The 51,316-nt window shown below is 36.7% G+C and overlaps 1 protein-coding gene and 1 long non-coding RNA gene across 6 annotated transcripts; both read right to left on the bottom strand.

Annotated features, from left to right (window-relative positions):
• Window positions 1-1,529: 1,529 nt before the first annotated feature.
• DNAH11 (dynein axonemal heavy chain 11) lies at window positions 1,530-40,810 on the bottom strand. Of its 5 annotated transcripts, XM_068209127.1 has the most exons (11): window positions 40,292-40,810; window positions 36,273-36,454; window positions 23,403-23,491; window positions 19,791-19,959; window positions 18,227-18,345; window positions 16,153-16,244; window positions 7,059-7,197; window positions 4,727-4,819; window positions 4,435-4,559; window positions 3,259-3,395; window positions 1,530-2,276 (listed from the first exon to the last, which is right to left on the bottom strand). In XM_068209127.1, exons 3-7 carry the CDS (start codon window positions 23,418-23,420, stop codon window positions 7,089-7,091), a joined length of 507 nt encoding a protein of 168 aa, XP_068065228.1. In that variant the 5' UTR covers window positions 23,421-23,491; window positions 36,273-36,454; window positions 40,292-40,810; the 3' UTR covers window positions 1,530-2,276; window positions 3,259-3,395; window positions 4,435-4,559; window positions 4,727-4,819; window positions 7,059-7,088. The 5 variants fall into 5 exon arrangements, with proteins under 5 accessions (XP_068065228.1, XP_068065220.1, XP_068065244.1 ...); XM_068209119.1 differs by lacking the exons at window positions 4,435-4,559; window positions 23,403-23,491; window positions 36,273-36,454; window positions 40,292-40,810 and adding exons at window positions 28,217-28,372; window positions 28,932-29,107; XM_068209143.1 differs by lacking the exons at window positions 1,530-2,276; window positions 3,259-3,395; window positions 4,435-4,559; ... (2 more) ...; window positions 36,273-36,454; window positions 40,292-40,810 and adding exons at window positions 17,249-17,390; window positions 17,834-17,945; window positions 28,217-28,372; window positions 28,932-29,107 and having other exon boundaries at window positions 7,154-7,197.
• Window positions 40,811-45,358: 4,548 nt separating this feature from the next.
• On the bottom strand, window positions 45,359-46,341 carry LOC137483158 (uncharacterized). The gene is made up of 2 exons (XR_011004385.1): window positions 46,211-46,341; window positions 45,359-46,178 (listed from the first exon to the last, which is right to left on the bottom strand). It is a non-coding gene; the product is annotated as an uncharacterized lncRNA (long non-coding RNA).
• Window positions 46,342-51,316: the final 4,975 nt, after the last annotated feature.

Here is a 51,316-nt window from a genome sequence, read left to right on the forward strand (position 1 = left end):
GCAAAAGAAAGTTAGGATATGCTGTATAACAGGAACGTGATCAAGGCAATCGTTTATTACAGCCCCACAGAGGATTATCTGCAACACAATGCATACACTATTCCTTAAACAAGCTAAACAAACTCTGTTTAACAGAGCCTTAGAGGTTTTTTACCAGAATTACAGAGGGTGACAAATTCAAAAGGTTTTACTTGACCTAGTATGAGTTTGTTAGAGTTTAACTAAATTAAAAGGTGACTAGGCTGCTTTGCTGATGTGAGTTCTCCTGAAAGCAGACAAAAGCAGAGGAGGGGAAAATCTCTCTCAAGGTCAATGAAAGTAATCAGAAGATGATTCAGAGCAGGAGCCTAAATTTAGGTGCTCCAAAATGATTCTTGAAAAAGCCACTTCCTGTTTCTCAGATGAAGTTAGATTATATGGCTCACCCCACCAGGCACCTTGCTGAGTAACCAGAGGATTACTACAGTTGAAGTTTGTAAGACAGGAAAGCATAAAACTCCAATCACTTTCCAATTATTACATTCAGATGTTAGATTTGGATTTCATTACATTACAGCATTTCAGAGCCCACAAAATTGGTTTAGCTGTATAATTAATAAGAAGGAAAGAAGTCTGTATCCTACTGTGCTTACACTGACTGATTTAGATTTCCTACACTAACCTTCCATCGATGCCTTGTGAAGGCTGACCTAGAACAGAGGCTAGACAGAATTAAAGAATAAAGTAGGTATTTATTAAAAGGCCTCAATGGACACACCTTGGGCAGTACAAGAGCCCAGCCAGGGCTACACCCAAGATGGACCCAAAATGGACACAAAATGGATGACTATCAGAAAATCTCACGCTTCTATAAGTTCTGGTCCATTAGCATATTGGAGTTAATTGTCCAATTATAACTTTAGGTTATGAAGCCCCATCCTTCTTGCTTTTCTCTCTTCATTCCGCTGTTGTTTATGCTCTTGGGCCTGAAATTTGTATTGATTGTCTTTGGTCCCAAGCTAGGAAAGGAATTGTTTTGTGTAGCTACTCTGTGAAGAGAGTTTACCACTCCTTAATATGAAGCTCAGAACCACACACTAAAGCAGCACAGAATCTGAAAAATATAAAAGCTAAAACTTAAGGCATCACCATAGTACAGTGATGCAAGGACTTCAATAATACTGAGAGCCTTTCCAAATATCACCTTCAATAATCTCATCATCGATACCTCGAGTTACATCAGCTCACCTCTAGGAGGCACAATCAGCATTACAGTATTCATAGGCTAATTTAAGGCTCTTTTTTGTGCCAAATAGGCAAGACAAAGTGTTAATTAGGTTTTAAATATTACTTAGCAATAGTGAAAACCAAAGAAATTATAAGAATAAAAGAAAAAGGAATGCACACTGCAAAACTGTCCCCAGAAAAATAAAGGAAGAAGAATGGGAAAACAGGTAAAGGGAAAGCCACTGTAATTGTGTCTCAATGGCACACCTTGTTACATCCATAACAGTGTTAGGGACTCAGTCTACATAGGATCAATATCCCTATTTTAAACAAATCTTTTTGGCCCCTCATGGGTAACATTGGCTTGTCTTCTCAGAGAAGATGACAGGAGAACTGCAAATTATATTTCAATATAATCTTATCACTTAAGTGCTTAAACAACAACACTGTACTGCAATTAAAACTTCAGAAGATGACACATCACTGAAACAAGAAGCTTTTGTAACATCAAACCCATGTTTTCCTCCTTTGCGTATTTATTATGTGGTTATTTAAGATAACAAAAAATTCAGTGAACACTAATACAGCAAAATGACTGCATTTTATGTAATAATGACCTATTTTTGTTTTGATTACAGGAGAGTTGGCCATTAGTCTTCCTGATATGGGAGATATAAGGGAGGTACTGTGGGTCTGGGAAGAAAATAACGTGCTCTTCAAGACAGCTGGATCAGAACTGTGCAGGCTAATACTTTCTGTCTACCAGCATCCTGCCCTGCCCTCCAGCCTTTCCAGAACCTCCAGTGCTCTGCACTCATGTCTCATTGCATCAAAACCTCAGAAAAATGGAAGAATTCTATCTCTTACATGTTCTCTGAATTCTGGTATTATCTATTTTGGATGGAGAATGACATCCTATCAAGAACATAGGTGTTTCTTGCCATCTTTCCACTCTCAGATTTCCTGGTGTATAAAACCACACAGTTCATCAGCTGTCAGAACTCTGCATCAAGTCAATTAATGGGCATTTCTTTTGTGTTCACATACAGGTGATGAAGAACTTTCAGAACCTGAAGGGAAGGAGCAGGGTGAATATTAGTGACACCATATTCATATAGTAGGAATTTTTGACTTCTTCCTGAACTGGATCTCTGACTGAATCCCTGCGCTCAGCCAACAGTTTAAATTAATTTACTCTTGTCTCTGTGCTAGTTTAGTCCCAAATTTCCAATAAGCCTAAGGATAGGAAAGGAGATTCCCAGTCTGAAATAGCCATACTCTGCACTCAATTCTAATAGAAAGTGTTAAATGGAGAAGAAAATCTATGCAGCTGCCAACATTTAGTAGCATTAATAGGTAAGCATTATGTATTAGAATTATTTGTCTAGTGTTTTGGCAGGAAATTCCATGATGTCTGTCTAGAAGTCTAATTAAAACATCCTGCTTCTCCTTCCAGAACAAAGTATTACTTAGTCTATCTGTCAAATTGAATGTTCATTACTTCATGCCATGATTAACTGTCCTTTGGGACATGGAAAGAACACATAAAATGTAGAATTTGCTTGCAACATTTGAGCTTTCTATTGCTCATCTTGTGGCTGACCAAGTGGCCTCAGCAGCGTGTTATTACCCTGCAGCCTCAGGCAAAGGCAACACGAAGAATTTTTTATGCAACAGCTGTGGCAGTTTCTTTACAAGGTGAGATGGAAAACATGCTGCATTGCAAGGAAGGTACCTTACCCTCTCCATTCCCTGCAAGTCCACCAACAAACACAGAGTGACACACTGCCGGCTGCTCCTCCAGCTGGACATCCTACCACACAGACGCGACACACAGTGAGCACCTCTCCTCTCATGTTGTAGCTCTTATCACAGAGACACAATTATTTACAAGATTTTTTTTCCCCCTCCTCATTCTTATTCCTTTTAATAGGAAAAAATAAGCTTGCAATTTCTTGGCAGATTTGCTTCAGCAAAACTAATGTTGCATCAAGCAACACAGCCTCTCAGAAAATGATAAGAGAATTAGTGCAAAGGAATTAAAACAGTTACCTCAGCAAGTGAGAACAAATCCTGCTCTGCCAGACAGCCACATAGTCCAGCAGGACTGTGAAAACCCAAGGATACAGAACAGTTATCACAATTTTGCCACTGCTTTAGCAGAGTGGATTCTGCAACCAGTTGTACAGCTGTAATTCAGAAAAATACAGTCAATCTCCTAAAGTAATACATTGCTTCCAAAGAAATAGTTGTATGAGTCACAGAATAGAAATAACTTGGCTACTTGTAGATTTCTCTTTCAGTGAAGAGTATTCACTCTGATTTTCCTAAGTCTAACAGGAAAAACTTCATGATCTTCAGTGCTTGTCTTCTGATTTACCCAGTTAACAGGAAACAAAATACTTCATAGAAGGCTGATTGTAAAGTTCATAATACCCTGAGGCATACCTTAATTTTTTTCACCCTTCTGTCAGGATAATGGAACAAGAGAGAAGAGCAGCACAAAATCCTTTATAAATCTTCTGATCAGTCACATTCAACCAGCTTGGTTATTTCCAATATACCCCAATAAAGGTAAGGATGTGCTGCCACATACAGCAGATGTGGATGTTCCTTGAAGAAAGGTGGGAATAATGCACTTTTTATTTGGTCTGTGTACTAACCAGTTTTTCCTATATTTCACTTTTTCACCCTGTCTGTAATTCAAATAAATTAGTCCTTAGATTTAGCTTATGGGCAACTAATTCTTGTGAGTATAAATGCATGCATACATGTACATGCATGCATTTAATGTGTATAGCACAACATACACTATACCATACATAAAAGCCAGATCACACAAAAGTCACACATAGCCATGCACATTCCAAATCCACACTTCCTTATTTATAGGTTTTTGTTCCCTTACTCTTCTTACCTCATTATAAATATCTGACCAACAATGAATTTGTTACCAAATACAAATTCTTACTGTGCACAAACAAATATTTTTGTCACTGTACAGAGCTTTTCCTAACAGGACACATATTTCCCTATGGACATATTTATCATACTGAAGAACATTACTGCTGTGATAAAATGCCTTTGAAATACTGAGTCATTGAGAGACACTTTATCAATGCTTTAACGTACTCAAAAATAATCTTTGTGTCTAATACAACCAACCCATTGGCAATTATCTGGATCAAAATCTTAAGGGGAGTAATTAAAGACCATGAATTAGTTTACTTTGAGAATAAAGTTCTCTTCTGGCTGCAAGTATAGCTCCAGGGTAGATTGTTTAACCATCTGTTCAGACTGTAGGTTCCTCATCCTCAGAACATCCAGAGATGGAAACAGGTCACTGATCATGCCTGTGAAAATTGGGATATCATCTGTCACTATTTTATGCAAATTGAAGTCTCTTAAGACTCATATAAGCACATGGAAAAGGAGGGTAAACAATGTATCACAAGAACATTAAATAATTTTTTAGGCATCTGTTTTTATTCAAAGGCAAAACACCAGAAACATATTTTACCCAATCCTCAGGTCTGTTCTTGTCTCCTTGTTTCAGGGACCCAGAAATTACCAAAACTGACTTGATAGCATGAAGTCCCCAGTCATAACAGCCCTACAGAGACATTTTAATTAGCCATGTTAGCACATGAAAAAAACCTAAGTGGTAATGTTCATGAGGAAAACAATAATTTTACACAGAGTAAAACAAAATATTTTTTGTTCACTTGTAGTCTTTCAGTGGCTTGTGATCAGCATTAGAGATTGACTAAAAAATATAAAAGGCTGAAATATATATATATCTGTATATCTATTTAATTTTCAGTATTTCACAATTTGGTCCCCTATTCTTAACTGGATACCAGCTGGGTAAAGTTTGAAAACATATTCTGCAGCCACACGTAGGAATTCAATATAAATAAAGCCTATTAGTATTATCAATTCTCCCTCCAGAAAAAAAAAAAAAAAAAAAAAAGAAAAGAAAAAACAAACAACCCCCACAACCCCCAGAAAAACCAATCCCAAAACAACAACAAAACTGGAAGCAAATTCACAACTTAAAAATACACCATTTTAAGCTGACAGATGCCATGCCTCTATCCTCTTCTATGACAGTGGTAGCTCTCTAAGTGTGAATCAAATGCACTAAATACAGCACAAAGAATAATAATAATAATCAAAAAAAGTAATTTCCAAACTCGGGACAATTCATGATCAGTAAGAAAAAATATTTCTGATGTAATAAAGATGCCTATTATCTGCACTGAAAAGGAATCTCTATATTTTAGAAATGGTACATCTGGGCAAAGAAGTTAAACAGAATTGATAATGAAACCAGGAAATTTAGGAATATACTGTGCTTAATAAGATTTTGCTTAGATTTAGGCAAGGGTTTTTTTTGTGTGTGTTTTGGTTTGGTTTTTTTGGGGTTTTTGTTTCTTTCTTTTGTTTAGTTTGGGTTTTTTCAAAAATTTTTTTTGTTGTTAGCTGTCTAAAAGAGTGTTAAAGAGTGAAAGCTGTTGAAAGGGTGTTGAGATATGCATCTTAAAAGCAGCCTGGTGTATGGCTTGTCCAGTTTACAAGGACTTCCTTTGCCATGGTATGACAGGACCAGAAGTCCCTTCACAACATATGCCCTGACTGATAACCCTGTTCTGCAGCAGGCTGAGGATCCTTTCCAAAGGCTAGGATCCCAGTGCCTCAAAGGCATATTTAAAGTTCTAAAAGTCCCAACACTGGAGCAATACTCTCAGAACTCTCTGAACTGCTATGTATTTTATACAGAAGCCCAGCATTTTTTCTCAGAGGTATTTGATTTTTCCCATTTCCATTAAAAGTAAACCAAATGAGAGTTAAGAAGTAAACAAAGAAGAACATTCTAGATTTTGCTTCAAACATTAATGTTAATATTATTATTGCAACTATGATTAATACTGAAGTGGCAAACAATGGTATAAATTACTTCTCTCAATTCAGAACATGCCTCCAGGACAAAGTAATCATTAGACTCAAGGAATCCTTGTTCTAGTGAAGCAAACAATATTAATTATCTTTAGATATGCACAGTTTAATTGCATTTTCTCTAGAAAATTACAAGAATGAGTCAGGAAATCTTCAGGATATTTAGACATAATTTCAAAATTATGCAGGCATGAAAATAAAGTTTTTTATTTCATAAAGGCCCTGCCTGCTATTTGAGTTTATGGCTTAAAGCTGAAGGGTTCTTCAAGGTCTAATACCATTGATAAAAATGAATATTAGGAACATCTTGCAAAAAATTATACAACCGAAGATTATTAAAACAGCATACATACAGGGAAGAGATCACACTGTTTCTAGGGTTTACATTTTTAAGATAACATTTCTGAATACAGATTCTTTCTAGTATAATAATTAAATTATTTAGAAATGCTTTTCCTCCCCCTTTTTTTCAAACAGTTGTCATTGCTTTTACTGTGGAAAGTTTAAAGACATGTTCATTCAATTGCAATATGATACATATTTTTCAAAATAATTTATACTCTGTTATTCTCTTCTCCAGAAGATAGTTATTTACATGAGTGTCACACAGCAGCACAATGAAGTCAGTCATCCCAGGTATGACGTGGTGATACACAATTATTTAATGCAAAACTAACATATTACAAACACCCAAAGGTAAGAAGAAATTATACTTTTTTTCCATATTCTTGTCTGACAATTTATTAAGGATGGACATGTGAGTTAGAGTGTCTTTAAAATACAAGATAAGACAATACGCATAAATCCCTCCTATTATGGAATATTCAGCTGCACTGGTACGGAATGTGTGCTAATGGATACGTATTAAATCCAGAAGCCCAAAGAACCCTCACCTGTTCAGAGAGCAGCTCCCTGCAGAGAGCTTAGAAGATGATGAACTTCCTGGCTAACAGACAGGCATCAATAAACCCTTCAGCAGCCAACATTATTACAGAGACCAGTTCAATGTCAGGGACAGCCATGGAACAGGTTCTAGGGAAGAAAAAAACCCCATAATCCAAATGCACAGATTAGTATTTAAACATGGTAAGAATAAGTCAGCTAAATCAAATGTGTCAATCAAAGCTGACAAGAACCCTAGTTCAAAGCAAAATGAGTTAATTAAGCACTGGTGATTGTTAATATTCCATAACACTGCTGCACAAAAGAGGCATCTGAGAAACACAGACAGGTACTGCCCAAACTCAGAGCAGGCACAGGCTGCAGTGGTGTCACTTGCCACTGATCACTGGGGTCACAGCCAGCAGCTGTACAGGGTCTGGAAGCCAAGTGCAACACAACCATTGCTAAAAATGCCATCCTTTTTTAAAGCTCTTAGATTTTTTGGAGAGCTTTAGTGGTTTTATATGAAGGCTTGGTTACCTTTGGAGGTTTTACTGTTTCTTTTCTAAATATAACTGCTCAAATTTTTAGAACAAAAACACAGAAATTTTAATGACATAAATGAAAAAAACTAATTTAATCTCATTTTTAAAGGAACATGAAGTAATAATGTTATTGCTAAACAATTTCACAATTTCCTCATTAGAAATCATTACTTAAGTTACATATTAGCAGAAAGGAGATCTTGAATTTTGTGTTCAAGCTAGCTACAAACCAGCAAATTTGTCTCTCAGAGCTCCTTCTTACTACTGAAAAAACCCAAATATTTGTTCTTTTTCCCCCATCCAGAAATATACTGCTGAATTAAATGACCAGTTTTAATTTTGTCATATTTAAGTATGAATGGAGAACCTGAGGTTCTCATGTAGTTCTGTCTGACCTGCACACCCAGGGATCATAGTAATAAATACTCCAACTCTGGATTTCAGTGTAATGTTTTCTCCAAGAAATACAAATCTGTTAAAAGAAAGACGACACAAAGAAGTGTTAAAAGAAATATACTACCTCCAAAAAAATAAAACATACTAGACCTTAGCAAGAGGTATTTCAACTTTTAGTAATCTGTCTGGCATTGAATTCAGAAGGAAAACACTGGACTATTAGAGCCACAGAGAGTGCATGTGGCTGAAGCATGTCTATAGGAAGAATCACCTTTTGAAACACATAATAAAGAAGACTAGTGGTGATGCAGAGGGTTTGAAAAGGCCAGGAGACAATATTAAGTAAAAAAAACCCAAAACAGAAAAAGGTAAACATAGGATAGTGGAAAAACAAGGCATGTCTCAAAAGCACTGGAAAGTCCTGGAACCACGGAGACTTCTTGCAAAGTTGAATCCCTCCAAACTTCTCACTCATAGGATGCCTTGATCCACATGGTAGGACTTGAACTGGTTTCAATAGCAAAATTTAACTGTAATCTGGTAGGACAGGATTTATTCACATTTATTCCTGCAGTTTGAAGAGAAAGTTATTTTTGGGTAGTACATTACACAGATGATTTTGTGTTGCCATCTAGTTTTTCATTTACCAATAGTTTCAAAGGAACTTTGGAGGAAGATATTACTGGTTCAGTATTTATAGCCTGCAAAGGACAAAGAAGAACTCCTAGCACACTCACTTCTTTTTCTTCCTAATTTTATTGTGGATAGGCTTTAATTGTACTGCCACTACTGACTAGATGTCTACCAAGAGATGATTGAATTCCCCAAAGCATCCTCAAAGCTCCTGTCTGGACCAAACCTTTATAGATATTCCCTACAGACTAAAATTAAAAGACTTAACATCTTTTTCTTGAAAGCAGCAGTTTCCAGTGTAATTCACATGAAAAAGAAGCTAAACAACAATCTCCATACTGCTTAACAGAACATCTCACCTCATCATCCATGTGTTCTGCATAGTTGAAAATTTTCACCATCATACCAAGGCACAGCCTAAATCTTCCATGGTCTCTGTGCCAGCTGGTCCTGCAGGAGCACCACTCACTGCTAGGTGGAGAGCCTGGGCTGGAGTAATAGAACACCTTAACATATGAAAAGGGATTTTTTGGATTGCAATGAACTTCTACAATATCAGGAGCTTTTTAATAACTCTTATGTTTCATGGATTATTTATTCCAAGTCCACTTTCTCATTATAATTTAATGTCCTAAACCACAAATGTATCTCTTCCATATTAATGTAAAAGCATGGTGTGGTATTACTTGGAAGGTGCTTATTTTAGAAAAGAAAACTAACTACATCAGTATTTTTATCAAAAAGGAAGATCCTGTCAGTGATCACGTAGGACAGGAAACAGGAGGCTATAGTTGCTGCTTTGCTTATTTCAAAGACTTGAAGCCCATAATTTGGCCTCCTAGCTGAGGGTTGTAAGCATTAAGCTAGCCAGGATGCCTGAGTGTATCTTTTTTGATCACTTATTTTAACAAGAAATTCCATATTGGAGCCAAAACATGCCCAGAAGAAAATGTTTCACTGTATGTAGTGTGGGAAAAAAAAAATATACAGTGGTTTGGACTTTCACAAATGGGAAAAAAAACCACTTTGCTGAAAACTCCTGATTAACCTTGGCAAAGATCTGCTCATATTCCCCTTCAGACTAGACAATGATTATATATCTTAAATTATGCAAAAAATATTTCGGTTTTTAGAAATGTAGTGGCCATTAAAGTCATACCATTTCTTAAGAATGTGCACCTACATGCTCATAGACTTTGAAATATATTGTGTCTTGATAACTTCATAAATACACCTATGAGGTAGGAAAGAACTCTGAACTTCTAAGAAACATTTAACTTATCATTCCTGAAACAGATAAAGCAGGCACTGTTGTTTATAACAGCCATTACCTGTCAGTCAAAGCTGTAATAACTTGCCAAGGGGTATTTCCCAGATACTCATTAAAGTACTGAAACTGAGCATCACGAATTTTGGCAAAACCATTTCTGGACATCATCCCATCTAAGCATACCTGTGACAACAAGCAAAAGCTCTGGAACTGGAGACCTAAGAAGCACCAAAGAGCTATGATGCCAGGTAGGAGCTACTCAGGTGGTACAAATGCCACCCAACACAAAGCTGCAGCTCACACCCCATTCCTAGCCACTTATGACTAATAACTACTACAATCTATTATAAAGGATTAGATGCACCTCAAGGCATTTGTGCTTTTATACAGATGCAACTGTAATAGAAGATGATTTTAATAGAGCTATTACAGCAAAACACAAAGCCTCTCCAGACAAACAATGCAGTCTTTGCAAGGGAGCTGACATTACTTTGACCACAGTGAGTTTCATTTTTCTCCTCAAGCCTTGTTTCCTCTTATCTGAATGCCACCTAAAAAGCCTATTTTATTTCTGAGACTCAGAGGGAAAATAAAAAGTTTTTCCTATTTCAATTCCAATCCAGTGAAACATTCTGTTCATTCAAACCAACAGCATTAGCTTTACCTGAACTAAAGTCATACACAGAGTGAACACTTGGGTTTAAATAAACATTCAAGATTTCACTTGTCTGCACCTATATAAAGGCACCACAAGAAGAGGAGATGCACATGCCTCTGAAAGGAGAGCAAAACACACTGTGAATTACTGAAGGCAGAACAAACTGTGAATGCAAAATATAGCTGATTCAAACATACACCCTCTGGGCTTGAAGGCTTGCTGATACCTCTCTGCCACGAACATCTTTGGTACAAATCATCATAATTTTTTCATGATCACCCGAGGAAAGTTCTCCAAGCAGCACGGTAATAAAGAGCTCAGTGACCTGAAAAGATTTAGGTAACCTTTTAAAATCAGATAGCTTCCAGTACCATCTACCATTATTACTACTAGAAATTAGTTCTGCCTACATCATCAACTAATTCACCATAAAAACTGGCTTGTACGTACAAATTTCCTGATAGTCAACATGAGATGCTAGAAGAAATCTTGGTTTAAACAGAAAATTGATCCATCTCCAAAACAACAACATTCCAGGTGAGCACAAATGCTGCAGATGGTCAGCTAGGCAGGGTAGGAGGGATGGTTGGATAAGAAGTTGTACATGAAATGGAATTGAAAATTCTGTGGTTATAATCTCCATAGAGATATGTACCAAATTTTATGAAATTGCACTAATTGTACAAGAACATTTATTGGCAAACTAAAAATAGTCCTTAGGAAAGATCAGAGACATTTTAAAAATAGACAAAGCAATAAGGGCATGATTACAAAATATGATATAAATGACTATACAGAGTTATGTAATACAAAGTGACTATGGAATTATTCAGGTTTCATATTAATGGGGGGAAAACCCCAATGTCAGCTACTGCATGTAATTCTAAGGAGACAAATATAAAAATACATGGAAATATCAATAGAAAGATATTATGCATTTTCTACTACAAGGAAAATTTAGACAGTTCTGTCAGATATTCATGACCCCTTAATAGTCTCTTTCCTATTTTGTATTTCCCTTCAGAAGATATTCTATGTTGGAAAACAAAACCAAAACTACTGAAAGTTTTCACAAAGAGAAGGAGTACTCACAGCAGTCAAAAAACATTCAGGAGAAGTTTGAGGCAAGAAAGGGTAAAGCAAAAAATCAAATTGCACAAGGTATCCTTCTGAAATGGGACTAAAACTAAACATAGACGTAAACTGCTTGGTTTGACATAAACACAACCAATAGTTTTGGCTTCCTTACACAAATATATGGGTATATATGTATTGAATTGTATATATACACACTGAACGTGTACTTTGTTCTTAGCACACCATTGTAGCAGTATGCTCCCTTTTAGCTTTCGTCTCAGTTCAGAATAATCCTACAAAACCCTGGCAATTAAGATGTGATAAAAATGCCAATGAGGCAGCAGAAATTTGAGAAAAATCCATGTTTCTTTTTTCAGTAGGTGCTGTATTGTTTAATATGTTATAGCAATATGCTAATATGTTTAATATTTACTATGTAAACTATACTAATATGACTATTTTCACACTGTATTTACTTTCTGTGAATTAAACAAAAAGGCAATGTCCAAACCTGCTTCTTGTGGCAATCCTTCAGGGCTGTTGCCAAGCTCTCTTTCAGCTTACCAGATGCCATTTCCACATCCAAAACCCATCAGGTTTATGAAGCACAAAGTTCAGCCTGGGCTGGGTGGTCAAAAACTCAGTGTTCTCTCTGCCTCTCTTCATAGGCCAGTGTGGCCTCCATGAAGCAGAGATGTACTGCATTGTATACAGTTTCCTCAAGGTGTAGCAACCAAGACTTCACCTTTTGAAGAAAAAAAACCCAAGCATGCATACATTTATGCACATAACATAAATGGTATATTTTGTACTAAAAATAAAGGAAGTTCATCTCATTAATTTTCACAAAGAATTTTTGTTACATCACTAGTTTCTACAAACTTGAAATGAGGGTGGATTTTCCCTCCATTTTCTCTGTCACTGTACCTTCAGTAAGATTTAGATGAGACACCAGATATTGGGTTTTTTTTACATATCCACTTGATTTGAGCACAGACATACTGTCTTAAATCTCCAGATAAGAAAGTCTGGAGTTTCTGTGTTCACAGCCCCAGAGTAGGAACAGATAATACAGTATTTTCTGTTTCCATGTGCTCAAACATAGCTGTATCTTGGAGAAACTATCTCCAAGAAGCAAGCTGCATATACTTGTCCATTCAGTCTGGGGCCTCCCTGCTGCGACAATCAATCATTAGAACCACAAGCAACATTGATTTTATGCAACATGAATGCTTATGCATTCGGCACTGTTCTGAGAACAATAAGTTATTGTCTCAGAAGTTGCTGATCTGTTCTCCCTGGCCTACCACTACCCAGTTAGCACACATGCTGGCTGGCCACTTGGCAAATATGAGGCTCAGAACCAGCTGAAAGGCTCAGCTGATAGGAGATGTGTGAGAGCGCTGGAGGTTAGGAGAGGTGTGTGCTAAAGGATAAGACAGGACGGGGTCTGAAACTATAACAGAAGATGAAGTAAAAAGAGCAGCAGAAGAGAAAGTATGAGAAATGCAATATTTAACCATAGTCTTGATCAGTTATGTGATTTTTAGTACTCATTTTTTATTTTCATTACTTCCAAACAGTAAACTGTCTAAACTTCTTTTAAAAAACATTTTCTGTACAAGAGAAAGATAGAAAATTTATTAAATTATAGTAAATTACACAGTATTAGGTAACAAATGTTCTGAGTTTATTATTTATTAATTTTTCCAAATTTATATAACTAAAAGTTACATTTCATGTAATTGAAAGTGCCTATTTAATCTACATCCCAAGGAGGGCAAAATTCATGGAGATTTCACATAACATATCTGATCATTAGATCTACACTTGTCATGCTCCTTTTCTGTGCTGTTATTTCCTAAGGGCAACATTTATATATTCCTCTGTATTCTCTTGAAATTTAAGATCAGCAACATTGTCAAAAAGTTTGGTAAGATGATGGGCTACTTTCATCCAAAAATATCAGATATATAAGGAAACCATTTATGCTAGATTTTGTCAATCACACTAATGCATGCCTCTGTTAAAGTGCATGACTCTCTGTTACATGATTACTACATACAAGGTTTTTATGGGGAAAAGCTGGGCCAAAATGATAAATCAATGAATGGAGTTAATTACAATTCTGTCTTTTGTCAGAAGAGTCTGAAGGAAAAAGATTGAAATAAAACTGAGAAGTCTTGAAATTGTTATTTTTATGGCTAATGCGTATTCTACAAATTACTTTATTAAGGTCTAAATGCCTTTTGTAGCTACACATCTCTCCAAAGACCATGGAATTTGAAAATCACTGTCTCCACACCAACACACTCTATGCCTGACACCTAAAACAGAAGACTTGTTTGCTTGCCTTATATGTGGATGAAACAAATCACTGAGATTTAGTTATGCAAAGAATCTATGAGGGGCTACCATCATGTTTGAAAAGGCTCCATGTTCAAGCCTTCATCACCTCTGAAAGCATCAGTTATTCTGAGTTACAACTCACAGCCCTGCAAAAAAAAGGTTTTGCCTGAGGCACAGTAAAAACTGTAGCACTCAGAGAATTGATGGCTGTGGCTGGATAGTAAGCAAGGCCAGGAGTATCATCTGGCATGTAGATAACATAGTATGAAGCTTCTGAAATACATCTAAGTGCCTGTGCTTTTATGCAGATTGGCGTCACAAAACCTAGGAGATCATTGTTCAGGGGAGGAACACAGAAGAATAGCTACAAAACATTCCTCATGCAAGGGGCAGCAGCTCAGTCAGCAACAGCCTACCAGACACCATCCATCTTCCAGTCTTACTTATCATCACTATGCATTGCTTGCCTGAAATTAGATCAATCCATGCTAGAAGAAGAACACATTTGATGATCTCATTGACCTTTTTCCATCTCTAATTCCTGCAAACCTACAACCCAAAAATCCAAACAAACGCAACTATGCAACTTCCATGTGGCTAAATTTCCAGCAAAGACAGATCGGGATTTATAACTTGTCTCTCATCTCTTCCTGCTGAACACTTTGTACTCGTCTTAGCTGGGAGAAAAGAAGTTTACTACCTTCCTTAGGCAAAATGTTCCTATTTTCAAAGTAAATTAGAAATTTGCTTAGAAAAAAGGTCCAGTTCAATGACATTATCAGCTCACAAGGTTAGCTGGAAAACTTGCCTTTCTGTAGAGAAAATGAAGTACATTAATACACAAAGAGGCTCAGCTGTTTTGGCTGTGCTCCTCTTCAAAGGATGTCTAGCAAGTCTGCTGAAAAACCAAAATAGAAGAAAGGAAAAAGCATGTACTTGCTTTCTAAGTATACAGCCAAAGCTTTTTCACAAAAAGAGAGTCTGAAAAAGAGACAGAGCTTTAAACAATTATCTTAAAGCCAGGAATTCCGTCCCAGTTAAGGTAAAAATCAGACCAAACATTATAACAGAACAATGTAACCCACTGTTAATTTAAAATAATAATGATGAACACAGCTGTAAGGATAGAGAAGGTGGCAAGCCTTTCACATTTTCTTTCCAGAAAATGAAAGGGAACATAATTTCATTCAGACCAAGAAAACCAGGGGAATGGAATTGTGCCAGAAAAGTCTCCCCAAATGGTAAGTCTGAGCAGGGGAAACTCCTCTTCAACCTTCCAAAGAGTCCAGCCTTAGCAAGTAAAGGATGAAAAAAAAAATCTAACTCAACAGGGCAGTTATGTGCAGATAAATTTAAAAAGAAAACCACCAAAGCAACAAATGAAAAAGCAGATAAGAATCACTTAGGTGGGGGAGCAAAGAGACCAATTTTTAAAAAGATACACATATTATTTCTGATGTAAAAAGAGTTAAAAGCATGACAACACATTTGTATTGACACAAAAAGTACTAAGAATCAAAATATTCAATGATATGCCTCTCTGGAAAGAAAAAGAAGGCATATTTATTTCTCTCGGACTGATGCTCTCCAGCTATTAGCTTGGTATCTCTCAGAACAAAAAAGTAACGTCTCAAGAAACAGGTTTGTGTTGTTTTTGTTTGTTTTTTTTTTTTTTTTTTTTTTTTTTTTTTTTTTTTTTTTTTTTTAACTTCCTCTTGCAACATTTTCCTGCAAGAAGAAACAGACTGTGACTCTAAACATGGCTGCCTCTAAGTCAGGAAGAGTGAATGCAGGTGGGAAGTTCAAGGCATTCCTGCAAGTGTGTGGAAGGAGGACTTTGGCTGCACGAATCCACCACATCCTGTTGCAGGTGTGAAAGGAGGACTCCCAGAGTATGGATAGGGAGAAAGTGAATTTGATCGAAACAGAACATACTTTTAAGGCCTTTGACAATTTTGACATCATGCCATCCCTAAATAACAGGCCTATGCCTCAAGTTCAACGAGTCATGTAAAAAGCAGTAGAAATCCAGTATGTCAAATAGGAAAAAATGACAAAAAAAAATTCATCAGAACATCTCACACTTGCACAAAAAGGAAACAATCTGACAGCTCTCATTTCCTGCTTGTTGCAGAACTACACTCTAGAAGAGTTTGTAATCATACTGGAAATTTTACCTTTGCTGCAGAGCTTCAAAGCTTTCATACACCTTTGGCTTTCTCGTAGCTTCCATCACATTTTCTTTATCTGTTATGTCAGTCACCAACTGCTGCACAGAAAGAAAAGGAGTTATTTAAACTCTCAAATTTCTTTTTTCTACTTCATATGGTTTACTAAACTGAGAGAAGAAAAACATGGGAAAAAGAGCTGGAAGAATACACCTAATCAACTTGTTTTAATTTCTATTTCTTAGATGGAAAAGAAAAATAATTAAAGCCACAAACACCTATTTTGACAGTGTTTAGACTGAATGTGAAGGAAAAGTAAAATGAACAGAGAGAACTGCAAATATCACTGATGATACCATTAAAACTCTTCAACAAGATAAAAATGACAGATTTTAGCAGAATTATTAACTTAGAGTATTTCTGCTCATGCAAGCTCAATGCCTTTTTCCATATGCACCATGACGAAACTTCAGCATGTTAAACGCCACCAATCATTTCATTGCTCTTAACAGGGTTCTCAACATGTACAAAAAATATACTTTTTTAGCATATACTGAAACATGCTGCTGTCAATGTTTCTAAATTGCAGATTAAAACAATTAGAAATATATTTGAAATTTGAAGCACAGAAGTTCCCTACAGAACATTATCCTATACTAGATTTTCAGAATTGTACATGATGAGGATTTTCCCTGGCATCTGTGGATTGAATTACAGGTATATTGGTAACACAAAATTATCATTTTTACTATGCAAGTGTTTAGTAACTTTTTTTAGTCAGAATGAACAATTAAGGCATATTGCTTATTGCCAGTTCAAGTGTTTATGTTGATTGTTGTAGTTACCTTTAGCCATTAAAAAATAACAGACCTTAAACTTGTGTTTCAAGCATCACTTAGCTAAATGATATGGAGTTTGCAGAAAAGATTTCAGCACCTCAGTAGTACTGTATCTCTATGTGCCTCCAGGAGGTAAAAAAGCTAACAAAGAGTAAGTAAAAGAAGATATTAAAGACATGTGATGGAATGACCCACAGATCTTTGTCTCAAATTGTGACACCAGCAGCTGCCAGTCAGTGTGAAAAGAAAACAAGGCAGATAATTACTTTGATGAAGATACCACATGCATTGAAATTCCATCCAAATGGAAACAACAGAATTTGCCATGTTTAATTTACTTTGCCAGCCTTTGACTTCTTCAATGAAATATACCACATATTTACTTTTCAAAATCATGTACATATGAAACTAGAAAAACAAACAAAACAAAAAAGCCACTAAAGAAACAAAAAATGGCACTAATAAAATTATTTATCAAATGGAGGAACTAAAGCTAACGAGAGGTTAACAAATTCTCCTGTAATTGTTATTATTGTATATAATAAGAGAAGACATCTTTAAACATTGAAAATGGACAGCATATTAATAAAGGATCTTTTAAAAATTGAAGGAATTACAGGCTTAGAAACTTAGGGTTTTTTTAACTCCTACATGGAGACGGGAATGTTTTTAGAATATGTTTAGTCACACAGCATACATATAAATTCCCAGTACTAACATCTGTAGAAAATATAAATATGCAATAAAGATTCAGGAAGAAAAAGTTTTAACTTGCCAAGTATATCAAAGGAGTGAATAATATTGATACAATAATAATTTTTCTAATAATTAAATTCTTATTTGATTGTTACTTAAACTTTCAAGCAGCTGTTCATTGGACTTTAATAAAGGAATTTCTATTCTTTTCTGCTCTTGGTAAGAAAATTCCATGGCAGTCCATGTTTGGCTGATTTCTTCCAAAGTCTGGGAATAATAAGAGCAATAATAACAACATCTATCTGTATATATCACATTTCATATTTGTAATTGAGGAATTTAATAAATTATATGTAATTCACAGTGTTGGTAAACTGCACCACAGACAAAAGGTTCATTTTGCTAGGCTGTGAATTTTGATACCTAGGTAAGTCACATGAAAAGATTCAATTGTATGATAAATTTCTTGAAACAAGACTTAAACAAAAAATAGTTTGTTACATACTATTCTGCAAAAACAGAAGTTAAAAAAAAGGTACATCTCTCACCTTTTCAGTACTCAACTCTTGCACAGCATTGACAACTATGCTTTGGACTTCATCTTCTACCTTTATGAAACTGGAGTCCCAAAAGGTCTGAGAAGGTCTTCTGCTACTAAAAGCCTTGCCTGCAAAGAAAAGAGACAGCATGGAGAAAATTAAGTCAATGAAAAAGTCCAACATAAGCATATAACAAAGTGTTCAAGTGGAATGCAACTAAAAAACACAATTAACTAAGTTAAATGCACTGTAGATACCAGATACACCTTTAGATGTGCCACCAAATTGTGGACTTAATCAACCTAGCAGAAATATTTCTTGATGCTCTTACAGTTTTTTTTTCTTTTTGCTTTGTTTTGTCTTGTACTCTGGTGTTCTGTACTTCATAACACTAAAGGTAAGTTTATTTGTACAGCTGCCATTGAAGCTGATGTAAGATACACTCAGTATCTGCAGACTAGAAACCTTGGGGAGTGATGTAGATATTTGCAGTATTTTGTTGTTACTTGGTAGGATTAATGAAATTCAATAAAAAAACCCTTAAAATTTTTATCAATTATTTGAAAAGATGACAGTCAATTATTTTTTCATTTTCATTTTGTTATAAAATACCACAATTTTGTGCTTACTGCTAGGAGCTTTCTGCATTAAAAAGAAGTTTAAATGTGCTTTTATTAAAACTGTAAGTGGTTAATAATTGGTATATTGAAGAAAAAGAGAAAAATTCTGTTACACTCTCTGCTACACTTTCAGATTCAAAGCTTTTTAATTTTAAAAATAAAAAAAAAATTGGAAATTAGCCTTCAATTTTTTCTTCAAAATGGTTTAAAAGAATTTTATTAAAATTTTGAAAACCAACAACTTCTCCGTGTTATAGCCTATGAACCAAAACCACAGGGATTTTTTTTTTATGGAAAAAAAAGTATCAGAAGTGGATAGGTGGAGTTCACAATTTTGAAGCAATTTAGAAGACATCTATGATGAAATCTGATTTTTCTCTTAAAAGACTAATAAATAGGCATGCAATAAAGATAATTTATTTCTGAATGAAACAAATACGAAACAAGAAGAAGCTTTATGCCTGTTAGATTCAAGACTTTGTATTCAACCACTGTGCTGTCTGTGAGGCACAGCTGTGGTGTCCTGCAAATAGGCTGGGGAGTCTTTGTTGTTATTTTTACTTCATACTTCTCTTGTCCCATTGGAATTTTCTTCTGCAGGGCTACTGTCAACAAAATATTGAAATACTTCAAGCAAAAGAAGTGCCCTCCCTTTAAAAATGAGTACCTTTCCTGCAGCTCCCAGCCCTTTGGAGCTATGTCTATGAGCAGAGCAGAAGAACCTCTGCAAATTCCACCTGTAAAAGTGATTCTTGTCTGGAGGGGTGTGCCATAAACCCCCACCCTCTTTTTTTATTTCCCATACTGCCTTAACTCAGAGAAGTGACAACATGATTTTACATATAACTCCACAGGGGCTGAAAACCCATTCAGAAAAATAAAGTTTTAAAGGAAAGACCCCCAAACAAAGCTTGTTCCAGAACATTCAACTTGGACATGAGCAATAAACCCACCGAAACATCCAAGTGGGTGGGAAGAGTGAGGAAGCGGTGGCACTGAGACAGACAAATTGCAGAAATAGATGGCTGTGTAACCTGCCTTGGCAAACCTTCTGAGCTGCACATCCATCTGTTCCACATTAATCTCTCTCCACTGGGTTTTAGTCCAATCATCAATGCTGCTCTGAAACAGAAAGTACAGATAAAAGCATCAACAACATTTGGTGAAAGACAAGCTTCAGCTACACAACAGATAAATGGATGCAGGGGAAAGCCCATCCTACAGCAAGAGTTCACAGCCTAAATTTTTTCCTACACCACCATTAGTTAGCAAGCACACATGAAAACCATCTTCTCTAAATTCAACTCAAATACCAAGTATTTTAACAGTTTCATGTTTCAGTATCTGATAAAAACATACCTGCACAACTTTCTTGTGCTATTAGACACTCACCTATACCCACAGGTAACATACAAGTGCACCTGGGAGATTTTGGGAAGATGCCCCGCGACTCCTTCTGGGGTGCTACCAACAAAATTACAGAAAGATCTAGCACATGTATTTTTAACCTTGCCTGTGAAAGGCAGCATCTTGAGAGAAACAGAACTGTGCATGACTGACTCCCCATACAGATCTGTACACTTTTCTGGACTCCTGCTTCTAGATTTGTAGAGCTTTCTAATGTACAGTTCTGAGTTCTAATTTGGATTTTATGGATTTCTGAATTTTTACTGTTACTTAAACTAATCAAACAAGTTCTGGGCATTAAGAAAGCTCTAAAGGAAACTACAAAGTTTGTTTTGCTCTAGGATTATCTTGAAATTGGTTGACTTGGGAACAGAGATATTTTTAATCTGGGTATCCTAAAACATAGCAACTATTATTTCAAAAACAAAAAGGAAAAGTGAAATCTTCAGTATTTAATGTTTTTTTTTAATCAAAATGATAGCACTTCTAGGATCAAATTTTAAAAATAACAGTCAAATATAGTCTAAATTTGTAAGTAATATATAAGAAATTTTAAGAAAAATCTTACATTAATATAAACATGGATATGCCACAATTTCTTGAGCAACTGCACTTCTTTTCAACATTGTTTCATGTGCTTGTAGCCTGGAATAGATACTTCAAATAGTTTGTAGATAAATTCTTGCATTAGAAACATTTCTTTTTCCAGCATCTCAAGCTCTTGATTTGCTGGAAGAGGGAAGAAACACTCAAAGTACAGGTGTAGGGTATATTGAGCTAACTTAACCTGTCAGTGAAATCTATAGATTCTGCATATATGAATCAAGATAAGAAAAGCTGAAAGAATTATGGCAAAGAGGCTACAAAGCTGCATTTGCATTGCTGCTGAAAGCAACCAAAAGCATACAAATGACTCTGTATTGAAACCACAAAAGAAAAGCTGCATAGAAAGAAGTTAATTTATATTCTTGCATTCTTTAACTTATTAAACCACTTCTTAAAGTTATAGAAATGTTAACAAAGCCCCCTCATGATGTTTTAAAAAAGAGCCACTTAATAGTCTACTTTAGGCTATTCTACTCGAGAGCACATTATGCTGTGTAAATGAACATAAGAAAGTATTCTGAATTTTAAATTTTTTTTGGTAAGCATATGCAACACTGGAAGAGAACCAAGAAACCTGAATTTGGTGGCACTAGAATTATATCAGCATACTGAAAAAAAAATATCCCCCCCAAAAAAAAACCAAAAAAAAAAAAACTCCCTAAAACACCAGTAAAACAAAAAACCTTTCAAAACAATCCCTCAAAAAACCCCAAACAAACAAAAAAGCAGAAACCCAAAAGTTCCAACTCACAAATATTTTAATGTGTACATTGAAATATTAACTTTTGTACTGAAATATTACAAGCAAATATGTTTCTCTAAGAATCTCATCACGCTATTGAGATGAACATATTGATTTTCTACATCAAACAGAAAGGGAGCTTCCATTTTAAATCTTTCTCTGAATCCCATCTGCTTACCCATGAAGAACAGGTAGTGACATTTGTCACTGATTATGCTCTTTCTTATTAAGAAAAACAGAGACAAAAAGGGCTGATCCCAGAATTCAACATATGTCAAGTAAAGTGCATTTTCTTCTGATTAAGAAGTCATCTGACATTGACTGCAATGTCAGATGCCTGAAGAGGAATTACTTCATTCTATACTGACAGAGCTCTGTTCTTTGGGCAATTCCTATTTAACAGAGTAACATTTTCTTTAAACAAAAAAAAAATCACACATGGTAGAAATACACCACTAAGATCTGTACATTAACAGTGAGAATATTTCTGCATCTACTCATAAATAAGAAATTACAGTGGATTAATTATTTAACCTAAACTATACTCTATGTCATAGCTTTTACTAGAATGTTTTAGAATTAATTTTATGGATCACTGGTAACTATAAACTATTTGAACTTAATAAACTCAGTTATTTTATGTATAATCACATAAAACTTCATTACTTCATTTTAATTATGGTGGGACTCTTCACAGTGAAACAGAGAGTTCTACTCCTGCTGCTATACACACTTTCAAATATGTAAAGATGACCTGGAAGTAGCTTTCTTATTCCACGAATCTCCCCAAAAAAACCATTCAGTAAACCATGTGAAAAAAAATTCAATCAGGATGAAAAATATACCTTGGCATGTGGTTTTTGTCTGTATTAAAAGGACAAGAAAGGGAAGCTTGAATCTGAATCACTTCAGAGTAACTAGAAAACCAGCTAAAGGTACACATAAAAAATACTACCAAAAATACTAGACCGGATGGGCACAGAAATAGAAATTTCACCTTGAACTGGCAGTGCATATCCCAAAACAGACCAAATAAAGGTTTCTCATTTCTCATATGCAGATGCTGCTCTTAAAACAATGGTTTTAATAAGTTATTCTTTTCATGTCAGTAGGAAATACTACAGCTGTAGTGTTTTCACATCTATTCCTCTCACCAGATTTTTTAATTCAGAAAAATTACACTTGCCACTCACAAAAATTATAACTGAGAGGGGCGTGGAGCAGAATACATAGAGAAAAAGATGGCTGAGGTTGTCTGTAAGACAGCACCACCTGACAGCCATCAAATTCTACCTTTTGAAAACATATTTGAACAGTCCCAAACTACAGCTGCCTGTTATATGGAAGGCAAGGAAGGTTTAGACTGGATATTAGGGAAAAATTTCTTCACTGAAAGGGCTGTGAACCATCAGAACACGCTGTCCAGGGAAGTGGTAGAGTCAGCATCCCTGGAATATTTAAAAGGCACGCAGATGTGGCAGTTAGGGACATGGTTTAGTGGTGGACTTCAAAGGGCTGGGTTTAAGATTGTATTTGATGATGTTAGGAGTCTTTTCCAACCTGAATGATAGCATGATTCTATAGAAATAGGTGAGTCTAGAGATTCTAAGATTCATTCATACCCTAGAAGATTACTGTCATTTTTTGACCATGAAATCAAAGACAAACATCAATTACATATTTAGTTACAGTTCTAAGTACACACCTTAGGATCAAAATTCACCATCAGGAGTCAGTTTTGAGGATAATTCCTAATTAGTCTGATTTAAATTAAACTGACAAATTTAATCCACCTGAAAATTCCACTTACTGTAGGTCTGATCTTCATACTGGTCAAGAGATTTCAACTTCTCCACATATTTCTGAGAAATAAAGGTATTTTCTGGACTTTCTAAGAATCTGCAAGGCAAAACTCCACACCTAATCTTTTTTTTTTCTTTTACTGCTAGCACGTCATGAACAAATTTTGGTGGAAAGTTTTAGTTTTTCCCTCCTTGAAGGCTATTAGCTATGTCAGTTTTCAACACTGGACTTGGTAGTACACAATAATTTAATTGATGTGTGTCTAAAGCTCTCACAGGAGCTTCCATCCTCTGTGCTCCCACCTGAAAGCATGTTTGCTTAGGATCAGAACAAGGGGAAGGATCAGAACACAATTTCCAAATAACTTGGATGTCTAGGTCCCCCATAAGTATCTTTGAAGGTCTTGTCCCCATAGAACAATAAAACTATTTATGGACTCCCATGAAAAGTAGGAGCAAAATGTCTGTACTTGTTCCTTCAGTTCTTTAGAACATTTAAGCTTTCCCAAAGTAACCAGCATATTTTTGCTAATGATTTAATTATAACCTCCTCCTCATACCCCCGCTTATTAGAATATAAATTAAGGTATTATGAACCAGCAAGAAAATTCACTTTTATTTTTGCATTGTTCAATACCTTTTTAATGTGTTCATCATGTTCATTTGCAGTTATCTAGTTCTTCACTAAACAATTGCAATGAAATATTGCAATTTGGGCTAATTATCTCCACAGACAAGGTTTTTTTTTAGAAAGCTTCCAAGATGGTTGAAAGCTTGAAATTAAAATAAAAAGAGAAAAAAACCCAAACAGCAGAGAAAGCAGCAGAGTTCTCTTTCTGTAATACTCTCAACATGAAATCTCATCCAAAATATTTCTGAAGTGCAGAGATTGGCACTGTACCAAGCTATACTGTTGGTATGTGTCATGTGCTTACCAACAAACCAAGTATTTCTAAATATGCTCTTAAATTGTCCCCAACAGATGAATTCTAGAATGCTAAAGAATTACAGATTAGCTCCGATCCTGAAAAGTATGGAACTAGGCTAGACATATACCCCGCACTCTTGATACTTTCTAAATCACAGAATATTCTGAGTTGGAAGGGACACAAGGATCAAGTCCACCTCCTAAGTGAAATTCTATCCTGTACTTTTCTCACTTGTTTGTTTTCTCCCCCTTTTCCCCCTCAGATACATTCTCTCTCGTAAGTCACTAGGCTCTTCCTGCTGAATCTCATAAAAATTCCAAGTTCTACTTGTAAGCTAATGTTTTCTAGAGAAAAAAAAAAGTGCCTACTCCCATAAAAGCTTACCAAACAAGTGGCAAGCAGCAATGATTTCTTCAAGTTGCCTTCCATTCTCATTGGTATGTGTAAAGTCAAGACAAGTTATCAGCTATTTGAAAGAGTAGATGTAATAATGTATGTATTATCTGAAATCAGTGAGAAAACAAGTTTGGAAAGAAAGAGGATAAACTTTAAATGCAAGACACTCATTTAATTGCTAACAATGCCAAAAGTGTCTACCTAAGGAAAAATCGCTTTTTCAAAATTAGTGGCTAAATATTCATTATTATTGCCTTATACCCACAACTGATTTGTAATACTCTGCCATAGTTTGAGTGTAATACAGTGTCATAGAAATGTACATTTAAAAGTGACTTTGAGAGTAATTATTCCATGTTCCTGCTCCAAGAAGAGATTTGCTATACCTATGCAATTTGCAGAAGAGGTTTTTCTAGCTCTCCCTGGAAGATTTTTCAGTAATGAAGAGCCTGTCACCTCCTCTAGCAATCTGTTCTAGCAATTCATTATGCTTGGCATAAAGTGGTTTTCTCAGTGATTAGACTTGAACCTTATACACTTTAAATTAAGTTCATTATGTTCGGGGTGTAGAGAATAGACTATTTCCTTCCTTCCTATACAGAAATCTCTATTGTATTTGAAGATTTATGCCTCTATTCTTCAGCCTCAATGATTATCAACAGATCCTTTTTCCTGAAGTGTAACGTCTGAGCACAATACTCCACTAGAAGCCTTATCAAGGCTGACGTGAGGTTTCACATCCCTATGCCTTTCAGGACAGCCACTCATTTGAACATTTACATACTTACCTCTTTCTTAATAACATGACTTCACTTACTTATGTTTGACATATGACAATGCCTAAATCGTATTTTAAAAAACTGTTTCTAATCAGTTCTTTCCTATCTTAAGTTTTCATTATTCCTGTGTAAGAATAATACCTGCTCCAACAGAAACATGTTCCAACTACCCAGGTTAACTATGAGCTACACTAGATGGAGAGCCTGGACATGCCTGCCATCCATGGATTCTGTGGGCCTCATGCAGACAAATACAAAATGCAGTATGTTAGTGAGCTGAAAATCTCCCTGTTTCTTTGAATTGCATTTTAGATCTGGCTTTAGCTATGGGTTAACTTCTGGAAGGAACCTGCAGTCAGAACATCACTAAAGCAAGAACAGAATCATAGAACACTGTTTGATTCCCAGCTGCAACACATATGTCAGTATTTCAAGGCATTCAAATCACAAACAGCTTAACTAAAGTTGTAATTTAAGTAATGCACAAAACCATCTTCCTAATAATAAATAATTTCATGTATATGGGTACTGGCTTTGAACACAGATTCTAAACTAGAACAGTCATTAAATCCTACACAAAACTAAGGCAACACATCTATCAAGATCCAGTGTTCGGGCTTTAAAATCAGTATAATCATCTTCAAACTCCTATAATGTTAACAAAAAAGAAAAAAATATAAAATGCATAATTTTTCAATGGCAGAAAAATCTGATGGATGGCATATGGTAATGTTAAACACATAGCTCACCTCTGTCACTGAACAGACTTCTGAGATTTTTCAGTGCTGTTTTAACCAACAAGCAATGATTGATACTATTAACAGTGATAGTTGTTTTGGTGGTTTTTTAACAGAAACTGAGTTAGCAACCGAAGCATTTTCTGAGAAATAAGATTGATTTTGAATAACAGTTTAAGATATAATGCAAGTGTACCACTGCAAAACCAATACCTGGGTGTACCAGGGACACCTTTGTTTAAGAAGCATAATAAGAGGGATAGCCATCTATATTGCCCCTTACTTTATACCGTTTCATCCTGTTAACCGTCCTGTTAAATAAATATCTTCTCAATACAATTAGTTTTACAAATTATTTTACAAATTATTTTACATATTATGCCTATATATTATCATTAAGAAGGTTATTATGAACATCAGACTTCAGCTACTCAAATAGTTGAAGTCAACTCACTAAGTAAACAGTATCTTTTGACTCTGAATTATTGTTATATTTAATTAGGTTATCTTAATCCATGGCTACCACATGTATCAGGCAACAGAAGAATCATTTTCTACAGCACAGATGTACTCTATTAATACTCAAGATAATTAACCATGTTCACATATGAGGACTTTTGGAAAAATAATAGCAGGGCAGAAAATAGAGGTACATATTAATGCAAGCTCATATTGACTCTAAAGGGAGAGCTCCAGCACCTTCTCCTTTTTTCCATTAGCAACATAAACAGCAACATGCAACATGTACATGTAAAGCTACACTTAATACTTTACTAAATATGTTAAACATTAATCACTTCTGAGAATTTTTTTCTATGCAGCTTGTCTGCATCTCTTCTGTAGCAAGCCACTCGAAAAATAAATGGACAAACAAATAGAAGTATCAGTAGCCAAGGTGGACATTTAAATAAAAACCAGCATCTTTGAATAGGCATATCAAATCAACTTGTTTATTTAAGAATCTTCTTACTGTCTAACTCCAATCATCCCTCAACTAACATGGATTTTGTTTGAGGTTTTTTTAAATACACAGTACAAGCCCACTCATATATACAAAAAAAAAATAAAAAATAAAACATGACAGGATTAACTACTGCACTTCTCCAAGGCAAATAAAGGAATTTAGATAAAGTCCTGTGGCTAAATTAGAATACATTCTCTTTTAAGGGTACATATATTTAACTCACCAAGAATCCATTTAAGACAGTAAGTCTGAGAAGACCACATTTGTGCCCTGAAACCTAAGCATTTTTTGGTCCTCTTTGGGGTCAGGCCTCCCCCAGTCACATCACAACCAGATCATTGCTCTGTTCAGGTTTTCAGGCAATTCCATTCACATTTTAGTCAAATACATTCCTGCCTATCCAGAAGTATGTAAGGCTTGTTCCTGGAAATATGTGGACACTATTCATATATCACACACTTAACAGCATGAACCTTGAAGTTTCTGACAAATAAATTCACTGTAAGATGACAGCTATTATCTGATAAAGATCCTGATTAGGATTGTAAAACCCAAAGGCAAATAGTTTCTGATGAACCTGGAAAATAAATATTTTAGTGGTGACAGTAAAACCAGTGCAGTAATTGGTGCTTGGTATTTCACCTGTACCTCTTCTGTCAACACTAAGACTGCATGCATGAGGAAGAATGGCTCAAACTTGAAAACCAATACTCATTGACTGTGCTTCACCTGGCAATAAGCTGGAAAGTCAGCAAATTTACTAAGCAGAATGTGCATTCAGAACTGTGCTAAAAGGCTGCTTTTGTCCTGAGTAAGTCAAGTCACTAAGGAAGCACTCATCACCTCAAAAATTGATCAATTCAAACCCTCTTACAGTCTACATCTGACCAAATTGCTGCATTCTACCTAGCACCTTAAAACTGTTTTTCAAGCGTGTCACCAAATTTATGTTTATATAATGATCATGCAGGGAATCCTCCAGAGGTAAAGGCAAGACTGGGTAAGCTACACACAGACCTCAGAAGGGGTGTCTTGAATCCACATCTGCCACAGACAAGGCTGGTTCAGAGCTTCCTGGTGCTTCAGAAGGGAGAAAAAAGGCAGCAGTAGGTCACTGCTGCCATTCACTTCTCCTTTCTCAGGCAGCTTTGTGCAGGGATCAGCAGGAATTTACTGTGAATCATAAGAAATTTTATCAGGAGCAATGAAATTCAGAAGTACTGTAGAATGAGTCCTGACCCGGAGACATGGAAAGCTTCGCCATGGATTTGAAAAAAGTATCAAGATTTTAGTCCAAAGGCATTAACAACTTTACAAGGCTTCTGCATGAACTAAGCATGCACCATTCATTTAGTTTAGATCCGATTTATAACCATTCCTCTGGGTTTTTAATTACCTAGATTAAGATATATACTTGCAAGAAAAATCAGTCTGTATGCACACAGAGAATATACTTCCTACCCCATCTAATAGAAAAGTCAATCTCTATATTCTGCCAATCCTTTTCTTATAAGTATCATTATTATATATTTTATCAAATTATTTTTGTTATTTACCATTTTAACAACTTTAATATGTGTGTCTGTTTTCAAAAATTTGCCTGTTTAAATAATACCTTACCAAAAAAAAAAAAAAATCCTCACACATACAGCAATCTCTCTTCTTAGCACACTGCCAAAATTGCCATACAGCAGATCAAAGCTCCTGGAGACCAGCAAAGCTCACAGCCCACCTTCTAATGGTCTGCATCTGGGCAAACCCAGCAGCCTTGTGGGTACACAGGTGCCAGGAGCACAGGGAAATGGCAGGGACACAGCTAGGAGAATCCCTTTCTGGATTGGGATAGTGAAGAAGAGAATCATCCCAGGGCACCCATTGCATCTGCACCTGGAGCTGGACACACCTGGGCTTCACCAGCCCCCCTCTCTTCAAGTGGAGTTTAATCAGTATCTCCCTGCTCCACAAAGCTGCAGGGTAAAAATGAAGGAGATGGAATTTGGCTGCCCTCCTGCCAGCCAAGTGGTCTAGCCAGCAGGCAGTAAAGTCAACTACATAATATGATAGAGTACTTCTTCATTTGGATTCATGTTAGAAGGGGATTAAATCCTTCCAAAAACCTAATTTTACAAGTTCACGGATATTTGTAGCAATGAATTAACACTAAAATTTTGAAAATTACAAGAAAAGGTGTCTAAAAAAGTACAGTAATAAATATTCTCTTTTATTTTGAAGACATACCATGACTTCTGGTGAGCATAGTGTTAGGAATTATTTTTGCTTTAATTGCAAGATGCTTCTATAAACCAACATTTTAAAAACATTCTCTATCTTTCTGAGTAGAATCAACTGATTTTGTATCTGCACCAGAACTGTATGTAAATTGCATCCTAACATTCAGGAAAAAAAGCTTACAGAACTGACAGTTCCGTATACCGTATATGAAAAATCAACCTTTTTTTCTTTTTTTTTTTCATTTTGGGCAATGTTGCTGGGGTATTTTGTTTCACTTTATCCAAATTTATTTTATTCATTTAAATTTAGTTTATCTACTAAAAATCTTTGGCAAAACCCATCTGAATGTGTCTCTACATATGAGACTTCTAAGCAATTTACCTGATCAGGAAAATGCATCCAGAAATCTAACCTTAAGAAAATTAATTTCTATTTTAAAGAACAAATGGTAGACACTGCACCCAGGTGTGTTGGAAGCCTGTCTCATGCCTCTCTAGTTCAAGTCAGCACTCCAAGTTTATGGATACTTCTGAATAAACAAGGAAATAATAATACCCTGTGTACAGGGTACAATGTTAACTGTAATCTAAAGGATTGTATATTCTCTTTCTGAAGAGCTTTCCAGAAACTATTCATTCATTCTGCTCACTTTAACTATGCCCCTTGAGTCCACTAAAAAAGTTTTTTCAGCTTTTGAAATTGCAACATAATAATGGAAATTTCCTCGATTAAACTAATAAAAATTAATTAACCTCTACAGAAAAGTCAGTAACATACCTATGTTTGATATGGTTTTTCCATTTGACCTTTTTCCTGCTGGTAATGGCAGAATGAGTAGTTAAGCCTGTGCTATCTTAAATAATTACTATGAAAGAAAAGGTGGAGGAACAACAGATATTTCCAGCAAGGCTTCATCCTGATTCACTTCCAGGATAAAACATAAGTGGAAATGAATTGTCCCATAGAGCATACACATTTAACTCCATTTTAATTTCAGCAGACTGAGTTAAAAAAGACCAAGATGAAAAAGAGCAAGCATTCCTAAACACATGCTTTCATGTATAAACATATGATTTATTATAAAACAGAAAATGTTGCTATGAAAGTTGAAATTAAATCTTTCCCAGAAGAATAACATTGAATACCCTTTAACCTCTCCTGTAACATGTGCCAAATTAATTTCTATGGTCTCTGATTTCACTCCAATGAAGTAATTGTTTTATGCCCCAAAGGGATGAAAATAACTTTTCCCTTGTATGTTTAGAAATCAGTAACAGCTATTTTCCCTAGGACCAAGCCAGCCATGAGTTCCCCAAGCATCCCTGGTCACTGCAGACCCCTCATCTTACCACTGTTATCTACACACTTCCCTCACCCCTGGCACAGGGCAGGGCTCTCTGTGGCCCCACCTGACTGTGGAGAACCAAGACTGCCAGCAAGAGCTCCTTCACGTGCAATGGCTGTGCACGATGTCTCTGATGGGCACAAGCTGCCACGTTTGTAAAACTGCTGGCACAGGATGCTCTTCCCAAGTATCTACAACTCCCCCCCCCCCCCCCCCAAAAACACCTCAACCTGTCTTTCTGATGATAGACAGCTAAGATCCAACACCTTCACCCCAAATCCCTTTCAGAGATCGTGCTGGTGGGCACTGTCAGACACTGTGAGATTGGATTTCTTACTCTCAGATACTATTTTAAGGGGTCGGATGGAGCAGCACACTGTCTCAATAATTGCAGAGCTAAAGTACATAATTTTCCAGCTCAGATCCCTAAAGTGAGCCTCAGATTTCCTGGAATGGTATGGGTCCAGAGGAGGGCCACAAAGATGCTTAGAGGGATGGGGCACCTCTCCTCTGAGAAGAGGCTGTGAGAATTGGAATTGTTCAGGCTGGAGAAGACAAGGCTCTGAGGACACATTATCACAGCCTTTCAGTACTTAATGGGGACTTATAAGAAAGATGAAGACAAACTTTTTAGCAGGGCTTGTTGCCACAGGACAAGGGATAATAGTTTTACACTAAAAGAGGGTAGATTTAGACTGAGTACTAGGAGGAAGAATTTTTTTTTTTTAGTATAAGGGTGGTGAGACACCAGAACAGATTGCCCAAAGAAGTTGGGGATGCCCCATCCCTGGAAACATTCAAGGGCAGGTTGCATGGGGCTCTGAGCAACCTGATCTAGTTTAAGATGTCCCTGCTCATCACAGGAGAATTGGACTAGCTGATATTCAAAGTTGCCTTCAAACTCAAACTATTCTATGATTCTATAATTCTAATCAGTTGCCAGTCCTGCCTCCTACTACAACTGCTTCCAGTTTCAGTAAAAAACAATGAAAAGGCCCCAGGAGCAGGAACCAAAAGCTATAGCTGCTCCCATCCTACACAGCTGACTAACCACAATATTAGACAAATATTCTGCCTTTCTTTCCTGGCCTCAGATTTTTCATTTTCCCTTGCTTAAAAGCAGAGATTTAAAAAGGAAGATGAATGGTGATCTGTCTCATCCAAGGACTAGCCTAAAACATGACTTTTTTATAGCTATAAATAGATGAGTCCTTAGTTCTTAGAGGCAGGTGCCATGCTTAGTGGAAAGTTCAAGCCATGGGCTGCATGTGGAGACCAGCACTTTACTAAAACAGCTTCCAAAACCCTAAAAAACAGTGGATTTAGGAATCACCTTTGCAATTCCTCATAATGCTATTACTAGTCTGCTCCTTGCACAGCATGTGACATCCTCATCCTGTTCAACACTCTTAACTCTCCTCTATGCACTGTGATTTTGTGTTCTGGATATTAGAAACTTGAGCCTTGCTGTCTGCATGACTGAGAATAGCCCATATTTCTCAGATACTGTATTTATCCAACAGCAGAGACGATAAACAATACCTCAATCTTCAGTGAGCTTTTAGGGAACATATTAAATCTAGAAAACAACATCTCAGATGTGAAATCCCATGGTTTAAATTCCTTAGCACAGGCAAAGTAACTCTCCAATGTGTTTCTGTGATTAAAGAATAAATCCTTAAAGCTTTTTAAGGCAGTTTTAGCTGTTTTCACATGCTCTAAAGCTTCTTCAATTTCTTCTTTGAAAAGATTTTTGGTGAAAGATACAATCTAGACTAGAATGTAAATAAATGAACCACAGAAAAAAATTAAAAGTTACTTTTCAAAATGTAATAATGACATCAATCATAAAGTTATTTTTAATTTATATATAAATGCAAACCTCAAAATGTATTATATTTTAAAATTTTTATCTCTAATTATTCTAGTTTTACAATTATCTTATAATGCAATTCTCAGTTTTGAGGTGCTCCCAGAGCATCCTCAACCTGCCCAGCTAGACTGACTCTTAGGTATCACCTTCTGTACAGTGAACATTCAGAAAATAACACAGTAAAGGGAGTTTCTTCCTCTCAGTAAAAGTGATATTGGAAATTTATTCACCTGTTTGACATAACACTGCCATAGCTTTGGGGTACTAATTCTCCTGTGGCATATATTGTGCTAACAAATAGAGAAATATGAGTCCTCTTAGATTTTATAATTTAGTAAACTTGCAGTAGAGAGCTTCCCCAATCCCAGAATCAAACCTAGTACACACGCATATATAATATGTAATTCTCCTACTTCCTGACCAACAAAATATTCCAGAACAGTGAACCTTACAGAACGTCTTTGCTTGCCAACATTTCAAAGTGCTCATGACCTCAGAAGTCCACTTGGTTTCAGTGGGAGCATGGGGAAAGCTTATTGACCACAAAAAATGCCTCAAGGCAAGTCATTCAGAGCTTGTTTGCAAAGCCCATATTTTCTCATCTTGTGCAGCTCTTACCAGCATTTTGAAATTCACAAACTTATAGCAACAAAGGAGAGTAAGGAGCAGCAACCCACCCTGGAAAGGTTATATGGCTTCTAGAGAATTTGTTTCTAGACAAGAAGCATATTTTGTTCTTAAGTACACAGCGCTTATATGTCTGATGGCTGTTTGACAACTATTTATTCATCTCATCTTCAAATTTAATAATCTAAAACTGGTTGAAAGTATTTGTAATATAATTTTGGTGTTTATTAGGCAGCTAAAAGAGAGATTAACTCCATGTCTTTTTTATTAGTTTCCTGTGTATCAAGTAACATTTATTTATTAGGTACTTAGGTGGTTTAGAACCCTTACTTGAAGCTACCTTAGCAATACGTAGGTTGTGGCTACAACTCATGCAGGTGTGCTGTAGAACTCAAGAGTTGCTCCATATCAGGCAGATATAACAAATAAATAACAAATAACAAATCTCTGGGAATTTCATCTTCTGAAAAAGCTGAATGTATTTTTCCATTGGTGTCAAATAATTGATATAAATATCAATATCTTGGGCTTTTACAAGTGCTGTAAAAATATAAAAGGGATAAACCACTTCAGCTTAAGAGAGTATCATTTCCAAGCTAAGCAAGACTCAATGAGGAATGCAAGGTAATTGTTTACTTAAAATAGAAAGACATGCAGGTTTTAGTGGCATGTTACAGTTAAAGATTACTCATGAAATCACATGAAGGTTCATCAAGTGGCTATGATGGTTTCCATTCCACTTCTGGTAGCCAAGGATGCTCAACACCTTTCTAGAACATCTGTAGTTCCTCTCAATGATGCCAACCACATCAAGGAGAAACAGGAATCACCACAGATGCCTAATTCATGGAAATGTGGAATTCCTACCTTGAATGAAAGGAAAAATAAGTCTGAAGTCTGCAGCCATTTTAAACAGGGTGTATGTTGGACAGGCCAGGTCTGATCACTAGAGGTCTAATCACATTATCAGTTAATCCCCCTGACCAATCTGGCACCAAGTGCATCCTGACATTTTGAAAAAGAGCTGTGTTCCAACCTTTGGTGTTATGTTCAATGGCTTGGGCTTTTTCATCAAAGAGGGAAAGGACTCCACATTTTCTTCAAGCTGGAAGTTTCACAACTTTTTCTCACAGACTGTAAAAGTTTCTGTTGTTTAGCCCTTCAACAGAAGGTATGACACACCTGCTCTGGGCTCCTATTGGCATAGGAGGACCTGGGAAAAATTTAGACTCACACAAGCAGTTTGTTTTGATTTCTGTTCAAAATTATCCTGTTCTTCTCCTGCTCAAAAATTTATTAAAATGAGAGACGTAGAGCAATGCCAGCCTGTACAGGTGGCAAGGTCCTGGTGAGCAATGCTTTCTTTCCATCACCTGGTAGGTGTTCCACATATCTCTGGCTTCAAAACTTTAGAAGAGATGTGAAATTTTTGCATCCTGTCACTGTAGAGTATTGGCTAATTAAAGACACCTGATGAAATATAGCCGTTTCAGTTCTCTCTTCTAGTCATATGTCAACACAAAAACTATTTCACTATGTTTCAATTCACTAATGCAAAATTATGACCTCCATCAACAATCCAAAATTTTAACACAGGCATTAAAAAAGAAATAAATTTGTAAACACGTGACTATTTCAGGTTTTATTACAAACCTTTATCAGTGATCTTTAACCAGGAGTAAAATAGGTACAAAAAATATTTGTAAGTGCAAGCTTTTTGCAGAAGTAGTGTCTCATAAACTGAATAATATTATAGAAAAAGCTGGTATTTCATTATATTTCTTTAAAGTTTAATTTTCTATACAAAGTATTATATTAGCTAATTATTTCTTTATTGCTGACAGCCTTAATTTTTTTAGTAGTAAGATTTATCAATCTACAGATTTCCTGCTTCTAAAGTATCAAAAACATGCTGAAAAACGTGCACATACTAAATGATTTTGCCACTTCTATCTCTCTCACCAATTTTTATGAGAGGAAAAGTATCCACATAAAGTTTAAAACAAACAAACAAACAATGAGCCATCTTAGCACACAAAAAGCTCCTGCATCTCTTACGTAACTTAGCACCATGACTTACAGCCTCATGTTAACACAAATTATTGATTACTTTCTTACACTTACAGACATAAACACGAAGTATACATCTCACTCACTCTACCCTTACCATCTTCTACTTCATTGATAACATCCTGAAAAGCTGGGTAACAGCTGCTTTCTTTGGCTTTTAAGATCTTAACAAATATTTTTTTTTTTAATCTAGACAATACTGAAGCTATAATTTTACAAAAGAGAAAGAAAACAGTTGAACATCATGGTTGTCTTTCAAAAATATAGAACTTACAAGCACACTCAGAGAATTAATGAATAAATATGTCCCAAGCCTACTAGCAAATAAAGACTGATAAATGTTGGCTGAAATCCTTGGAAAGGTCAAAAAAGTGGGGAAGGAACTGAATTCTTCACAATTCCCACTCACCTGGCATCATGGCATCACAACTGTGAATAACAAGCATGGAAAAAGAAGAAGATTAAGCACAGCTCCCAACAATTTGGAAAGTAAGTAACCTTGCCTATATTTTTCAATTAAAAAGAGCTATTTTGCTTGTAACAAGCTGTGATTGTTATCATTAATCAACATTGTCTGATTCATGGCCAAATTTGACAATAATTTCCTGGATATAAACTTCGTTCTCAGACTCATATTCTCCAGAGTGTGAGAAATGTCATGGAAAGAAATTTAGAAGAGATGGACAAGAACAACAGAATCTCTTACAGATATTTAACCCCTTAACATTAACTTCCTCTTACATTTAACTCAAGTTTTCTTCTGTAATTTATGCAAACACTGATTACTTTGGGAAACCACTATAAAATATTTGCAAAAACAAAACAACATAACGTTGTTTTGGTGCCTCATTTTTCAAAGTGTATAGAGAAAGGTAAACCAAAAAAAGCTCTCCTTGATGTTTGTAAAAATATCTGAAATCTCTTACTTGTTTATTTTTAAATAAAATGTTGTCTTTTCTTGCTTTCCAGAAGTTCAGCTCAGTTTAGAGGCCCATATGAAGAACATGCAGAAGAAGAACAGCAGAATCTCTTCTCACAGTGTCAGGAATCTGCTGTGACCACCATTGATTCAACTGCATGCAGCAGTGTCCTGGAATTAGAACTTTGTCTGCAAAATACAAAAACAGCCCCTGAATTTCAAAGTAAATACTACCTCATGATAATACATAGCTATTCACCCCCCATTCCTATATGTACTTTAAGGATGAACAACACTGAAATTCAGAATTTAGTTCTAACTGGAATAAGATAAAAAAAAGCAAAAATCCTGAACATAGAGCTAAAAGACTATTTATAAAGACAAGGTCATATTTCAGCTGTATTTATTAATCAACACCATGCACAAAAATCCTCTCAAAAATTTTTGGCTGTAAATCCTTTGAATAGTTCCTTGCAGTTATTCCAGAAGTGAAAAAAAATCTGCATTTTACTATTTAATTTCCTAATGTTACATGGTAATTTGTTTTTCTGAAGGAACATGAGAGTTAACATAAATATAAATATTAAATAGGTCTTATTTCATATATTTTATTATACTTTGCCAGTGTTTACAAATACAGAAACTAATAATAACAGCAAAGCATTTTAATAAAATACTTATGGAGCATTAAAGCTCACATTTTGTTCCACACTTTATTTTTTTTTTCCTCTCACTTAAGCCAATTCATCAGTTCTGCCTCAGTTTTAGCTGAGTTTTTAGTACTGACACTACTCTGCCTGGCACACTTGCTTCACTGCCATGACACAGAGCAAGGAGCTGATCCTGGCCAAAGCCTTCAGATGATTTGTTATTGACAGGATTATGAATCTTCATTTATCCAACAACTGATTATCAATCATCTCTGTACAAAGTCAGTCCCAAACTGAAATCAAGACTTAGGTTTGCTTGAGCTGTGAGCTCTCTGGAACACAGCTCATATTATTGCTGTTTCTACAGGTAAGAGAGGCACAGCTGAATAATTAGTGATGCTCTCCTTTTTGATGCTATCCTTTCATATTACTGTTAGTTTCATCAAAAACAATAAGATGCCTTTTTTGATATGAGTTTAGTTAACATTAACTGCTCAAGGCAACAGAGAAATGCAATATATTGAAAACACATTTAAAAGGTAATTCAAGAGACTACACTACTCTGGAAGTGTAGCTTCAACTGATTTCAAATTCTGATGACTCTACAGACTGCTTATGTCTTACCTTTGAAATTAATAAAGCCAAAATATAAATTCTTGAAAATTCATATTTCAATATGACAAAACAATTACACTTTGTACAAAAAAAAAAAAAAATTAAAACATCTTCTAGTGCTAAACATCAAAATTGATAAGTAACCTTTGAGTTACAGAATTCAGGGCAATAAACCCTTGCTATGAACTCAGTTTTAGGGCCCTGTGCAGCTAAAGATGTGCTGCTACATCCATAATGTAGCACTAATTCCTTCTGATTCCTTTCTGATTCCTTTCCCACTGATTCCTTTCTGTGCCAGTGACTTACAAACAAGAAACTGGAAAATAACACAAAAGGAAGCAATAAGGGAAAATAGCGGTGCAAGTCTGCTTTTTTATAAGTAGTTACAAACTCATGGTGCAGTTTAGCTTGTTTTGGCAGTGAAGACATGAACAGCACAAGAGCAACCTCAGCATAAGTAAATAAAAATTCCAAAGCAACAGGTAAGCAAGTGGGCAAAAAAAAACTGGAGAAGTTAGGATGAAAACCACAGTACTTCTATTTGTCTGTTTTAACCATTATCATTCACCCAAAATCTAATTTATTAGGGCCTGATAGAGTAACAAACAGCTTCTCCAGCACCTTGACGCTCAGGCTCCATCCTAGCCTGCCCCTGAGCACCAGCAACTGCTCCAGGGCAGCAGAAGTCTGCTCTCCCAGAGCCCATCCTCCCCTCCTAAAATCCTCCTGACATCTGTCATGCTGGTCAGCTCCCATCTCATCCATGAGTAGGGCATGCCTTACCCTGCTTGTGGGTTCCCTGGAGACTCATAAGGCAGACATTAATTTAACGAGTTCATTTGTGGCTTTATGAAGTAATTTATGCTTCCTTAACACAATAACTCCTTAACCTTCATGGCCTTCATAAATCTGATAGGGTTTGGATTTGTTCCATTATGGAAAAAAGGAAAAAAATGTCTTTGGGAAGGGTTATTTTTCTGTTTTTGAACACTAAAGCCATGTTATGAGATGTAACTACTAGATTTAAATACCAAAGTTATAAATTAAACTCCTTTTGTATATACTGAGTGAGCAGTAAATTCATGTCAAAACCTTTTATTTCTCTTTCAGGATCTCCTTTGCAAAAGGTTGTGAAATATTTTAAAATAAATTTTTAAGCACTTTGCGATGACAAATATTTTGTGGTTTTGGTTTGGTTTTTTTTAATAACACAAACACATGGAAATTGAAAGTTACAAGATAGATAAGATACAGACTTTATCAGGTCATTTGGGAAATTCTGTGTTCCCTTTGCAGAATATGCTAGTTAAGTAAACAGCCACAATAGTGCTACAGATACCACTTGTGACAACCACATCTTATATATTCATGTCCCTAACATCAAACCAAGGAAAAAAATAATCCCATTCTCACTTGAAGCAGAAACACCTAAGCCAGATGAATGCCTGTATAAGTTTTCACAAAAATTAGCTTCCTTAATAAACACAGATTTAGCAATGAACTGTGAACTTATTCGCCAACTTCCTCTTCTCTTTATGCTTGTCATGATTTGCTCTGTGTCTTTTTCTTTTCCCTACTAATCTGAAAAAAACCTTGACCTTTCCAAGCTGCTCAACAGTGGATTTCAGATGCATTCAGGCTGCTGTGCTTGGAATCTTTCTGCTTTGATGTTGATGGGAGTTTTGTCATGGGCTTCAATCGGGAGGAGATTTCCATCTCGGTAGGGGAGTTGTGGTTCTATCCCTGCTCCTATTCATAACCTCTGCCTCTCAAGATCAAACTGAAAAGATAATGACCAGCCTGAAATCTGAACACTGCTAACAAAGTAATAGCAGACAAAAGGAATACTTTTCATCTTCCTGTCATTGCCATTCGTATTTATACACAATATCTGTAATACTGCAGCATAAATGGCACACATTATTCCCTCTTTGAAACTTCATTTTCTTCCATAAAAATGCAGGAGTATGAATTAAAAAACTGTTCTGTGAAAACTGCTTGGCTTTTCTCATCTTAAATTTGGGTTTCCCCAAGTCTGAGCTATGGACACGAACCGCTACATTCTTCTCCCTCCAGCCAAAATTTGGACCTGCATCTGTACATCAGAAAATTTTCCACAGGACTGGAGTATTTGAAGTTAAAAACATGTCATTTTGATGTGTCAAAACTCCTCAAAATTTTGGAAAAGACACCCAAAAAGTCATGATCAGGACCAGAGGCATGATTTGGGAGCTGGAAAGGACAGTACAAAACCTTTAATCCATGATGTTGCCTTTTTGTACCAAGTGTAAATCTGCTGCTGTTATAAGGCAAAGTTTCCAAAGCAATTTTAAGTGAAATTTTATTGCAAAGATAAGATAGGAGTCTGATCTGGATTGCAGTCTCTCTCTCTCCTTTTTCTTCAAAGTGTTCATATAGACTCAGTTGAAAAGTTGAAAACTAAATACTTCATGCTAGTCCCGGAACATTCACAGCACAAAAAATACACTGAAAATTTTGTACCTAGTCCTAATTCTAAATGTCTTCTACATATTGTTGATAAAACAAGAGATTTCTAAAGAGCTTTGTGACATATACACTAAAAGATGGTGCTTTTCTTTAAGAAAATCTTATACAAGTAATTGTTTTTATAGTTTAATCCTAATAACTCTTACGTGACACATTGTGAAACCTTGTATGCAAATCTCTTATGATTTACATTTCAGAAGCAGCACAATTTTAGGAAGACTCATGCAAAATTAAATATTTCTTCTCTTATTACCTTCTTATGAGCTTTCCTCCTTTATGAGCTATAAAAGTCTTTCATCTTGCAACTTAATAAACTGCTGTTACATCGTGTTGTCATCAGAGAGCTGATTGGAGGTGACGATTCCTTGTGTGCCCAGCTCTGGTGTGGCAGCTCCACATGCAGGAGAGGCAGTTAGTCATCACTGCCCACAAGGGAAGTGACTCATGCCTCATCTCTCACAATGACGTACACTGGACAAGAAGTACATTACCTTGCACTGTACTGGGGATGGCTCTGGAGACTTGAGCACATGGGGGAATATATCTTTCATGCAGTAAACAATTCAGATGACAGCAGTCACATCCATTATACAAAAGGCAACAGAAAGAAGAGTGACATGCTACACAGAACTAAGCCTCTAGCAACAAGTCATTTCTGATGATTATATTAGAAGTGGGATAGCTACTTTTTTAAAAGAGGCACTTTCATAAGAGTTATTTTGCATCAGTTGCCTCTGGTGCCAGTTAAAATATCATTTTCTTTTTATTTTCTTTTTTTTTTTCCTGCTTTATCACAAGTATTCAGATATAAAAACCTCTTCTATGAAGGCCACTGTGTGCTGGAGAAGTGTTTGAGCCAGCTCCCCAAACTGAAGGTCTTTTCTGCCTTTCTCCATCCCAAGGCACTCTGGGGTGTTCCTCATAGCACAGACAGCTTTCTGCACCACCTCATGCAGCGCCCAAATAAAGTGAAATGCAGGTTATTGGTTTGACAATACCACTGCTGCATTTCTCTTTAGACAGACAAAAGATGAGGAGGGATTCAGCTGCCCATCAGACCTCTCCAACAACTGATGCATAATAGAAGCCAGAGCCTCAGCATGTTTTTTTTTGGAAAGATTGAAGAAAACCTGATATGTAAATAGAAAAGTTTCAAATCCAGAAAATGTTTTCCAGAACACCTATACTACACAAACATACATATTACTTGTTCTTCCTTCTAAACTTGCTTTCCCAGCTTCCCTATGGATATGCACTGACCTTTTCCAAGCCTCTGGGCTTGGATATATGATCATACACATCACCTTTTGAAAACCATCCCTGGATATGCCATAACACCTTTCATCAATGCCATATTTTAATATACATAATTGCATTTAGTAATCTCTGCACTGCCAAAAATCCGTACAGTCTTATCTTCCAGAGAGCCTGATTGGTAGGTAACAGATATAGAATCAGGGTCCTCCTTCCAGATACCAGCAAGCTGCATTTAGGAGATGAGAAAAGACTCTACAGACCTAACTCTGTTCAACTGTATATGCTTGATTCCTTAAGTTAGTGGGAACTAGAAAAGTATTTCTGACAGCATAATTTCATCATAAATGGTGTCTTCATGTCCAAAAATAAACTAACTCTTCAGAATCTTCTTTGCCAGGGCTCTGTTTTTCATGGCTTGGCAGCTCTGCAAGTTACTGTGAATTTCTCTGCTTGTGCAGAAATACAGAACTGAAATTTTCATAGAAGCAAAATGCTTTTAGCCTACCTGAAAGAGTTAACAGCCATTACTGAGTAGAGGCTAAAGTGAATGCTGTCTGGGACAATACCAACAAGAAATTGGTCAATTCTGTGACACCAACAAGCATATACAGCATTAAGTGACTCCTAAAATGAGATGGTAGCCCACGAAATGGTATATGGCAGAGGGCTAAAAGGCACAGAGACAGCTCCCCAGCAGGGGAGTAATCCCCTCAGAGAAGGTCAGCCTGCTTGTGGCATAGGTCAGCAACGGGAGGTAAGAAATAGCAGGAATCCCTGCCATAGCATAAGCATGACTCTATTGGTAGAAGGACTGGAGGGAGAAGAGGATCTGCTTTGCACAACTGAAGTGTTCACAGGTTTTCCTGTTGGACACTACAGTCATGGAAACTACTCATTTGCTACAAAGATTTTAAATGGAAGAAGTTTTATACAGTTTTTGTACTTCTAGTTCTCAACACAGATAACACAGAGCCATTATAGCAGAAAAATCAATTACTTTTGTCAAAGTAAATGGCACAGAATATCTTCAAAACCATACATGGTCAAGGGAGGAAAGGTCAGGAAGAAGACTGACATTGTGAAGCATCAGTATTTCTACCTCTTGGGCTCTATCAGACTTAAACTATTCTTAAAATGCATCCAGCTTACCGGATGAGAGATACCAGTGGAGCCTCACGGTGATGCAAAGAAAAGATGCACCAAGAATTAATTTTGAACCTGCTCTGCTGGTCTAACCAAGGCTGTGGAATCAGTTTGAGGTTTTGTCCAACCCCTGTTCCCTCAAAAAAAAAACAGCCAAACAACTTTTTTTGTTTCAGACTGATACTAAATTCCATCGAGAGATGACACTCACTGCCTTGGTTGCTGGTCGCTCTTCAGGTTTTCAAAATAACAAACCCTTCGGAACTGAACATAAGAAGCACAAACCCGCTGCATTTCCCCACTACCCACCCCGGGAGAGGGGTGAAGAACACCCTCTGAAATTCCCTTCAAAAAGTCCCCGGTGGGCCGGCAGGAGGCACCCGCGGCGGCCGCCGCCGCTGCCCGGCCGCTGCCTCCCGCGGGACCGCGGCGCCAGGGAAAGGGGGTCGGCCGGGGACAGGGGGATCGGCCGGGGACAGGGGGCTCGGCCGGGGAAAGGGGGCTCGGCCGGGGAAAGGGGGCTCGGCCGGGGAAAGGGGGCTGGGGGCCGGCCCCGCTCACCTGCCGCTGCCGGGGCCGCCTCGGGAGCCGCGCTGGGGCACGGGATGCAGCTGCGCTGCCGCGGGCTCAGACATTTATTGCCCCACGCACACACCCCTCGCCGCCCCGTCCCGTCCCCCTCCTCACCGCGTTCCCGTCTCCCCGGGGATGGCTTCCCCGGCCCCTTCCCGCTGCCGCAGCCGGGGCACGGCGCTGCTCCCTCCGCCGGCGGAGCGGAGGCGGCCCGGTCTCTCCGCCTGGACGGCCCCGGGGGCGGTGGCGGAGCCCGTGCGGGAGGGGTCGGGGGCGGAGGGCAGCGCGGCGGGGTTGGAGGGAATTCGTGACCGTTCTCAGCATCGAGTCCCCATGGAGCAGCACTGGTGCATCCTCCTCCGCGCCGCCGGGAATGTGTGAAATACGAATCTCCGTCTCAGCATCTCTCTCCGCAAATGTGTACAAAAGTGCCATAAATTAACTGTTTGTTGCCTGCCCGTACCTGCTCCCCGGCTCGCCCTGGGGATGCCAGAACAGCGCGTCCGGTGGGAGCTGTTAGACTCAAACCAGACCACAAATGTCCGGCTCCCAGTCGGGGCTCCAGAATAACCACTGGGACAGGTCCCACCGGGTCCCGTTCCCGCTGCTGCGGGGACGCAAGGGCAAGGGGCTCAGGAGGAAGCAATGAGCCGACAGCGGTTTTATTTGGGCAGCTCTTAGTTAAACTTCAGGCCATGAGAGTAGCAACCGCCTCTTCCACGGCGGTGGGAGGACAGCTGCTTTCTGAAGTTACGCTCACTGTGCAACAAACATTTCCTACCGGGATTTAAAACTGTTCCTCGGCTTGCTTTTAGCAGAAAAAAAAAAAAAAACCCGGGTCACTAGTGTTTGCCTTCACAGCTGCTAAATCTGCCTAACTGTATCTGACTAAGCACAAACAAAACACTGATATTTTCATAATACATGTTTTCAACCCAGTGAAAGCAAAATATCTGCGGATGTCTGAGAAAAACACCCATTATGTCAGCTGCAAGGAAAGCCAGCTTCACTTGGTGTGTGACAGGTTTCCCTCTGAGGTTTCTTCAGTTTGGCACTTTCAGGCTGCTCATATCTTTACCAGCTTATGGTGGTCTGCCAAGCTGTAGAGCATCTCTGTAGACAGCCACTCATCCTGGTAAAAGTTGATTTCTGTCATGCAACTAATGCAAAAACACCTTATAAAATATGTGCCTGCTCTTGGCATGGGTATCTGGAGACCTCTGTGATCATGGTGTTGTTTTCAAGAAAACATCTAGGATGGAACTATGAGTTGAGCCTACTACCAATGTACCTTAGAGAGGGGTACCTCTGAGGGCACAGAGCCCTGTGCTGCTGCATGTACGGCTCTCTCAGGAGCTGAGCACAGATAGTGAGGCAATGCCCAGCAACCCACCTTGCGCCAGGCTGCTGCCCCACAGACCTTTGGAGCTGGCTTGCTTCCTTTGTGCAAAAACCTGTAGTGCTGCTTGATGAATTTCACTCTCCTTATTTTGCAGCACACAGGACATTACATTTCTTCCCCTGGCTTCTTTTCTGTGAGCACCTTTGTTCTTATGTTCTAAAAGAAGGCGATTACTTTCCCCTCTGCAGGGGTCAGCCAGAATTCAGCAGTGTTGCTAGGGCTTGGAGCTTGGCTCTCTCACCAGTGCCATCCGTTTGCTTTTCATGTTTCACTTAGTCAACATTGAACCAACTTTCAGAGCACTTTTTCACCTTTCTCAAGGAAACTGATTTTTTTTTTTTTTTTTTTTTACTTCTGTTGCTCTTTGGAGACATTGTTCTGTGCAATATAGCTCCTCACAGCCAAGCTTGTGCTACATCTCTTTTCTGGAATCACAGAGTGGCAGAGAAAACACCTGTCTTGGTGTAAGTGCAGGGGTTTTTCCAGGCTTCCCCAGGTGAACCTTCTTCTTGGGTCACAGCCAGAGGAGTCTACAAACTTAAATGGGCACAATTAAAAAATTTTATCTATCTATCTATTTGTTGAAGGCAAGTAATTTCCCCATTTCCTGTGGTGAAATAAAATAAAACATGCTTTAAAGAAAACTTAAAAGATCTATAATTAATCTATGATTAATCAAGGATGAAAAATCCTAAAAGTTGACCCAAAGTCTCTTCCTGTAACCTCTTCTGTAACCTCAGTGACTGTCCTCCTAATTTGTCCTCAAGATTTACTTGCCTTATTCTTTTCTGGTAATCCTTTGGTTTCTTTAAATCTTATCTCACATATTCAGCAGAAAATCTAGGAGTGCACTTCAGCAAGAGTATGGATAAAAGCTTCGATGTAAATTTTCTAGTTAGCTACTGCAGCTGTAGCACAATAAATACATGTTTTCAACACAATATATAGAGTGGATATTTGAATTTTTTAGTTGGCCAGTCAGATGGACAATAAACAGATTGTTAACAGACATTCAACAGTAATTTGAGATCATAATAATACATTTTGAGGGATATAAGGTGACAGTTGAGTAGACATACGTGAAAAAGATATTGATCTCTAAGATCTCAGCGAAGTAGTATAATAGCACTTTTGTTCTCTGAAATGAAAAAGGTTGGCACCTTCAAAACGTAATTTTCTGATCCCTATTAAAAACTGCCTGTAGAAGTTTTGTGGAAAGCTTTGTTTAGCTAGTTCAGCTGAGGGATCACATGGTACATTCTGTCAAGTCATTGAAATGAATACATGTACCACAATAATCATTCAGATTATTGTGGTACATGTATTTTTATTTCTTCAATATGACAAAAAGGTAATCTCCACATTCTTTTTCTGAACCTGTGACACATTTGAAATCTGTTATCATCTTCCACAATAACTTCTTTGATTTTCCTCCATGTGTCATTGCTGTCCAACTGGTAGGGTTTTTTTGCAATAAATATTTGTCTCAGTCAGTTTCTTTTCACTGTATGTGTTCCTGTGTGTTTGCTACATATCTCCTCAAGCCCACAGATGATGATATTTTTTTTTTTCCTGCAGGGCACAAGCAGAACTTGAAAAAATGGAAGAGATCAAATAGAGACAGGATTAAATTTAGCATTTTTGCAGGTAATGCCTCTTTACGTATTGGCTTGTTGCATACTCCATTGTTCTCTAGCTCTCTACTCTTCACATGCACATTACCACGTCAGCTACCACCAATTAATTAGATAACAATCTAGACTATCTCTAGACTATCTCTTATCTAACAATCTAGACAATCTCACTTAAAAGAGTGAGAAATTTTATTCTAACACTGTGGTAATAGACTACTGTGCTAAAACAAGCAGAACATAGAGGCTATTGAACAGTCACAACTAAAGGAGGAACAAGGGTGCAATCACTAATTATTACTGGCTAAATAGCAATAATAAGTAGCAATCATAGCAGCTTCTAGGTGATCCTCAATGCCAAACTAATTTTGAAATCTGCAAGTGTAAAAAGAGAAGACTACTCAAAGGTTTCAATCTTAGTTTCAGAAAAGGCTTCAGGCATTTATTTCAACGAAAGTGAAACTTAGAGACACCAGTGTAGAAGTGTGGATTGTGTTTAATGCAAAAGTAATATTTACTACAATACATCTGAATTACACCACTTGAATGTTTTTAGTAAATTGACATTGGATGCCAGTGAAATCAGTTCTACTCATATATAAGAGCAGGAGCTTAAATGTATGGTTATTTTACATCTTAAGCTCTTACCATTTAAACCAGAGTATTTTTATTCCATCAAGGCTATGAACTTTATTTCTATGTAGTTTCATGCTGCTCTAAAAGAGAAAGAGAAAAAAAAAGCTGTGGGAAATTGAATTTTTTCTCTGTAAGTAGAAAAAAAAAATCTCTGGTTTATGACAATTGTAAAAATTGATTGCTTCTCTTAATGTAAATAGATGGTAACATCCAGGATGATTGACATTTGCTATGTCCATGCACAGCTCCCAGGGGAATCTACTTTCAACCATATTCTACTCTGTTTGCAAGTCCAGCAGTTCGAAAAATATATACTATCAAGAGTTTCCACTTTTAAAGACCTTCCAATTTTGAGTCTGAGTACTCTCTGACTTCTGCTCAAGATACAAAGAAGCTGCCAGCACCACATGCAAGACCAGTGTTGTGCCAAAAGGCAAAAGCATAAAAAAATGCATATTTGCAAAGGGAAAATCCTACCTATTCTCCACCTCCTTCTAGCTCAACATGGTAATTACTTATGGTAACTACTGCTTTTCCTGTTTATCATTTTAGACTCCATTCAGGTTTCTTTTAGTTCTTCAGTCTCCTATTTTGTAATGTACTCTTTCTTTTTTCCTAATTAAGTATTTTATCACCCTTCTCACCTCAGTCTCAGGTAATTCTTGCCTGCTTCAATTATCGTGACTTCTTTTCCTTTTATGAGCAGCAGTAAACTTTAGTGACTGCTGTCAATAAAAACGGAAGACTTCAGGAGGAAAAGGTACACCAACCAGAATCCTGTTTATGCTCTAGCTACCTTTTTTCTCCTTTAAATAAACACTTCTTCCACATCTAGTTATGGAAGTTTCTTGTTAGGAATTGATATAAAATGATGAAAAACCTGGCATACCTAAGCAAAAATTGCTACAGTACAAAAGTAAAATGTGTGACTGGAAAAAAATTACTTCATTTAGCTTGGCTTTCACTTTCTTGGCTTTTTTCCATCACCTGTTTAATTTTGCATATTAATCCCTTAGATTTTTAAAATTTTAAGCAGAGGATCTATATTTGCAAGACTGAAGTGGAACTGACAAAAAGGAGTTAGTAAGATGATAGTGATTTATATACTTGGTGATGTACAAACTCAAGAACCTTTAAGTCCTGAAAGATGTATACACCCACTTAGCAGACACACATATTAGCATTAATTCAAGTTAGGAAATTGAGCTGTGAAAGTAAATAAATACCTTATTAATTCACCTTCTTTAAAAAAAAAAAATCTGAATGTGTCTAGGTCTATGCAGAGAATACTCCTCTTGCTACTTGCTTTCAGTAGTTTTAAGAATCTTACAGAACTTTGACAAATGTGTCAGCACCAAAAGGTCAGCCAGCTTTGAGATTGGGTTCTTCCTTGAATTTGGTCCAAGACTTTCCTTTAAAATACATACAAGAGACACAAAGGTATGCATTCAACTAAAAACAACATAAAAATAAATGCCTAACAGAATTTTAGATCAGCAGCACAAACATTTTTTGATAAACAAACCCTGCCCTGCAAACTTTTATTTTAAACTGTAGCTTGGACTAAGCTTCCATAATACGTGGTGATGGAACAGAGATCTCATTCAACTGAAATACTTTCCAAAGGAGTTTTCCAATATAAATATTTAAGAGAGAGCACTTTTTTGTCTGGTCTATGGGTTTCTGCAATGTGTTTAGCAAAAAGCAAAAGATTATTCAAATAAAAAGCTATAGTATTTGAAAATGCAATGAGAGAGGTCTTAATGGCAACCTAGGCTAGCATACAGCACAGATGCATGAGGGAACAGATGCAAGAGAGAAAGTGAAAAAAATCCAGAAATGCTGTAAAATGTGTATCTGGTAAAGAAATCTCTGAATGTTTATGGTCTCCAATACACTTCAGTTAAGAACAGTTTCTCCTTCCTAGGACAAACGATAAAGGGTGAAACATTTTTTTATTTTTTAAAAGGTTGTGCTAAAATATTTTTGTAAGAAATTATTAAATGCCGAAGGCTAAGCATTTTCCATACACAGAAGTAGAAATTATAGATATAGCTTTGAATTTGTATATTATAAATCTTACATTGCACACTGCTGCTCATGTAAGTCAAAGAAATGCCTATGTTCCTTGACCTGACAATTTAGAAGTAGGTAAATTTTGGTACTTACTATGAAAACCATCCAACAAACCACAATAAACTGATCAGAAAAATGCCCATCACTATATCAACAGTAGTTGGGCCAAGCAGCAATCCATCTGCTTGTGATAACCTCTGCTCTTTTTCAGTGAGGCTCTTCTAGAAAAGGTATCTTGCTGTCCTCTCTCCATGGAAGGTGCTATCTAGCAAGCAGAGATAGCACATGCCAGATTTAGGTCCTCACAGCACTTCCATTTTCATTGTCAAATCTCAGGATATCAGGAAATGATGCAAGTAACTTTGAGGAAACAAAAAGGAATGGGAAGCAGGGACATGAAAGTTCAATTAGGAAGTTCAATATGAATTAATCCTGATATTTGCTACCTAGCCAGACAGAAAATAAAGCTAATGGGATAAATATAAAATGTAACTTTAGATAATTTTAGCAATGCAAGTGAATTTACAACTGCAGACAGAAATACTCGATTTGGTGTCACGCTTCATGATGCCCAGAGTAAAACGATCACATTTGAAGGACTAAAAGGGTAAAATGTAACATGCACATTCATCCTTATGTAAGAATTTGTTATTTTCTGATATTGTATATTTGAAATGGTGTAAGCAGAGGACTAGTCTCTCACCAGTAATGTACAATTTACTTCAAAGTGCACCACTGCCACAATACTAAAAAATTGGCCAAGGAAGACATATTAGTTGGTCAGATGTCCATTTACTTTGAATTGTGACATAGATTGACTTCAGAATTTTGACATTCAAATAGAGGTCACTGAGAATTTAATGGGTATTTAATCAAACATAATAAAGATATATCTTCCCTATATCTCAGGAAAGATTATTCTGTTTTGCAGTACAAGGTTAGAAGTCTTACAGTATAAATTCACCTTTTGGAAAATGGAAGGAAGTGGCCTTCTTATGTGTATATGTGGTGGTTAGGGACATATTTTAGTGGTGGGATTTGCAGTGTTAGCTTTTCAGTTAAGCTCAACAATGTTAAAGGCCTTTTCCAACCTAAATGATCCTGTGATTCTCTATGCATTTCTTCCTTTGTGAAACAGCATTACTTATTTGCAGCAAAAGTACGGTAAAGTCTACCATAAAAACTTTTAGCATTTAAAAAAATTAGTATAACATTATCATTAGCAATTTAGCATACCATGAAAGTTATTTTAGTATAACACAATGCAGGAGCCTGTCGACATTTCACTGAGAAATGCTCAGTATCATTTCTATGAGTTGAAGTCAGTGCTTTCAGGTTCCTATCTATTTGTTCTATTCATTTCCTGTGTGCAATACAGTGACACTTCGATTATTTATTCATATCAAACTCAATTATCTTTTGTTTTCTAAAATTGTATTTTATCTGTGTGTGTGTGTGTGTGTATGCATATTCCTTACCTTAGGAAATTTTTCCCTTTGGTTATTCCTTTGGTATGTTCAGGAACAACCGTAGCTTCCATTCGCAAGAGCTGAACAAACCCCACAGAATTCATGCTGAGCTAGAATCTGCTGGTTTAATTCCCTGCTGGGAGTCTGCCAGTTGGGAAATGCTGACCAGCAAGTACAGGTCTTAATTACACAAATCCAGAAGCTGCTGCCAACCTTTCCCCATTGAGAAGCATTTGTTTTCTAGTGTTCTTCTTGATGAACAGATTATCATACAAACATTATTTATTGCTGCTTTATATTATAAGCAATTAAATGAGGAAACCTTTTAAACTCAAGGGAATTTTAATAGGTTACTTGCAAAATGTTATTGCAGGCAACAACTTGTACATGATTTTAGTTCCAAACCCACCAAAAAATTATACAAATCAGCATTGTAAAAGTGTCAGATTAATGCCATACAGGCTTTGCTGGCAGAATTAATTTCTAAATTCTAGATGTGGGGAAACGTTACTCTCATTTTTTTCCTTTTCCATTTTTTTTAGAAAAATTTACAAGTGAAATATTACTACAAAACTTTTTTTTTATAAGGAATTTTTGCAAAACATTTACATTTTTATCATCAACTATTTTTCTGTTTCAAAATCATTATGTAGATTTAATACCCTATGCTGCACATCAATTCTTGCGGGATGACAATTCAGTGACATGCATAAAAAAACACCACAAGGCATTAAAATGAAGACTTAAATACAAATATTGTTGCAATAAAACAGTTATAAAATTGAAAAATAGGACCTAAACATCATGCTTACTTAACTTTGACAAATTAACTTTTTCTCCTAGATTACACACTTTTATTACTGCTCTCGTGAAAGAATGTGATAAATAATGACTTAACACCAATTGCTAATGTAATCGGCAACACATACACAAACCTAACCAAAGAAAGTATATTGTAAGAAAAAAACTATTCTAACACTGGAGTTCTACCATGGTAAATACACTTTGCACTGATAATTACAATAAAGCAAAATTTTTAATGGTGGCAAAGGGAATGAACAGTGAAATGCCATTAAACAAGATACTACTGC

Source organism: Anomalospiza imberbis, chromosome 1, assembly GCF_031753505.1.
Source record: "Anomalospiza imberbis isolate Cuckoo-Finch-1a 21T00152 chromosome 1, ASM3175350v1, whole genome shotgun sequence".
Lineage (NCBI taxonomy): Eukaryota > Metazoa > Chordata > Aves > Passeriformes > Viduidae > Anomalospiza > Anomalospiza imberbis.

What these genes read in the sequence shown, in the direction of transcription:
- DNAH11 (XM_068209119.1), bottom strand. Translation starts at nt 28,243, where the DNA reads ATGTGGATTCAAGACACCCCTTCTGAG. An exon ending in TTCAAGACACCCCTTCTGAG is followed by an intron (nt 19,960 to 28,216) that starts GTCTGTGTGTAG and finishes TTTCTGTTTCAG; the next exon opens with AGCAGCATTGATGATTGGAC. An exon ending in AAGAGTTGAGTACTGAAAAG is followed by an intron (nt 16,245 to 18,226) that starts GTGAGAGATGTA and finishes CTTTCTGTGCAG; the next exon opens with CAGTTGGTGACTGACATAAC.